The sequence below is a fragment of the Emys orbicularis genome, chromosome 1 (assembly GCF_028017835.1).
Source record: "Emys orbicularis isolate rEmyOrb1 chromosome 1, rEmyOrb1.hap1, whole genome shotgun sequence".
NCBI lineage: Eukaryota > Metazoa > Chordata > Testudines > Emydidae > Emys > Emys orbicularis.
Window position 1 is genome coordinate 364,715,437 of NC_088683.1, and position 70,682 is coordinate 364,786,118.

At 50.6% G+C, this 70,682-nt stretch overlaps 4 protein-coding genes across 4 annotated transcripts; all 4 read right to left on the reverse strand.

The window, feature by feature from the left end:
* Nucleotides 1–3,546: 3,546 nt before the first annotated feature.
* On the reverse strand, nucleotides 3,547–4,488 carry LOC135895135 (olfactory receptor 51E1-like). Its single transcript, XM_065423206.1, has one exon. It carries the CDS (start codon nucleotides 4,486–4,488, stop codon nucleotides 3,547–3,549), a length of 942 nt encoding a protein of 313 aa, XP_065279278.1.
* Nucleotides 4,489–16,619: 12,131 nt separating this feature from the next.
* On the reverse strand, nucleotides 16,620–17,558 carry LOC135895244 (olfactory receptor 51E2-like). Its single transcript, XM_065423320.1, has one exon. The coding sequence runs from the start codon at nucleotides 17,556–17,558 to the stop codon at nucleotides 16,620–16,622; it is 939 nt and encodes a 312-aa protein (XP_065279392.1).
* A 14,337-nt stretch (nucleotides 17,559–31,895) lies between these two features.
* LOC135893951 (olfactory receptor 51G2-like) lies at nucleotides 31,896–32,867 on the reverse strand. Its single transcript, XM_065421915.1, has one exon. It carries the CDS (start codon nucleotides 32,865–32,867, stop codon nucleotides 31,896–31,898), a length of 972 nt encoding a protein of 323 aa, XP_065277987.1.
* Nucleotides 32,868–54,202: 21,335 nt separating this feature from the next.
* Nucleotides 54,203–54,946, reverse strand: LOC135875771 (olfactory receptor 51L1-like). The gene has a single exon (XM_065400777.1). The coding sequence runs from the start codon at nucleotides 54,944–54,946 to the stop codon at nucleotides 54,203–54,205; it is 744 nt and encodes a 247-aa protein (XP_065256849.1).
* Nucleotides 54,947–70,682: the final 15,736 nt, after the last annotated feature.

Consider the following 70,682-nt stretch of genomic DNA (forward strand, 5'->3'; position numbering starts at 1 on the left):
GAATGGCTTGAAAAAAGTACAGCGTCAAGTTTCTCCACCAAAATGTGAACCTTGGGGCAGATAGAACAACTAGGATATACAAACATGCCCCCTGGAAAGTAGTTCCAGGAGCAAACAGGAGTGCTTAAGTATGCTAATGAGTAACGTACAGGTGTCCTTAATTTGCATGTATTTGGAAAAAACTGAACATGGCCATAAAGTGCTTGAGAGTATTGTCCTATTCCCACACATAGTATTTAATGGTAACAGACATGAGTCTTTCAATCAGATTACTCCTGGGTGAATTCTGCACATCTGTGGATGTGCAGAATTCATCTGTCGCGCATAATTTTGTATTTTCCCACATAAATACATTTTGCCTAAGAAGAAGTAGTTCTCCACTTGTAAGGTGTTCTCTTCGTGTGGAAGTATATTTATGTCTGTATCTGTAATTTTCACTCCATGCATCTGAAGAAGTGAGGTTTTTACCCACGAAAGCTTATGCCCAAATAAATCTGTCAGTCTTTATGGTGCCACCGGACTCCTTGTTGTTTTTGTGGATACAGACTAACACGGCTACCCCCTGATATTTGCCTAGGAAGTGCTGCAGTTCTGACTTTTTCCCACCAGAGGCCGCTGTGGCGCCAGAAGAGCCAGTTCTGCTGGTCTAACGCCACAGCGGCCCCTGGTGGGCAAAATGCGGAACTGCATCACTTCTTAGGCAAAATGTTGTTTATGTGGGAAAATACAAAATTCTATGCCCGGTGCTGCAGAATTCCCCCAGAGCAGAGTTCATCACAGCACCCTGCCTATAGAGCCAGGTTAGGACAGAGTGGGGCACACAGGGCTGCTGGGGGTGTTCAGAATGGCTAGTGGGGTGGAGGACAGACTGGAGCATGGACTCAGGAGCTAGTGGGGTGACTGACTTGAGCCTGGGGATGGGGGCAGGGGGCTGCAGGGACAGGGGCAGACATGCCTGACTGAATGGGAGAGGCTTGGGGGTCAGCCAGGGTCTGCATGGGGGAGGCTCCCCAACTCCCTAACATTCCAGTCCCTTCCCACTTCCCCCCCGCAAAAAAACCCTGTTCCATACTTCCCCCACCCACACCCAACACCCCTCCAGGTTCACGGCAGGCTCCTTCCCTCTCCCTCAGCTCCTCCATTATCCCCGACTCCCCCAAGCCTTTGCACTACTTCTGACAGGTGCAGGAAATACAGTTCTGTATTAGAGGGGTAGCGGTGTTAGTCTGTATCCACGAAAACAACGAGGGTCTGGTGGCACCTTAAAGACTAACAGATTTATTTGGGTATAAACGTTTGTGGGTAAAAAACCCACTTCTTCAGAGTGAAAATTGGAGTGAAAGATGGAGTGAAAATTACAGATACAAGCATAAATATACTGGCACACGAAGAGAAGAGAGTTACCTCACAAGTGGAGAACCAGTATTGACAGGGCCAATTCAGTCAGGGTGGATGTAGCCAACTCCCAATAATTGATGAGGAGGTGTCAATACCAAGAGAGGGAAAATTGCTTTTGTAGTGAGCCAGTCACTCCCAGTCCCTCTTCAAGCCCAAATTAATGGTGTTAAGTTTCCAAATGAATTGTAGCTCAGCAGTTTCTCTTTGAAGTCTGTTTTTGAAGTTTTTTTGTTGAAGTATGGCTACTTTTAAATTTGTTATAGAATGTCTAGGGAGATTGAAGTGTTCTCCTACTGGCTTTTGTATGCTACCATTCCTGATGTCTGATTTGTGTCCATTTATTCTTTTATGTAGAGCCTGTCCGGTTTGGCCAATGTACATGGCAGAGGGGCAATACTGGCACATGATGGCATATATCACATTAGTAGATATGCAGGTGAATGAGCCCCTGATGGTGTGGCTCATGTGGTTGGGTCCTATGATGGTGTCGCTAGAGTAGATATGGGGACAGAGTAGGCAACGGGGTTTGTTACAGGGATTGGTTCCTGGGTTAGTGTTTCTGTGGTGTGGTGTGTATTTGCTGATGAGTATTTGCTTCAGGTTGGGGGGCTGTCTGTAAGTGAGGACTGGCCTGTCTCCCAAGGTCTGTGAGAGTGAGGGATCGTTTTCCAGGATAGGTTGTAGATTGTTGATGATGTGCTGGAGAGGTTTTACCGTGGGGCTGTATGTGCTGGCCAGTGGTGTTCTGTTATTGTCCTTGTTGGGCCTGTCTTGTAGTAGGTGACTTCTGGGTAACTGTCTTGCTCTGTCAATCTGTTTTCTCACTTCCCCAGGTGGGTATTGTAGTTTTAAGAATGCTTGATAAAGATCTTGTAGGTGTTTTTCTCTGTCTGAGGGATTAGAGCAAATGCGGTTCTATTTTAGGGCTTGGCTGTAGACAATGGATTGTGTGATGTGTCCTGGATGGAAGCTGGAGACATGTAGGTAAGTATAGCAGTCAGTAGGTTTCTGTATAGGGTGGTGTTTATGTGACCATCATTTATTTGCACTCTAGTGTCCAGGAAGTGGATCTCTTGTGTAGACTGGTCCAAGCTGAGGTTGATGGTGGGGTGAAAATTGTTGAAATCCAAGTGGAATTCTTCAAGGGCCTCCTTCCCGAGGGTCCATATGATGGAGATGTCATCAATGTAGTGCAAGTAGAGGAGGGGCGCTAGGGGATGAGAGCTGAGGAAGTGTTGGTCTAAGTCAGCCATAAAAATGTTGGCATACTGTGGGGCCATGCGGATACCCATATCAGTTCTGTATTGTAATTTAAATGAATTACATGCCTCGTAAGGAATCTATTTGTGTAAAAAAAAAAAAATTACCAGAATCTTTTTTTTTGTGGTCTGTATTGTTACAGACATACTCGCTGACAGATATTTTGAAATAAATTACCAAAATAATCATAACTGGCATGATTCTATGGTGTTATTTTGACAAATAAAATATGCAGACATTTGCAGAATTTTCAAATGTTGTGTGCAGAATTTTTAATGTTTTGGTGTAGAATTTTAATGTTTTGGCACAGAATTCCCCCAGAAGTACCAGATGTAAGATCATGTGTCATTTATTCCTTTTTTGGCAGCTATTATTTATTCTCCGCTATTAAGAGACTTGGTGTCATGTATTCCACTCTGACGTGGTGTATCAGTGTCATCCATGGAACTGAAGTTAGGAGGTCATATGCTGTGTTCAGTGCTAGATGGAAATCTGTTGATTTCAATGCCAGTTCCAGGGACTGGTGGCTCTGTTAGGCCACCCTGAAGTTCCTCAGGCTTCTGGCGGGAAGCGAGGCTGCTGGGATCTGCTGCGTTTGGGTGGCTCCCGCAGAATCTGATGAGGAGGGCAGGGGAGAGCAGAGGGCTGGCTCACCCAGACTCCTCTCTTGTTCCCCTGTTGGTGCCACTCTAGCTGTGGCTGTTGGACGAAAGGGAAACTCCAGGAGCTGGCTATGTGCCACTGTGATCTACACTGGGTTTGCTTTGAGTACAAGGATGCGTGGGGAATTGTCCTGCTTGTCGAGTGATGTTCTGGATTGGCCATGTGGGCTATTAATTATTGCTTCTGTTTTGAATGACTATGCTGCTGGCTAGATGAAAGGTCCCATCAGTGTGTAGTTCTTTGGAACAGCCTTGTGATCCTTTGACGGATTTGCTTGGTTTTCACCCCATACACTATTGGGTTGAGTACTGGGGGCACCAGCAAGTGGACGTTGGCCATTACGACATGGATGTTGGAACCATGTATCTTCCCAAACCTGTGCACCATGGACAGGCCAATGAATGGCACGTAGAACAGGAAGACGGCACAGACGTGGGAGGTGCAGGTGCCCAGCGCTTTGAGCCGGGCCTCTTGGCTCAGACTCAAGGCGGCTCTGAGAATGAAGACGTATGACAGGGAGATCAGCAGGGAGTCCAACCCAATGACAGAGATGATAACAATCAAACCATAGATGATATTGACCTTTATATCGGCACAGGCCAGCTTCATCACGTCCTGGTGCAAGCAGTAGGAATGGGAGAGGACTCTGGACCTGCAGAAGGGCAGCCTTTTAATAAAAATGGGCAAGGGGGCCATCACGGTAGCTCCTCTGATTACGGATGCCAGCCCTATCTTGGCTATTCTGGGGCTGGTGAGGATGGCTGCATGCCGCAGGGGACAGCATATGGCCACATAGCGATCAAAAGCCATGGCCAGCAAGATGGTGGACTCCATAGCCGACAGAGAGTGGATGCAGAACATCTGGAGCAGGCAGGCATCGAACCCAATGGTGGTGGAGTTGAACCAGAGGAGGTCCATCATTCTGGGCATGGTGGATGTGGAGATCAGCACGTCGATGGCTGCAAGCATGCAGAGGAAAAGGTACATGGGCTCATGGAGGCTTTGCTCGGCTTTGATGATATAAATAATGGTGCCGTTCCCGAGCACGGCGAAGAGGTACAACGAGCACAGAAGGAAAGCCAGCCAGAAATTCGCTGCCTCCAGCCCTGGGATTCCAATCAAGGTGAAGGTGGAAGCGCTGGAGCTGCTGTTGTTGGAAGCTGACATGGGTGGGACGTGTTGCTATTTTCCAGCTGCCTTTACAGAAGCCTGGAATCAAAACAATTATCGTTATCAGTATCAGTGTGGCAAGGTTGGGACTTACCACCCAGCGCCTCCTGCTGGTTGTCCTCGGGAATTAGCTCAGTCCAGTGGAGCGCCCTCTCCCGGTGGTGTCCCGCCTGTTGTCTTGCCCTTGGTTGGCATCTGAGCCCGCATTGCTCTCCAGCTCGTGTTGTCCTCTTCAGGACCACTGCCCTCCGGCAGTGCCCCTCAGTCCATCCACACCCCCTTCCGGGGGTGGGGGGATAATCAGTAGTCTCTCTGCACCCCAGCCACCATGTCCAACCACACCCCCAAAGTCTAATCCCTCCTGTCAGGGATATGGCGTAGTCTATAATGGCCGCTCCCTTTGGCCGATGGCTGGGTGTACTGCAAGGGGGGAAGGGAAGGACCAAGGCCCGCCCTCTGCCCGACCCAGGGACCCTCTGGCGGCAGCCTCGCTGTCCTCCTTCTCTCCCCTTATCTGTCCACTTTCCTGGGCCACTTCCCCTACGGCCCCTTGCACCCGCTAGGCCCTTCTCTTCAGGGCCTGCAGCCTGGCAGGCTACGAGCTAGAGCTTACTTCTGCTCCCCCTAGCCTGGCCAGCATTGCGCTGTCCAGGTGCTTGTCTCCCAGCTCCGGAGACATACCTTCTCCTCTCGAAGGCCTGGGACAGACTGACTCTCCTCTCCCTGAGCAGCCTTTTTATAGGGGTGAGCCTGGCCCTGAGTGGCTGTCTCCAATCTGGGCCCCGATTGGCTCCCAATAAGCCCTTCTCTAAGTGGCTGCCTGTCTGCGCAGGCACACTGGCCTGCTGCAGCCCATACTCTCAGGGAGTGGGGCAGCCACCCCACTACACACAGCAAGTGCCATTCTGATCTCACTGCTGCTGGCCTGACTCTAGTAATGTTAGTGAGTTTACACTGGCTTGAGTGTGATCAGAATCAGTCCCTCAGTGTCTCCAGGGGCTGCACAGTCTGCAAATATTTCCCAGTACAGTGCCCCAGTCCTGGCAGCTGTTGGCACTCAAATGGGAACATCGTGTAATAGGTTTATAGCTTGCAAGAGCTCGTCTGGGGATAGAGGACACATTTCTTTTTGGTTTGTGCACTGCCAAGAAAATCATCGGCATTATTACAGAGGAGAAATCTGAAACCCGGAAGGGTCAAGGCAAACGTTTTCCATTGTCCAGTAATCTGGGGCACATCAGACTTTGCATACCCACGTTCACAGGTATTAGGGTCAGTAAGATCCATTGCAATCATCTGTACTGAGCTTCTGCAAAACACAGGCCAGGGAATTTCACTCATCGAATTCTGGGGTTGAGTCCAGCACCTTGTGGCTGAATGAGAGCGTGTCTTTTGAACTAGGTATGCAGTATCGCCCAGCCCCATTCAACAAGTATGAGTCGCAGCCCCAAAAATCATGAGACTGGTTTAAAAATAATGAGATTTAAAAATACACTAATGTTGGTTTTTTTTTTCATGTGCCTTTGGTGTCTGAGCTTTGGGGTGCACCTGATTCAGGGTTTCGAGCTTTTCTGCAACTCACTTTAAAAAAAAACTTTCTTAAGCAAACTGAAAGCTGAGATTCCCACGCAGTGTCTTGATCCCAGAAGTTGGTGCTTTAAGAAAATAGTGCGAGACTCCCAATAAAATCCCAGGAGCTGGCGCTGCTGGCTGTATCTCAAGCGGCACACCCACAAACGCAGGCATTGAGGGTTAGTTAGTGGACATTTCTGGTCACACAGTCCATCAGTGACAGAGATGCTTGTTAGAGGTCTTTCCCTTCACCCCCTCCCCTGGTTCTTGTCACGCAGACAGAAAGCAGAAGACCAGAAGTGCAAAGTCCAGACAATGTGATGTTTATTGGGGTTAGTTCCAAGCAAACTTGTCCACAGCTCCAAATGCCGGCAGAGTCTGTTCCCCAGTGTTCCCCTTCCCAGTTCTGATGCCGCAGAGCATTTACCCCATGTCCCCCTTCCCAGCTCTGACACCGGAGAGCCTTGCTTGTGTCCCCATTCCCTATTCTCATTTCCCCTTTCCCCATTCCCTGTTCCCATTCTCACTTCCCCTTCCCCATTCCCCTGTTCCCATCTCCTCCTTCTTAGCAGGCCCAATGCACGCCCACAGTCCCACCCCTTACAACTTAGGGTCATGTTCCATTTTGGGTCTGGGGTCTTCGTCCCACCTCTTTTGTACCCCACAGGAGGGGTAAGGAGTGAGGTTGTGCTCTGGCCAGGGACGGGCATTTCTTTGGTCTTTTAGTGTTTTATACCTCCTCTCCAAAGCCCCTTTGCCCCTCCTGACTGGTTGCTTGACTTTGCCTTGAGATAGGGGTTGAGGCAATCTTAAAATGTGCTCTGGAGTAACACTTTAACCGGTCTTATCTGTTCCCATTGTACTAACGAATCCTGCTGACTAGGCAGAAGCAACGTCACAGTGTCTTTGTCCCGTGTTTACACATTTTAGTATAAGAGTATCAAAAGGTCAAACCCAAAATTCTATCCCAGGCTAACAAACAGACCTAGATACTAACAACGCTGTGTCCCTCTGCACTGCGCTACAGAGCCCCCGGTTTTAAGGAACAGGGTTACGCCACAGACAGCCGGACATAACAGTGACTGTGTCGCAGAGCCACTGGGTTCCTGTGGCACAGCTCAGAGGGTCTCTCACCTTGTTCAGGCATGAGACATGCACACAACGGCTAAGCAAGGCCATGCACATTCTTAATAGACATGGGAGTGACCCAAGCCCAGCTCCAAATGTCTGCTGCTAGTTCACTATGGGACCCAAACAACCTCCTTCCCTAGATCCAGCTACCCCCAAGCTTGGTGATGATGGAAATGTGGATGCAGAGTGTGAGGTCTATCTCCAGTGCTAGAGCGGTTCTCAGTGCTCAAGCAGAAGGTGGGGTCAGGATCAGAGCGAGGGGCAGCCCAGCAGGGCAACGTCCTTCTTGAACTGTAGACACCAGAACTGAACACAGGAGTCCATGCTTTTTCGTCCACTTTAACCCCTGAACCATCCTTCCTCTCTGGGGCTAGTGGCTGGGAAGGGGGCAGCTGGCGGCTCAGCATGCTGAGATTACCTGAAACTCAGGGTATTAAACTCCTGTGACATCACTAAACAGGAACCCAAGAACAATTCCTTTTCCAGACGCTAACACTGAGTTGTGCTTTCTCCTGAATATACTGAGGGACAAATCCATCGGCCAGGGCCCAGCACAGAGTTATAGTGGACAAACAACTCCACATGAGCTCCCAGTGAGATGCAAAATGGGCGAATGTGACCCATAGAGACATAAGACTGAAAGGGACCTTCTGGGTCAATGAGCCCAGTCCTTGCTATGGCAGGCGACCCCGGCATATCATCTGGTGCATAAACCTGTCAAGCTCCATGTGACGTTATTGACATGAACTGGGACCATATAGATCATTGTTGCAACCAAGGTCCTGTAGTGACACCAGATCTGGTATAAAGGAGGTCAAATAAGGTGTCTAAGACAAGGTTATGGTTTGCTGGTTATGGTTATAAAATCTGTATGTGTGTATCATTTTTGTAGTTGAAGTTATGAATATTGGCTCGATACTGTCTGTATTTCAAAATTATGCTATGCTTCTGGGTGACACCCCAGACAAGTTGGTGTCAGCTCTGCCTAGCCTACTTGATGGCCCATTAAGGACCATCAGCTATACTACTGACCCATTGAGAGAAGGCAGATACGCCTTGTAACTCAGCAAAGTATGCAGGGACTTGCCCATGTGACTCCAGGCTCCATTTTGCTGTAATTTTCCACAGTAAGAACAAAGAGGTGTTTGTACACCTGGAAAAGACTATGGCCTTGGCTACACTGGCAATTCACAGCGCTGCACTTGCTGCGCTCAGGGGTGTGAAAAAACACCCCCCCTGAGCGCAGCGAGTGCAGCGCTGTAAAGCGCCAGTGTAATCAGCGCCTGCAGCGCTGCACGCTCCCTCGCAGCGCTTCAAGCTATTCCCCTCGGAGAGGTGGAGTACTTGCAGCGCTGCGAGAGCTCACAGCGCTGTGAATCCGCGAGTGTAGCCAAGGCCTATAAAAGGCTGATGCCTCATCTCCATCTTGTCTTCAATCCTGCTTCTTAGCTCTGGAGGGACTTTGCTACAAACGGAAGCTCTACACAAAGGACTGAATGATCCATCCCAGCGGGGGATGTATTCCAGAGACTTAATTTGAACCTGCAGTTTATTCCATCATTGCTACAAGTCTAAACCAAGAACTTTGCCATTACTGTGTGTAATTGATTATTTTAACCAATTCTAGCTCTCATCTCTATCTTTTTCCTTTTATGAATAAACCTTTAGATTTTAGATTCTAAAGGATTGGCAACAGCGTGATTTGTGGGTAAGATCTGATTTGTATATTGACCTGGGTCTGGGGCTTGGTCCTCTGGGATCAGGAGAACCTTTTTTCTTTTACTGGAGTATTGGTTTTCATAACTATTTGTCCCCATAACGAATGGCACTGGTGGTGATACTGGGAAACTGGAGTGTCTAAGGGAATTGCTTGTGTGACTTGTGGTTAGCCAGTGGGGTAAAACCTAGGTCCTCTCTGTCTGGTTGGTTTGGTTTGCCTTAGAGGTGGAAAATCCCCAGCCTTGGGCTGTAACTGCCCTGCTTTAAGCAATTTGTCCTGAATTGGCACTCTCAGTTGAGTCCCGCCAGAACCAGCATCGTTACACTCCATCTTAAAACCAGCTGGGTTGTTTGCTCCCCACTGCTCCTGTTGGGCGGCTGTTCCAGAACCTCCCTCCTCGGATGGTCAGAAACCTCCTTCTCCTTTCCAGCCTCAGTTTACCCAGTTTCTCCCCGTTTGTTCTTTTCCCAACACTGGCCTTTCGCTTCAGGAGCGCGTCTCCCTCCCTGGCATTTACCCCCCACCACCGGTGTATTTATAGAGCAATCAAATCCCTGCTCAGCCTGTGTTGTTTTAGGCTAAACGAGCCACGTTCTTTAGTCTCCTTGTAAGGCAGGCTCTCCATTGCCCTGACCATCCTAGGAGCCTTTCTTCACACCTGTTCCAGTCTGAATTCTTCTTTCTGGAACAGGAGTGATCAGAATTTTACACAGGATGCCAGAGGAGGTCTCACCAGTGTCTGGTACAAGGATATTAACACTTCCCTATCTCGCCTGACACATTCTAGGATCTCATTTGCCTTGTTCACAGCCGCATCCCAACGTGGCTCACAGTCATCCTGGGACTGACTAATACACCCAGAACTTTCTCCTCCTCTGTTATTTCCAACTTACCCGTGGCTGTATAAAGAGGGGTGCAGTGAGTAGAAGTAGGGTGGTGACCTTACTTCTGTATTTGGCATTGGTAAGACCAATGCCAAATACAGGTCCGGTGCCCAGATTGAAAAATTGGAGAGGGTGCAGACAAGAGCCACAAAAATGATTGAAGGGCTGGAGAAAATGCCAGACAGTTAGAAACTTCAAGAGCTGAACCTGCTTAGCTTATCCAAAGGGAGACTGAGAGCTGACTTGATGACAGTGGAGAAGCACATTCACATGGCAAAATACCAGCTACTAATGGGCTCTTTAATATAGCGGGGAAAAGTATAACAAGAACCAATGCCTGGAAACTGAAGGCAGACAAATTAAATTTGGAAATGAGGCACACATTATTAACAGCGAAGGTGCTTAACCAGTGGAACAAACTCCCAAGGGAGGTGGTGGATTTTCCTGCTATCTCCAAACCAAGACTGGATGCCTTCCTGGAAGATACGCTTTAGAGGAACACATGTTTTGCGTTAGTCAAACACAAGTCATTGGGCTCAATACAGGGGTAACTGGGAGAAATTCTGCAGCCTGTGATATACAAGAGGTCAGACTAGATCAGTGGTTTTCAAACTTTTTTTCTGGCAACCGAGTTGAAGAAAATTGTTGATGCCCACGACCCAATGGGGGATGAGGGGTTTGGGGTGTGGGTGGGGCTCAGGGCTGGGGCAGAGTGTTGGGGTGCGGGGGTGAGAGCAGTGGGGGTGAGGGCTGTGGGATGGGATCGGGAATGAGGGGTTAAGAGTGTGGGAGGGGGTCAGGGCTCTGGGCTGGGGATGCTGGCTCTGGGTTGGGGCCGGGGATGAGGGGTTTGGGGTGCAGGAGGGGGCTCTGGTTTGGGGGTGGCTCAGGGCTGAGGCAGGGGACTGGGGCTCGGAGTTGGGGCAATGGAAGTGTGGAGCTGGCGCTCATGGCGGGGAAAGAGTGCAGAGCTCTGTTGCTCCCCCGCCTAGGAGCCGGACCCGCTGCTGGCCACTTCTGGGGCGCAGCACGGTGTTGGAACAGGAAGGGACTAGCCTGCCTTAGCCGGGCAGCACCGCCGACGGGACTTTTATCAGCCCCATCGTTGGTGCTGACCAGAGACACCACGATGCAGTGCCTTACATTCCGCGACCCAGTACTGGCTTGCAACCCACAGCTTGAAAACCACTGTACTAGATGACCTAATGGCCCTTCTGGCCTTAAACTCTATGAATCTGTGAATCATTGTCTTGAGTGGATCGTTATCTTGGATGCAACTTGAAGAAGTTTCTCCTCTGATTGCTTATGTGCACTCAACAAGAATATACGCTGGCCAAGCACAAATTACTAAATGGCAAAATAAATAAATGAATTACTAGTCCTTAAATACACCTACCAATACTAACAGGCACTCACCACATCTCAGTTCCATCAAGAAGACAGCCTCTGAGTATCTTCTTCCGGCACTTTGAGAAGTCTCCTGTGCTCATCCCTGTAAACCCTGTCTACGCTAAGAGATCAATTCTGCCAGCAGCTGACAAACCCCAACTCCTACTGAAGTCAAGGGGAGCTAAGGGTGTTCAGCATGTCCGAGGACACCCATCATCTTGTGGGAGACGGGTAGTTTTCTATACTCAACATGAGTAGAGCTGGTAGAATATGTGTCTCAAAACAATCAAGCTCAGTTTAAGGATATTTCAGCCAGCATTGTCCAAACTCACCAGGGTCCGCCAGTAACAGACGCCGAGAATTCTCGTTGCTTCATCAGATAGGAAACCTCAGTGGGTGCTGCATACTGCCTGGGTTTGCCATCTGTCAGGCTTACTGCGTTGGGTTATTTATCAGCTTTCCGAACCGCCCACCAGGGCATGGCTCAATCTGCTGGGAATTTCATTCTGATCCAGTGCATGTTGCAGATAAACATGCTTTGCCTCTCTGCCTCTCCCTCACTTACTGAGACCCAGGACATGGGAATTATTGTGGTTACCACTTATATGGCACCTGCCATCCGGAAGGATCCTGAAGTCCATTACAAACTGATTAAAGACGTGTGTAGGACTTATGTCTCTGGTCACCAAAATATGGCCTCCTCTCAGACAGGACCCCAGTTTTTTAATAGCAAATTTCAACGCAATAGTTCTGGACAAGAAGTAAAGAGGATATTGTGTCTTTCTCCTTTTGCTTAAATGTTTTTATTGAACAAAGAGGTAAAAGAGAAAGGAAATACGTAAAACATATCAAGCTGAGTACATTATACAGCTGTATTCATTGGCTCATAACATTCGATTCCATTCTAAGCTCTTGTGCCATGTCTATCCTGCAGCATCTGAGCACCTCCCAGCAGTGCATAAGGCGACGTGACTGGCATCTGTCCCTTATTGTGCCTTTTCCATTCCTCGCCCCAGCGGGACATACTGAGATATATTTTTTTAATGAAACACGTAGGCTGGGATTTCCAAAAGTGCTCAAGTGACTTAGGAACAAAAATCCCATTGAAAGGCACTTAGACCTCAGTCAGACAAATTGGAGAAATGGTCTGAGTTAAACAGGATGAAGTTTAACAAAGACAAATGCAAAGTGCTCCACTTAGGAAGGAAAAATCAATTTCACACATACAGAATGGGAAGAGACTGTCTAGGAAGGAGTACGGCAGAAAGGGATCTAGGGGTTATAGTGGACCACAAGGTAAATATGAGTCAACAGTGTGATGCTGTTGCAAAAAAAGCAAACATGATTCTGGGATGCATTAACAGGTGTGTTGTGAGCAAGACACGAGAAGTCATTCTTCCACTCTACTCTGCGCTGGTTAGGCCTCAACTGGAGTATTGTGTCCAGTTCTGGGCATCGCATTTCAAGAAAGATGTAGAGAAATTGGAGAGGGTCCAGAGAAGAGCAACAAGAATGATTAAAGGTCTTGAGAACATGACCTATGAAGGAAGGCTGAAAGAATTGGGTTTGTTTAGTTTGGAAAAGAAAAGATTGAGAGGGGACATGATAGCAGTTTTCATGTATCTAAAAGGGTGTCATAAAAAGAGGGAGAAAACTTGTTCACCTTAGCCTCTAAGGATAGAACAAGAAGCAATGGGCTTAAACTGCAGCAAGGGAAGTTTAGGTTTGACATTAGGAAAAAGTTCCTAACTGTCAGGGTGGTTAAACACTGGAATAAATTGCCTAGGGAGGTTGTGGAATCTCCATCTCTGGAGATATTTAAGAGTAGGTTAGATAAATGTCTATCAGGGATGGTCTAGACAGTATTTGGTCCTGCCATGAGGGCAGGGGACTGGACTCGATGACCTCTCGAGGTCCCTTCCAGTCCTAGAATCTATGAATCTATGAACCTAGGTGCTTTTGAAAATCTTGGTGGATGTGTTAGCCTATCTTCGCCTATGCATTAGTGATGGATGGCCCCTGAAAGAACTGTCTCTCCTGCCTAAATAAGCTGTACTCTTGCAGTATCTGTAAATACATGTATGTGTAGATAGACAGTACTGTACTAGTGTTAGTATATAGGCCTGTTTGTTAGCCTGGGATAGAATTTTGGGTTTGACTTTTTGATACTCTTATATCTTATAGTAATATGTGTGAACAAAGAACAAAGATACTGTGTGTGTTGCTTCTGCCTGGCCAGATGGGTTTGTTAGTATAATGGGAACAGGGGAGGGTCTACAGCTACTTAACAAGCCTCCGAGCCATCCAGATCTCCCCATAGGGCAATCTCTTGTAACCGTGCCTCTGTGGGCCACAACCAAGAATGCCAAATTCAGGACAAACTGCTGAGAAGTAGGGCAGATACACCCCAAGACTGATGACTAATCCCCCATAGGATATACCAAACCAGCAACAAAAATAAACTTCCGTTTCACCAGGGCCGGCTCTAGGTTTTTTGCTGCCCCAAGCAAAAATTTTTTTGGCTGCCCTCCACCCCAGCCCTGGGCTCTCCCTCCCCCCCCCCCCCCAACTGCACCCTCCTGCTGCCCCAGCCCTGGGTCACTGGTAACTCGCTCCCAGGGCGGGTCATTCAGCAGGAATTTTGGATGTGCACGGAACACAGACAGGATTGGTTCCCATATGGTTACAGAACTGCAGTAAAGTGGAACAATTTTCAGCTTGTGTGATTGGAAGATATCTGGATGCATATTATAAGACTGTCCTACATAAATGAGGAAAAGTTGAGGTGCCTTTATTATTATTTTGTTCCCTTCTTTGTTTCTATGGGGAATGCACTATCACGGTCTTCCTTTTAAACAAATAAAACTAAAAAAAAAAAAAAAAAAAAAGGCAATGGCTGTTGAAAATAGCAATTCCAGTCCTAATAACCACTGGGAAGCATTTCTTGCTCAATTTATTCTACTTTTTCCTACAGCAAGTTACAGTGGATCAGTATATTTGATTTGGGAGAAATGAAGTAACAGCTGCCCAAATTGAGCTTGAGCACTCCTGAATTTTGAGGGTGTTCAAATCTGGAAGGCAGGTGCTAGATTCCCTTTCTGAATATTAGCTATATCTGGAGAGGAAAAGTCAATTTCTGCTTCCATGGCTCAGAAGTGGAAATCCTCCTAAGTGCCTGGTACTGTATCTAAAACTGCCCAGGTCCAGAGCCTCCCCTCCCTTACTTTTCATTTTAAATTCTAGTGGGATCCACATACCTCCCTTGCTAGGCTTCAGATAGAGAGGTGCACTATCCATTTAGTCCCCCCAATTCCTTCTTTGGGGGAGAGCCCAGGGCTGGGGCAGCAGGAGGTGCGGGTGGGGGGGGAAGAGCCCAGGGCTGGGGCGGCAAGGGGTGCAGGGGGGGGAGGGGAAGAGCCCAGGGCTGGGGCGGCAGGAGTTGCGGGTGGGGGGAGAGCCCAGGGCTGGGGCAGCAGGGGAGTGCAGGTGGGGGCCAGAGCTGGGGTGGCAGGGGGTGCGGGGGGGGGGGAGAGCCCAGGGCTGGGGCGGCAGGAGATGTGGGTGGAGGGAGAGCCCAGGGCTGGGGCAGCAGGAGGGTGCAGGTGGGGGCCAGAGCTGGGGGTGCAGGGGGGGGGAAGAACCCAGGGCTGGGGCAGCAGGGGAGTGCAGGTGGGGGCCAGAGCTGGGGCAGCTGGGGGTGTGGGCGCGGGGGAGCCCAGGGCGGGGAGGGGGGGGGCGGCAAAAAACCTAGAGCGGCTCTGTTCCTACCATTCACAGCAAGCTGCAGATTTCAGTTCCATACTCCTTTCCCACACCCTTTCCTGTTGCTAGTGGCCAAGGGAATGCTGGGAAATGTAGTTCTTTCCCTGCTCCAGGGCTGGCTCTATAGGCAGGGAGCTAACCAAGGAACTACAGCTCCCAGGGCCCCCTGTTGGTTCTCAGCTCCCATGCTGGATTCTTGCGCCTCTTGCAAATCGGCCGCCCCAAGCAACTGCTTGCTTTGCTGGTGCCTAGAGCCGGCCCTGTGTTTCACCACACTGGCTAACAAGAAGTCATAAAAGCAGTTTCCTTAGGCATTCCAGTCCTTGAATTACCACCAAAAACACTAGACTTAGAGATGAGTGGTTCTTTAAAACCAATCTCTTCAAATAAAAGATTCTTCTGATCTCAAATGACCAGCCACATACCCAGGTCAATATATAACTTAGATCTTTCCCAAAAATCACGCTGATGCCAATTCTTTAGTATCTAAAATCTAAAGGTTTATTCATAAAAAGAAAGAAAGGTGAGAATTAAAATTGGTTAAAGGAATCAAATACACACAGTAATTGCAAAGTTCTTGGTTCAGGCTTGTAGCAGTGATGGAATAAACTGCTGGCTGGATAAATCTCTGGTTGCTTCCAAATCATTGGAAGGACCTCAGTCCCTTGGTTAGAATGCTTCCATTAGTGTAAGTCCATAGTCCAGAGGCTTGAACAGGAAAGAGGCAAAATGGAGGTGTTTCCAGGTCCTTTTATAGCTTCTGCCATGTGCCGGAAAACCCACTGTTTCAAACAAAGCCCCCAGCACAGCTAGTGGAAAATCACAGGTGACAAGATGGGGTTTGGAATCACACCGGCAAGTCACATGTCCATGCATAATTTTGCTTAGTCACAGCAGGAAAGTCCATTATCTGTAGATAGGCATCTCCCATGGTCCATTGTGAGTTAAGTGTCCTTTTGATGGGCTACTCCATTTGAATAGTCCCTCCAAGATGTGCTGGCTAACTACCTTGTGGGTGTTACCCCAGGATCAAACATTTGAAATCCAGGTACAGAGCCAATACTCATACCTTCAAATAGAAAACATATACATGCATACAGATAGCATAATCATAACCCGCAATTCATAACCATTTCATAGACATCTTACATGCCACATTTTGTACAAGAGTTGTTGCAAATATATAACAGTGGTTGCAACAATGATCTACATGGTCATATTTTAATCAGATAACGTCACACCTCTCTATCCAGGTTCCTGTGTTGGTTCCCATCACCACAGTGTTTCAGAATGAATGTGTGCTCTCAGGTTAGGTTCATTATTTGTGTTATTTGTGTTGTAGCAGTGCCTGGGAGCCCCAGTCACGGACCAGCTGTTGTGCTAGGCGCAGTACAAACACAGAACAAAACGACAGTCCCCACTCCAGAGAGCTTCCAATCTCAGTGTAAGACAAGAGAAGACAGGTGGATACAGAAGACAAAGTGGAGGCAAGTCTCTGAGTGGCTCCTTCGTTATCAATCTTAAGTTATAGATTCATGGATTCTAAGGCCAGAAGGGACCGTTGTGATCATCTAGTCTGACCTCCTGTGTAGCACAGGCCAGGGAACTGCCCCAGAATTATTCCCAGAGCAGGTCTTTTAGAAAAACATCCCATCTTGATTTAAAAATGGTCAGTGATGGAGAATCCACCTCAGGATCTGTCTGCGTATCTGTTTGGTCCTCGCCCCGTAGACAATGGGATTCAGCAGGGGCGGCACCAGGAGGTAGACGTCCCCCATGACAACCTGAACCAGCGGAGCGAGGCCTTTCCCAAACCTGTGCACCACGGACAGTCCAATCAGTGGCACGTAGAAGGCCAGGACCACACAGAGGTGGGCCACGCAGGTGCTGAAAGCCTTGACACGCTCCTTCCTCGAGGACAGCTGCAAGACAGCCTTGATGATCATGAAGTAGGACAAGGCAATCAGTAGCGCGTCGAGCCCCATCACCAAGAGGATAGCAGTCAAGCCATAGACGACATTGACTGTGGTGCTGGTGCAGGCCAGGTTCATAACGTCCTGGTGCAAACAATAGGAGTGCGACAGGACGTTGGAGCCGCAGAACGATAGGCGAAGAATGAGCAAGGGCAAAGGGAGGAAGAACAGCACGCCCCTAGCCACAGCAGCCAGGCCTATCTTCGCCATCACCGGATTGGTGAGGATGGTCGCGTGCTGCAGAGGGTGGCATATGGCCATGAACCGATCCCAGGCCATGGCCAGCAGGACGGTGGACTCGACAGCGGACAGGGAGTGGATGAGGAACATCTGGAGCAGGCAGGCGCCGAAGCTGATTTCCCTCCAGTCAAACCACAGGAGGGAGAGCATTCTGGGCACGGTGCAGGTGGACAGCGCCAGGTCGATGGAGGCCAGCATACAGAGGAAGATGTACATGGGGGCATGGAGGCTCAGCTCCGTCTTTACAATGAACACCACCGCGCCGTTGCCTGCAATGGCCACGAGGTACATGGAGCACAGAGGGAACGCCAGCCAGAAACGGGCAGCTTCCAGCCCGGGCATGCCGGCCAAGACGAAGGAGGAAGGGCTGAGGTCGGTGTTGTTGGGAGAGGGCATGGTGCGCCAGCTGTGACGCTATTCCATGTTGTCTCCCCCACTCTGCCAGGGACAGAGAAACAGTATTGTAATGAAGCACGTCTAGTGATACTGCGTCTGAAGGGATTACGGCAAGTAGGTGCCACTAACCCTGGGTGGTGGGTGAACCCTTCCTTCGGGGAGGCTGGCCCGCCAGCCTCGCCCCGTCCGCCCCAGGACCCTCCCCCTGCACAACCAGAGGATCCCCGAAGAGCCCCCCACCCATGCGGCTGGAGGAGCCCCGAGGACTCTCCCATGCACCCTCCCCAGCTATGCCGGCCGCACCCTCCAATGCTGGCCCCAGTGCCGGGCTGAGCTGCAGGCCCCCCCAATGCCGCCCAGGCCACTGGCCCCCAGGCTGGCCCGAGCCCCGGGCTGCCTCTGGCCACGTGTGGCCCTGAGCTCCAGTCCACCGGCTGGAGCTGAGTGAGCCCCTGCCGGCTTCAGGGTAGAGGGGGAGTGAGGGCGGGGCCTCGGGGCGGAAATGGGTGGGGCTATGGCCTGGGTCAGGGGAGGCTTAGCCTGCCCTGGTCTTTGACACCCGCCGCCCAGGCCACTAACAATAAATTAGCTTCCCAGTTCTGGTCAGCCCGGCTTCCACCCTGAGCCCCGAGCCCCTCCCATCAGGGACCCACCACAGGCGTTAGCTCCACTCCACTGTGGCTTCCCTTCCCCAGACACTGCCTGTGCCAATCACCCTCTCTCCCCTCTTGCAGCCCTATAGGCCCAGGTGTAGCCCAGCCCCTTTCAATTGGCTGGATTGGGCTCTGACACAGGGGAACTGGGCCCAGGTCTGATAACAGGGATCAGCTCCCCTGTGACAGGGACAGGCCTGACTCTTGGGTCCTTTGCTCCCTGAGTGAAAGGGAGCAGGGAGGTTGTAGCCCCACCTAATGTAATGGACACCCTAAAGGGGTCGTAGGATGACCAGACGTCCCGATCTTATAGGGAAAGTCCCGATTTTTGGTCTTTTTCTTATATAGGCTCCTATTACCCCCCACCCCCTGTCCCGATTTTTCACATTTGCTGTCTGGTCACCCTAAGGGTAGGTAGCCCCATGGAGAGGGCTGCAGGGGGAAAAACCACATGCGGTGCCCATTGCAGAATGTTTCAGTTGCTTCTCTGGCTTGGATGCCCTGGGGGACATTCCATTTGCCTCTGTCCTGCACCTCCAGGCACTGCAGTCCATGCTGAGATTTTAAGGTGCCAATATGTAATCTGTAGCACCTGCTCCGAGCAACTGAAGACCATGAGGAATGCTGTTTGGCTGCAGGGTAATATTACTTTTACTCCCTGTACCAGTGTGATGAAATGGGAATTTTCTGCAATACTTTTATGACTCCTATGTGTGCCTCAGTTTGCCCTATATGTTGCATTGTTACCCAGTTGGGGAGGAAAGGGGTAAACAGTGAGGTGACAAAATTTGCAAACGAGACAAAATTATTCAAGATAGTTAAGTCCAAAGCAGACTGCAAAGAGCTACAAAGGGGAAACTCATAAAACTGGGTGACTGGGCAACAAACTGGCAGATGAAATTTAATGTTGTTAAGTGCAAAGTAATGCACATTGGAAAACATAATCCCAACTATGCATATAAAATGATGGGGCCTAAATTAACTGCTACCACCCAAGAAAGAGATCGTGGACTCGTGGAGAGTTCTCTGAAAACATCTGCTCAATGTGCAGCGGCAGTCAAAAAAACCCTAACAGAATGTGAGCAACCATTAGGAACGGGATAGACAATAAGACAGAAAATATCATATTGCCTCTGTATAAATCCATGTGTGACGGGGTGCGCTCACCACTCCAGCGCCTCCTTGTGGCCAATATGGGAATTAGCTCTGGTAGCCAGTGTGCCCTGCTCCGCCCATCACCTCTTCTGCTCCTGAACCCACATCCCTCCAAGGACCGCGATGTCCCCTTCAGTGACAGCCCTCTGGCCGTGCCACGCTAGGTGCTCCCCCCGTTCCGAGGGACGTCTCTGTAGTCCCTGTCCAGCCACTTCTCTCAGTGGTGACCACAGTCTACTGTTTAGCCCCTTCCCCAGTGGTGAGTGGGGGGGACCCAGGCCCGCCCACTACGCCGGGTCCCAGCCTGTAGAAGGCTGCTGCTTGCGGCGACCCCTACGACTCTTCAGCAGGATTTCCTGGGCCACTTCCCCATGGCCCCAGCACCCTCTTTGCCCTTGCCTCAGGGCCTCAGCCTGCAGATCCTTGCATCCCACCAGGAGCTGCCTTAGCTTCCCGGGTCTCTGCCTGCAGCACTGCTCTGTCCAGAGTGTTTGCGACCTTTAGCCTGCAAAGCAGACAGTCCTCCTCCCGCCTCAAGCTTCAGGGAGTGACTGAAGCTGCTCTGCTCTGCAGCCCTTCTTATATGGGCCAGCCCAGCCCTGATTGGCTGCTCCTCGCAGCCCCTCTCTGATTAGCTGCCTCCTATGCAGCCTCCCTAGGGCTCTATTAACCTCTTAGAGCCCAGTGTGGGGCAGGAGCCCCATCACACCATGGTACGCCCACACCTAGAATGGGGTCTAAATTAGCTATTAATACTCAAGGACGAGATCTTGGAGTCGTTGTGGATAGTTCTCTGAAAACAGAGGAAAGGGATAGCTAATAAGAGAATATATCATAATGCTACTACAGGGGTCGGCAACCTTTCAGAAGTGGTGTGCCGAGTCTTAATTTATTCACTCTAATTTAAGGTTTCACGTGCCAGTCATACATTTTAACATTTTTAGAAGGTCTCTTTCTATAAGTCTATAATATATAACTAAACTGTTGTTGTATGTAAAATAAATAAGGTTTTTTAAATGTTTAAGAAGCTTCATTTAAAATTAAATTAAAATGCAGAGCCCTCTGGACCAGTGGCCAGGACCCCTGCAGTGTAAGTGCCACTGAAAATCAGCTCGTGTGCTGCGTTCGGCACGTGTGCCGTAGGTTGCCTACCCCTGTGCTACTATATAAATCCATGGTACGCTCACACCTTAAATACTGAATGCAGTTCTGGTCACCCCATCTCAAAAAAGATATATTGGTATTGGAAAAGGTAGAAAAGTGCAACAAAAATGATTAGGGGTATTGAACAGCTTCCATATTAGGAGAGATTAAAAAGGTTTATAAAATCTTGACTGGTGTGGAGAAAGTTAATAAGGGAGTGTTATTTATTCCTTCACATAACACAAGAAACAGGGGTCACTCAATGAAGTTAATAGGCAGCAGGTTTAAAAGAAATGTAAGGAGGTGCTTCCTCACAAAATGCACAGTCAACCTGTGGAACTCATTGCCAGAGGCTGCTGTGAAGGCTAAAAGTATAACAGAGTTCAAAAAAGAATTAGATAAGTTCCTGGAGGATAGGTCCATCAGTGGCTATTAGGCAAGAGGATCAGTGATGGAACTCTATGCTTTGCGTGTCCCTCACCTCTGATTGCCAGAAGCTGGGACTGGATGGCAGGGGATGGATCACTTGCTGATTGCCCTGTTCTGTTCATTCCCACTGAAGCATCTGGCTCCAGCCACTGTTGGAAGACAGGATATTGGGCTAGATGGACCATTGATTTGACCCAGTCTGGTCATTTTTATGTTCTTACTAAGGAGGACTGGCTGAGGCCGACCGCACATCAGTGGAGAATCTGAGATGACCCTGGCAAAGCCAGTCACCAGGGCATCAACACCTAGCAACCAACGACCCAGAGGGAGTTGGATTTCCCCGCCTCTCAGCAGGGAAGCTCCAGAACAAAGGGTTGGAGAGGTCTGAAGTGGGGGGATAAGAGGTGGCTGCTGGATGGAACAACGAGATGGAGCTCTTCCCTGGGAATTGACGAATGAGCTCAGATTGAGAGAGAGACAGAACCTGAACATGGAGTTCACTACAGCTCGGTGGGGCTCTGGGGAACCAGAATGGAACTGAACTATACTTTACCCTCTGTGCTAGCATAAGGACTTCCTAGGCTGTGTTCAGTTGACTAACCCGACTGCTTTAACAACGCTGCTTGCGTGTCACTGCGAATGCGTGGCCATGTGCATTAGTTCCTGAAGAGTGGACAAGTCTCTACCGGGAGTCTAGCTCAGCTGGACTCGCTGAACAGAGCTCACGGTGTGAAGCAGGAGGGCTGGAGCCCCAGAGGTTCACTCGTGGGAGGTGGTGAGGCCACGTGGAACCTACCCTGGAGGAAGAGTGAGACCCCTACGGGGTCTGGTGCACCAAGGGGTTCCTCCAAGAGACCATCTCAAAGCTGGGGGCGCAGCACTGATCCTGTGGGGCTGTGACAACCAGTAAGAGGGGTTTGCAGAATATTAATACAATATTGTTTAGTAAATCAACAAATGTAATTAGAGAAAACTTGTGCTGAAATTTGTAGCAGAGAGAGAGCGAGAGAGAGAAAGATTATTTTTGGCTCACTCTCCCTTCTGTCATATTGCTGGGGTTTTATTTCCTGGATCTGTAGTTTCTTGCCTGGGCTTAACGGGCTGCAGCTGTGTGATTGGCTGGTTTCCTCACTACATGCGCTGGGTGAATTACTGTACAAGTCCGTCTCCGCAGGGCCAGGCACAAAAGAGGGGACGGACCACTGGCTGAGCTGCGACATGAGCCCTGATATCTCAGCACAGCTGAGATGGCCCTGAGCTGCATCTGGACCCTGGTCTCCCCCAGATTTGGTGGCGTTCCCGCCTGCAGTTTCTGTTCAGGCCCATCTCTAATGAAAGCGGATTGAGCACCGGTGGCTCTCCGGAGCTGATCCAAGGCTGGCTGCCGTCAATTGGAGGCATTCCATTGTCCTCAATGGGCTTTGGATCAGAGCTAAACCACGATCATTATTTCACTCAAGGGCGGGCTTTCTTGTGAATGCCAGAGAGGCCTCAGCTCACTTCTGAGCTCCATTGGACATAGGCCTTGAGACAGACACACACCAATCCCGTCTTCTCTCTTATATATTTGTTAAACCCTCTGAAGTTCTGAGCATGCCACTTCCCCGGATCAGCCTTTCACTTGCCACAACCTTCAGCAACAGGGTCCCACTTTGTATTAATGCTCCTTTTGCAAATACATTATACAGGGTTCAGGAATGATTCATGGATGTTTTGATAAATGATTAGCCAATTGTTATAGAGTCTGACAGGTCAATTTGTTGCTTATAACTATGGCTTAAAGCCTTTTATGATACCGTCTACCGATGTGCTTATAATAACCTATAACTCATACTACTTGTGTGTGTAACATGGCAATAGCTATTAATCATTTACTAACCCTTTATAAATGGGAGCTTAATATACAGCTGGCTAAAGATCTTCCTACTTCCTGCTGAACATTTCAATAACCCACTTGCATTAATGATTAGGTAAAAGGAACAAGCCGCCTGAATTATTAATAGCAACTAACAGAATCAGTTTCGCCTTCTAATCATTTTGAAATACAAGTAGAGCATGATCACATTGTGAGACTCCTATTGGACAAGTAGCCCCGTGCTTTTAAAACTTTGGAAGACAGGGTGACCGGTAGAGAAACAGACGAAATGAGCAGGGGATCTTTTGCTAGCTGTAGTTAATCTCTAGTTCTTTGGACCTAGGGTGACCGATAGAAAGTGTGAAAAATTGAGACAGGGTGTGTGTGGGGGCGGGGGGGTTGTTGTTGTTGGTGGTAATAGGCGCCTATATAAAACAAAGCCCTGAATATTGGGACTGTCCCTATAAAATTGGGACATCTGGTCACCCTATTTGGACCACGTATATGCAGGGCAAGATTTTCAACCGTGACAAGTAATTTTGGGGACCCAAATTGAGACAGGTTAAAAGGGCTTAATTTTCTGATAGTGGGTGCTGAGCACGTTTCAAAAATCAGGTCCCGCTAAGGAATAGCAGATTCAGCATGGGTCCCTGTCTTTCAAAGCAATCAGTTTTATGTTTCTAACTTGAGACTTCCAACCAAAAGCCTCAGTAATCAACGACCTCAAGGGGAAAGCACACGCAAGCAGCACAACACCCCGACTTTGGCAAAGTGAGGTTTGATCCATGCAGCCGGATGATCACTGCAAGCAGCACCCCGAATTCTCTTGCAAACAGTGACCCTGACTTTCTAATTATGGAACCAGGCTCACTCTAAGCCTCTGACTCACCAGAATGAACGAAGCAAGGAGGATTTCTGCACCGTCCAAGAGAAGTCATGCACAGCTCTCGCCGGCCTGCCTGCAGCACCTAGGACTTGTCAGGGAGGGCGGCGTATCTTATGCCTTCTGAAAGCCCACTGGGGTCACAGCGTTAGCACTGAGGCGTCTCAGATGACTTCTAAACAGAAACGGATGCTCGAGGCAACTGCCGGCCAGTCACTTTATATTAACCCCTCTTTGTCCTGACTCCTGGGTCAGCCCTTCGGCTAATATAAACGAGCACAGCTGACCATCTGGTCTGGTATCTATATCTCCTGGTCAATTTGTGAGTGGGCTGCAGAAACGTCTGCTCCGTCCAGCAGGGAAAGAGTTAATTCCTTGCTCACCCTCCCTCCCTCCCATCCAGAAGCAGGTGGTGGAAGGCTGGTAGATCCCTTAGGGGCTCTTGATTGAGCACTAGGAGGCCAAGGAATTAGGTGCTATTAGCGTTTATAAAGCTGCCTGTTGGTGAGAGAGAGACTGAGAGCCTTGCTAGCAGGACTGATAACTGAGGAACCTGAGAGCTGGCACCCATATGTAGTAGGGGCCTGCCCGGGCCTGGTTCCGGCCTGCAAGTATCCTTGCTTACCCCTAGTGCCCCCTGCACTTGCCAGGAGGTGGGCATCCCACGATGTGTCCTTGACTTTCTTGTAGTATCTAGTTAGTTCCCAGATAAATAAGATTGGCATTGTGAGACCTAAAACGGACTTCATTCCAGGGCCAGGTTCAGAGACCCTTTTACACACTGACTCCCACCAGGGCCGTCCTTAGGATTTATGGTGCCCGAGGCGGGATTATTAAACTGGTGCCCCTGTACCTGACTTGCTCTTAACAACACAAACATAAGCTTACAGTATTGGAAAACTTGCCACATGCATGTTATTAAACCCAGTTTAACTTAATTAAGCACACTGTAATGCTGATGGACTAGCACTAAAGAAGTAGTGCTATAGAAAAAATTCTGATTTGACAGAATGATGCAAATAATATAATTTTTTTAATTTGTCAACATTTTATTGGAAATTTATATGAAGAGGTATTGAAACAAGGATTTGTTTTTAATTAAAAGCAATCTTTCTGGCTTTTTTGGCTGCAAAATCAGTAATAGTGTCATTGTATGACAAAGACAAAGTGATGTCTTGTTCGACTGCAAGAACAGCAAGACCAGTCAAGCGTTCCTGACTCATTGTAGAGCGGAGATAGTTTTTAATGAGCTTTAGTTTTGAGAAACTCCGTTCTCCTGATGCTACTGTTACAGGAATTGTCAGTAGAATACGAGTGGCAATGTACACATTAGGATACATGTCAACAAGTTTGGTGGTATGAATAAACTGTACAATGTCCATCACCGATTTTGCATGTGGCAACATTGGTGACAGTGTACTCAATTCTTCGTACAGTTCAAGTCCATTTAAATCAAAACTATCACCATGCTTCAGGAGGCTCTCTAGGTTCTTGCGCTGTGACCTTGAGCTAGTGTGAAGACACCTCACAAGGCGCTCTGCCCTGACTGAGACACAGTAGAGTTGGAAATCCATGTCATTTTTACAAAGCCACTTTTTAGTTTTAAATATATAGTGGGCATCAGTCTTAATGTTAGTTACAACTCTATATCAACCTTATACTGTAAATAGATCAATGGCATTATGAAGTTTAATAAGCTGGGTTTCCAAGCAGTGGGAAAATATAACCCTAGTTTTACTCCTAGGTAAAGCGACCAAAATGAAGTCAGCACAGAATCATCTCCTCTTGATTAAGGTAGCACAGAAATGTTACAGAAGTCCTATTGTGCCTTATTTTTGTTTGGAAAGACATTAGCAATAGCAGCACATTTTGGGCACTGCCAGAAATACATGATAAATCACTGCCTCTAAAGTTCCATCAGAAACTGACATTTTCACAGCTTTAGCATGATCTGCTGCACAGATTCTTCACAAGGAAGTGTCCCTGGCCTTTTAAACTCATATTAACCATGTATTTACTTTATGAAAGTTGGACAAAACATTGTGAAAACGTAAGACATCGGCTGCTCAACCTCTGGGCTGGCAAAAGCTATACTGACTCACTGGGGAAAAAAGCAAGAGAATCTTAGTACAACATATGGTCACTCTCTACCAGGGGTCGGCAACCTTTCAGAAGTGGTGTGCCAAGTTCACTGTAATTTAAGGTTTCCCATGCCAGTAATACATTTTAACGTTTGTAGAAGGTCTCTCTCTATGTCTATATTATATAAAATAAACTATTGTTGTATTTAAAGTAAATAAGGTTTTTAAAATATTTAAGAAGCTTCATTTAAAATAAAATTAAAATGCAGATCTTATCAATTTAGTGTGACCCTTGCCTGGGATCCTTGTCTGGGGTTCCAGCCCCCAGCCCCGCTCAGCCCACTGCCAGTCTGGGGTCCAGCCGCTGGCCCTGCTCAGCCCACTGCCGGTCTGGGATTCCATTCACTCAGTCGGCAGCGGGCTGAGCAGGCCGGTGGCAGGCTGAGCAGGGCCGGCGGGGGGCTGAGTGGCTCAGTCCGTTGCCAGTCTGGGGTGCCGGCAGCACTCAGCCTGCTGCCGCTCTGGGGTTCCGGCTGCTGGCCCCGCTCAGCCCCCTACCGTCCCTGCTCAGCCCGCCACCGGCCCCGCTCAGCCCGCTGCCGGCTGAGTGAATGGAACCCCAGGCCGGCAGTGGGTTGAGTGGCTCAGCCGGGGTCTCAGCCGCCGGCCTGCTCAGCCCGCTGACAGCCTGGGGTTCCTTGGGGGTCCCCAGGCCAGCAGCGGGCGCTGGGTGGGGCCAGCGGCTGGGACCCCGGCTGGCAATGGGGCAGCAGCCGGAACCCCAGAGCAGAGGTGGGCTGAGCCACTCAGCCCGCCGCTGCGTGCCATCAAAAATCAGCTCACATGCCACCTTTGGCACGTGTGCCATAGGTTGCCGACCCCTGCTCTATACACTAGTAAGGAGATGAGCATATTACAGTTGTTGGAGGGCTCTATTTAGCAGTAACAAGGCTATAGGAAAGTCAGTCAACATTTTTTGTTTCTCTGATGAAAACTGGCCCACTCCCTGCCCCATACCAAACTGTCACAAATAATTGTCAACAACTTAATTTTCTATTTTTGGCTAAGATATTGATTTTTTTTAAAAAAAATATTGAAATTGAATTCAGGGATTGTTAGCAAGCATTTTTGGCAAACAAAGTTGTTCAATGACAATCTAAATGGCAACACAGTCCTGCTTTCATGCTTGGCTCACCCCCCGGCCTGCTGGTCCTATAGCTGCAGTAGAGGAGGAGATAGGTGGAAAACTGCAGGACCCCAAAATCCACCGCTTGGGGTGCATAGTAGCAACAGCAGCAGAAAACCCTTAGGTCTGATCATACGCCAATGGGCACCATCACCAGCCCAATGGACCATGGTGAAGTTAGCACAGCATCTGATCTCAGGGACGGGGCACCCACGGAGCCACCGCAGCTCATCCTGCCCTGTGCAGCTCCCCCTGGATGAGATGGATTGCTGCCAGCCCGGGGGAGAGACGCGCTCCCCAGCTAGGGTGACCAGATGTCCTGATTTTATAGGGCCAGTCCCGATAGTTGGGGCTTTGTCTTATATAGGCACCAATTACTCCCACCTAGGGTGACCAAACAGCAAGTGTGAAAAATCAGGACGGGGGTGGGGGGGGGGGGTAATAGGAGCCTATATAAGAAAAAGATCCAAAAATTGGGACTGTCCCTATAAAAGTGGGACATCTGCTCACCCTACCCCAACCCCCTGTCCTGATTTTTCGCACATGCTATCTGGTCACCCTATCCCCAGCCCAGCCATGTGTGACCATTCCAATCCTGGCTGGCTGCTGAGGAAGTGAGTTACTTTCACTTTCATTCCTTCCCCCGCCCCTTAGCACCTCACCCAACCCAGCCCTGCCGGAGGGGAGGGGGGAGAGAGAGAGGGAGGTGCTTCTTTGGGGGGGGAGAAGAATGGACGTTATGGGGGACAACAAAGGATACTGGTGCCAGAGCCGCCGAGCCTGCCTCACCTCATGCTGGGGGAAAGTCACACTCACAGGTGAGTTCCTTCCCCCACCCGTACCTGTACCCTTCCCAGAGACCCCAGCAGCCAATCCCCGACCCTCAGACTGTGCTGCATTCGGCTCTCTCTAGGACCCAGCAGCCCTGCTCTTACATGCTCCACTGCTTCCCGTCTGTCCGGGCTCCGGGCAGAGCGGTGCCCCCAGGTAGCGTGGTGCCCTAGGCGGCTGCCTGTTCTGCCTATGGCTAAGGACGGCCCTGACTCCCACCTTACTCTATGAGTAGCCCCGATGATGTCAGTGGGACCATTCATGGAGGAAGGTGCTACCAAGTTTTCTCTTTCACCTTTTCAGGTTCATGGAGGATTTCTCCACACCATTCTTTTCCTGCTTTATTCCAGCCAGGGTGGGGAATGGAGCATGATCTAAGAGCGGCCAGACTCTGAATTGGTCTGCTCTCCCCAATGGGAGCGGCAAGTGCTTGGTATCAGGCAGGAGAAGGCCCATTACAAGCAAAACTGCTTCTGACTCACTTTTGGCTTCATCCTGTTTCCATAGAAGTCCGTGGCAACTTTCCCCCTGACTGGCACAGAACAGGATCAAGTGCTTAATTCCATGACATCCCGTTCACTGGAGTGGCGATGGAGAAGATTGTTCTTCACATCGCAAGGAACGCAAACCCCGTTCTAGTCTCTCAGTGGGGATCACTAAAGCCTGGCTTTGCTGCGTCAGGGAATATTGATACTGCACATTGAGACTGGATGAGCTTGCTCTTAAAACGAAGCATTCTCTAGGAAAGCCGCCCACGGCGGACGGGGAAAGCTGGCTTTCAGAGACGCTGAGCTGTTAGCGTTAATTTAGAACCCAGACGTTTGCAGTCGTTCAAATGATCCCTTCCAGTGTTACTTGACTTTGCAAGGGCCAAGCCTGAGTTTCCACTGCCCTTGGGTTGCCTTTTCTTTGCCCTTTCTTGGGTTCTTCTGGAGCCCCTCACTCTCCACCAATTTAATTTTGTGCCATCTGCAAATGTTACCACCTCAGTTCCCGCCCACCCTTTGCCAGATCATCAATAACTATATTGAACATCAGCCCAGGTACTGAGTCTCGGCCCACCCCCTGCTGTCAGCCTGGCACCATGTTGAAAATCGACCGTTTCTTCCCATTCCTACGTTAGATTCACTGCAACAGAGTCCTTCCTCTTCTCAGCCACTAGGGGCACTACCGGCACCCAGAATCCAAATCAATAGCCAAGTGGTGAATGCATGATGTACACTGGATTCATAGATCCCAAGGCCAGAAGGGAGCCTGGTGATCATCTAGTCTGACTGCCTGTATAGCACAGGCCAGAGACCTGCCCCACAATAACTCCTAATTCCTCATTTCTAGAAAATCATCCTGCCTTGATTTACCAATTGCCTGTGATGGAGAATCCTCTCCAAGCCTTGGTAAATTGTCCCAATGGTTAATTACGCTGACTGTTAAAAATGTACCCCTTTTCTCCAGTCTGAATATTAATACTAATACACCTCTACCCCGATAGAACGCGACCAGATATACCGCGGTAAAGCAGCGGGGAGCCCCGGGACCTTTAAAGCGCCGCCCAAGCCCTGCTGCTTTACTGCGGTATAGCCGAATTCGTGTGGCGCCCCGGGCCCTTTAAATCCCCGCCCGAGCCCGACTGCCAGAGCCCCAGGCATGGGTGGGGATTTAAAGGGCCAGAGGCTCCGGCCGCTATGGGGAGCCCCGGGCTCCTTAAAGCGCCGCCCGAGCCTGGCTGCCGGAGCTCCGGTGGTGATTTAAAGGGCCCAGGGGTCCCCGCAGCGGCCGGAGCACCAGGCCCTTTAAATCACCACCGGGGAAGCCGGTCCAGTCCGGCACGGCGTACCGGCTCTTGCCGGTTTGCCGTACCAGACCGTACCCGATATCACGCGGTCTCACCTATAAGGCGGTGAGATTTTTTGGCTCCCGAGGACCGTGTTCTATACGGGTAGAGGTGTACTTGCTCTGACCTGGAGGCCAGTACTACCCTAGCATAACCCCAGCTCTTACAAGCATACAGAAAAATGACGTCACTATCTCTCATAACACTTTAAATAGGTAAATCTCCTTTATTGTAGGTACGATGTTGTCAAACACATATCGATTATGTGCAGTGCAGAACAGAACAACATGCGAAACAAGCCAGTGAGGCTCATTGAAAGCGACAACAGAGGCAGCAGCACCACTATGTATAGCACCATAGAGGTGCATGGGGCTTTACAGATACAATTAAAGATCGGGGCCGAACTTTTTGAAAACGCCTAGTGACTTTTGGGTGCCTGACTTGAGACACTTTAAAGGGGCTGATTTTCAGAAAGTGCTTAGCAACCCCTCTCTGAAAATCAGCCCCCTTTGAGTGCCATCAGTTGAGCCCCCAGTAATTGGAGCACCCAGAATCACCAGGCGCTTTTGGAAAGCTTGGTCACAGCCCCTGCCCCGAAGCACTTACAGCCTATGCAGGGCCATCCCTAGAGATTGTGGTGCCTTACGCAGCCCCTCAGGTGTCCCAGGCCTCTGCAGGGGGTGGGGCGCGTCCCAGGCCTCCGCGGGGGTGGGGGGATGCACCCAAGGGCTTTGGGAGGCAGGAGCAGCCAGTGCAGGAAGGCAGCAGGGGTCATTCCCCCCCCTGCATTCACGGGGTGGCGGAAAGTGGAGCAACCCGGCCCCAGCCTGCTCCGCTCTGCTCCCCCGGCTCCCAGGCTTGGGGGAAGGGGGGGAACCGCCCCCCCCCCCCCCGCACTCACCGGCGGCACGGCTAGGAGCCGGCAGGGCGGGCTGGGGCTGGGTCGCTCCACTTCCCGCTGCCTGGTGAGTGCAGGGCAGGCCCGACCCCGACCCCTGCTGCAGTCCCCCGGGACGCCTAGCTCAGGGGATGGGGTTTGGGGGGGGAAGAGGGGGAGTGGGGGCATGACTGGGGTGGAGCAGGTGTGGGAAGAGGTGGGGTGGAGCAGGGGTGGGGGCCGTGGGGAAGGGGTGGGGCAGGGGTGGAGGCAGCTTTCCTGGGCCCTGCTGTGCACAGCCCTCAGCCGTCCGGGGGATCTGGCTGGCCACTAGAGCTGGATGCAGTACGCAGCTGTGTAGGGCACCAGGACATTTGGGGCATTTTGATGCCCCAAATGTCCTGGTGCCCTACACAACTGCCCCTGAGTCTATGATAGACAGGACACAGCATGAGGCAGGAAGAGAGAACTTTAGGCAGGCAGGGCTGAAGGAGGTTTACACAGATTGATTAGTATCAGAGGGGTAGCCGTGTTAGTCTGGCTCTGTAAAAAGTGACAGAGTCCTGTTGCACCTTATAGACTAACAGATGTATTGGAGCATAAGCTTTCGTGGGTGAATACCCACTTTGTCAGACGCATGTAATGGAAATTTCCAGAGGCAGGTATAAATATGTAGTTCAATCGGGGAGGGTGAGGTCTTCTGCTAGCAGTTGAGGTGTGAACACCAAGGGAGGAGAAACTGCTTTTGTAGTTGGTTAGCCATTCACAGTCTTTGTTTAATCCTGAGCTGATGGTGTCAAATTTGCAAATGAACTGAAGCTCAACAGTTTCTCTTTGGAGTCTGGTCCTGAAGATTTTTGCTGGAGGATGGCTACCTTTACATCTGCTATTGTGTGGCCAGGGAGGTTGAAGTGTTCTCCTACAGGTATTTGTATATTGCCATTCCTGATATCTGACTTGTGTCCATTTATCCTTTTACGTAGGGACTGTCCAGTTTGGCCAATGTACATAGCAGAGGGGCTGGCCAAACTGGACAGTCACTATGTAAAAGGTAAATGGACAGATTGATTAGGTTACTAGCTTTTTCAGGGTCTGCATTTCAGTGGATCCCCGTTCCACCTCCCCACGTCACTTTAAAAAATAATGAATTTGGGCCCAAATCTTGCAATTGCATCCTCATGAGTGGATCCCACCCTTCTTGCAGACCCCGGCAATCAGGGCCTTAGGTTTGATGAAGTTGGCAGGGGAGTGGGGACGATTCTAGGAGGAAATGGAAGAACACAACATTGAGCTGGGATACAACGTCCAAGGGGAATTGCAGTTTTCTTCTTCTGGCCAAGCACAGGGCCCGCTTTGATTTAACATGACGAAGCAATTCACCTGAATTAGGTGAAACCTGATGGTGAAAGTCTGTCACATTGACTCATTTTTCCACCACAGTGTTCTGAGCATGGCTCTGCGGATCAGTTTGGATTTGACGCTGTATATGATAGGATTTAAGACAGGGGGCACAATAAGGTAGATATAGCCCACCACAATGTAAACCATAGGGGGAACATTGTCACCACAGCGATGGAGAACGGACAGTCCAATCATTGGGATGAAGAAGATTAGGACGGCACAGATATGGGAGACACATGTGTTCAAAGCCTTGAGACATTTTTCCTTGGTCGTGAGGCTGACCACAGTCTTAATGATCAGAACATATGATAGCACAATGAACACAAAATCCACACCCACCGTTGAAAGAATGACAATTAAACCATACAGGATGTTGACTTTTATATCCGCGCAGGCCAGCTTCATGATATCAGGGTGAAAGCAAAATGAGTGGGAAAGCACATTGTTCCCACAGTAGGTTAGCCTCTTGAGCAGAAAGGGTATTGGGAAGAGGGAGATCACAGCTCTTGAAACAATTGCCAGCCCTATTTTTATGATGGTTGGCTTGGTCAAGATGGACGAATATCTCAGAGGGTTGGAGATAGCGATGAAACGATCGAAGGCCATTGCTAGGAGCACCGAGGATTCCATCACTGACAGTATATGGATAAAATACATCTGGGTGAGACAGGCATTGAACTCAATTTTTCTGATCTTAAACCAAAAGATGCCCAGCGTGGTAGGAAGGGTACACAAAGCCAAGCCCAGGTCCATCACGGCCAGCATGGAAAGGAAGTAGTACGTAGGCTTATGAAGACTTTGGGTCTTCTTGATGATGATCAGGATCAGGCAGTTCCCTGAAAGGCCGACAAGATAGAACATGCAGAAAGGGATGGAGATCCAGTGGTGATTGGCTTCCAGCCCTGGAAAGCCCGTCAGGAGGAAGGTGGAAGGCTGATAGAAGGAGGAATTGACAAGTGGCATGGTGTGCTGAAGCTGCTCCATCCCACCTCAGATGTTGCACAGCCTAGAGTTAAAAACAAAACAGCAACAAACTGCCCATGTCATTTGTCTGTACAGTGTATAAAACCCTATAACCACAACCGCCCATCTTATTACCTGCTCTGTGGTACATATGACCACATAACTACCAAAGCCCCCCATATGAGTAGAGGCTCTACTGAACCTACAGTCATGTAATGATACAAAATTGCATGTAATTACACTGCGCTACAGGGTATACAACCATTTAATAACCACCAAAGCCCCAAGTTTAGACACTGTCATGGATCACTGATGCCTCTTTATAGAATTCCTTAGGCACTAGGGAATCTCCACAGTGATTATCACCTAGACTGAGGTTATGTTGGTAAGCAGGTACAAATTGGTGTAGGGGACACCGAAGGCTCGGAAGAAGGTGAAAGTCAAGGTCTGATTCGCTGCTGTTACACCAATTTTGCAGTCACTCCAGTGTCAAAATGACATTGCAGAATGGAGATTTGAGCCCTCAGCCTCTGTGATAAATGGAGTGGGGGGGGGGGGGGGAAGAGCTCCCTTTTACAGACACCCAGCCGGCCAGTTAGCTATAAAGTCCCTCTTGGTGGCTGCTTGCTTTATCTGTAAAGGGTTAAAAAGTCCCCCAGGTAAAGAAAAGGGAGTGGGCACCTGACCAAAAGAGCCAATGGGAAGGCTAGAACTTTTTAAAATGGGAAAAAAGCTTTCCCTTTGTCTCTGGGTTGTTCTCGCTTGGCTGAAGAGACAGGGGCAACAGCAATGTTGTGTAAAGTTTGAACCAGGTATGAAAAATTATCTTCCATACCTAGAAGGATTCACTGGGACAGGGAATGTTTAGACAGACGCGATCAGGTTTATTTCTTTATTGTGGCTTGTGGATTTCCTCTGTGCTAAGCTCAGGTATTTTTGTTTTCTTTTGTAACGGTAAGCTGGACCCCAGAGAGCCGTTCCTGGTGTTTAATCCCTTTTCAGTTGCTCTATAACATCTAGCAATAGCCTGATTTTCCAGATGTTTCCTTTCTTCTTCTTTTAATAAAATTTACCTTTTAAAAAAAAACTGATTGGTTTTGTGTCTTAAAAGGTCTGTGCATATGTTTTTCAATTAGCTGGTGGCAACCACTGGGTTTCCCTTTTGTTTGTTTCCTTTCTCAGCTTCCCCGAGGGAGGGGTGGAAAAGCCGAGGGGCCTCAGGGAAAACTTTCATTTTTTTTTGAGTTTTTTGAGGATTTGCAAGAGGTAGTGGAGGGAGGGATAGCTCAGTGGTTTGAGCATTGGCCTGCTTAAACCCAGGGTTGTGAGTTCAATCCTTGAGGGGGCCCCTTAGGGATCTGGGGCAAAATCAGTACTTGGTCCTGCTAGTGAAGGCAGGGGGCTGGACTTGATGACCTTTCAAGGTCCCTTCCAGTTCTAGGAGATAGGATATCTCCATTCATTCAGTTTTTCACTTGGGTGGTGGCAGCGTTTACCAAGCCAAGGTCAGAGAAAAGCTGTAACCTTGGGGGTTTAATACAAGCCTGGAGTGGCAGGTATTAATTTTAGAATCCTTGCGGGCCTCCACCTTCTGCCCTCGGAGTGACAGAGTGGGGAATGAGCCTCGACAGCCTCCTTCACCCTCAGTTCTGAATTTGGCCTCTCGCCAATCCACCAGACCAAGACAGCTGAGTTTCAGTTTCTGCAGCTATTGATCTACAGCCAATCCTCCTTCACTTCAGTATCCGATGGCCAGCGGAGAGGGGTAGAACCCCCAGAGTAAGGAAAACACCTGAGAGAAAGTTCTACTCAAAGAGCACCTGTGATTTTTGCGAACCATACTGTGAACCTCTCTTGCGGCACCTGTCTGAGGCTTGTATGGGGCTTTACAAACATTAGGGTGAAACTCAAAAACTTCACCAGGCACTGAAGTCTTGTTTGGAGGTGTCCAGTGAGGCATAGTTAGTGCTGGCCTGCTGGGGTGAATGTCAGCCATTAGTGCATTCAGGCTCAGGGGCAGAGATAGAGGCCAGCATTTTCAAAGGTGCTGAGCACTGTCAATTCCTTCTGACGTTAATGGGAGCCACAGGTGCTCAGCACCTCTGACAGTCAGGCTGCTTAGTTTGACACAAGGCTTTTGTTAGTTAGCAATGAGCAGGCATCAGTCTCCGCCAGGGACCTGTTTCATTCGAAAGTGCTATCAGAATCTACCCAGCGGCACTGTATGACCTGCTTCAGCACATACGCTGACCTCTAACTAATGGGTTAGGAAGGAAACTGTCCTTGGGAACAGATTACTCAGAGCCGCCTTTCACCTTCCTCGGAGGCACCTGGCACTGGATGCTACGTCATTTCATCTCTCTGGGCCTCTGTTTCCTCCCCTGTCCTTTGTCTGTCTGGTCTATTTAGATTGTAAGCTCTTCAGGGCAGAGACTGTATAGTAATTAGTGCAGTGGTGCCTTGATCTCACTCGGAGCCTTTAGGACCTATGACAATACACACACAAATTAAAATGTTTTCTTATTCTTGGTCTAAACTGAAATGAAAGGTTCTGTTAAGGAGCCTGGTTGTCCTGGACCTAAATAATACTTAACTCTCGGTATAAAATGTAACAAGTGTGACGAGATCGTAGTTGAATGATGATACTGCTGCAGGCGCAGAATGCTTCATTTAATAGAGCTCATTTCAGATTAACACATGTCAACCTGTGGAACTCCCTGCCAGAGGATGTTATGAAGGCCAAGACTATAATAGGGTTCAAAAAGGAACTAGATAAATTCACGGAGGATGGGGCCAGCAATGGCTATTAGCCAGCATGGACAGGGATGGTGTCTCTAGCCTCTGTTTGCCAGAAACTGGGAATGGGTGACAGGGGTGGATCACTTGATGATTACCTGTTCTGTTCATTCCCTCTGGGGCACCTGGCACTGGCCACTGTCAGTAGACAGGATACTGGGCTGGATAGACCTTTGGTCTGACCCAGTATGCCCATTCTTATGTGACTGAAACCTATTCAGTGACACGTGATTTCATTCCTAGCAAGCTTTCATCCATTAGTCTCTAAACATGCTTGTAAATATGATAATGAAATCAAAAGTTTGGCAGGGACATGAATTCTCCTGCTTGGGCCATACACCAATGTCTAACCAATGGGCACTGGGAAGAAACTGTCCTCTGGGCAGGTTAGTATTGTTAGCAGTGCTAGGTTACGCTGGCACCTACTCATCACCAATCAAGGACCAAGGCCCCATTGTGCTAGGCGCTGTACAGACAAGTAACAAAGATGGCAGTCCTTGTTGATTGGCTGTAGCAGACTTGGTAGAGGGTTCTGCCCTTTACCTTTGCCATGCTCTTGGAAGCTCTGGTGTGATTTGTGTCTGTGGCTTTGGTGAGAAAGCTTTCCCCATGAGCTGTCTCTGCAAGGAATTCTAGGGCACTCCACAATTCTATGGGGCCTGCAGAAAACCATCTCCATCCGGGATAGAGCTGGTCACTCGTTGCCTTCGCCGCCTGCCAAGCTGAACATCACGTGAAAACAGCCAGGATATGGCCATCGAATTAAGGAGCAGGGATGGTGAGAAACGTGACTGGAAACAGCCCCTTGAAACCCTGTGTGCCGTGACTGTAGAGGCCAAAATTAATGGTCTGTTACTTCCATTGGCCCTGCAGAGCCGTAAAGTGGGGAGAGAGAGAACTGGAACCTATGAGGCTCAGACAGCAGCCGCAGCATTGTTAACTGAATTTCAATGGCCAAGCCTTTCCCTCGAGCTGCACCAGAGGTTCATTACATCTGTCTGGTACCATGCCCCTCGGCCGGGCCAGAGTTACTAGCGATGAGGCACTAGCCGCAAGGCTGGGTTTCGGATCTGATCAGTGCCTAGTAAAGACGCATTTTATTTCTCAACCGAATCCCTGAGCTACATGGAACCCCCTGGTGCCATTTCAGAGACACTTTTCCCGACTTTAAAGGTCCACGCCCCCTCCATAAACTATACCCCCCCTTGTTAGCCACACACTGAATTTAACACATCAAGGAACCATCAAGACGCTGCTAAACCAGTTTACTCACCGGGCTGACACAGCAGTGGGAGGTTACGGCCTGTCCTCACGTTACAAAGCGGCACAATCCAGTTCCAGACCGAACGAAGAACTCACATCCGTCTCTCAGGGTGGGGCGGGAGGTATATATAACACATCCCGAAAATGAGCCAGCTGGGGTCACGTAACCAATCGAGGGTCTCAGGGGAGCCTGAGCTTTCTGAGTGTAAACGCTGTGAAATGTGCAAGGGAAAATACCGTGGAAAGTAAATGATCTTTCCATTTATGAGGCTTTCTCGGTAGAGCTGTTTTTCCCCTGCTGGCTTATTGGGCAGCGTGTTTACAGTTAGCCCTGATTTATGACTGACAAAGCAGTGGGCTGGGATACAAATAACTTTTATTGTGAGATTGAAACTGTAATTAAAAGAGTAATAAATTGTAAGGAAACCACACACATCACAGGCTGCCAAGGCAATAAGGGAGTTGAAATGGTGCCAGCCCTCCCCACTGTGCTCCGGATTTATTTAAAAACCATAAAATACTATGTAATGCACAATAAAAACCAGATAAAATATTACAGAGCCAGAAACAGAAGCTTTATTAGCTACTGACTCGTACAGTCCTGTGCAGTATCTGAGTTTCTCACGTTAATAAAGAGAGAAATGTTGGTCCCATGGTGCAAATGAACGTACCCTGCATTCCTGGCTCATTTCAATACATGTTTCCCTAGACTCATTATAGTTCTGGAACATTCAGAGGGAATCTCTCAAATGGCCTAGACATAACCCGGACACATCATGTCAGATTTGCCACAGGGAGCCAACGTCTGCTCCGATCTGCATGGGTGTGATTCCCAATGAAGTCAATAGGCATTGCACCCATGTAAATGAGAGCAGGATATGGCCCTCCGTGTTTCTATGTCACTCACTTCTGGTGCTCCCCCGCTAGTAACAGCCCCAGCCCAGGTGTAGCTTCTGTCTGTTCCATGTCCTGCAACCCAAGTTCCACATGAGACATGCGTATCCTGGGTCAAGCATCCATCCCATCTGTGGGATTCTCTCGCGGGTGTCCCCCGGGCCCCAGCTGTCCCCATGGTTCAGTTCATAGCCTTGCTATTGGAGCCCAGATTAACATGTGTCAACCTGTGGAACTCCTTGCCAGAGGATGTTGTGAAGGCCAAGACTATAACAGGGTTCAAAAAGGAACTAGATAAATTCACAGAGGATGGGGCTAGCAATGGCTATTAGCCAGCATGGGCAGGCTTCTGACAGCTCTTCCTTTTTGGGTTCTATCCCCTCCTTTTATCCTGTGTGTCAAGCAAGTACTCCCCATTTCTCCATGAGCTTTTAGCTTCTGCACAGGGGATGCAAATAATCTGTGATGAGCACGACAGGACTCAATTGTGTGTATACATGTACATGCCTCTACCTAGCGATTAAAGCTGCAGGGTCAAGAATACAAGGCAGGAAATGCCAGAATGAACCTTGACCTCAGACCTTAATCCTGTCCTCTGTCCATTCAGGCTCTCATATTCTTATTAACATGATTTTATTGCAGCAGGAAGAGGCTATTCTATCTCATAGAGCTGGAAGGGACCCTGAAAGGTCATCGAGTCCAGCCCCCTGCCTTCACTAGCAGGACCAGGTACTGATTTTTGCCCTAGATTCCTAAGTGGCCCCCTCAAGGATTGAACTCATAACCCTGGGTTTAGCAGGCCAATGCTCAAACCACTGAGCTATCCCTCCCCTGAAGAGGACAAGAGGCACAGGAGGAAGGAGAGACTGGCTTCCAGTCATGGTCAATAGCCTCCTGCTGAGCCTGAAAACATCTGCCCTCATCGTAATAGAACTTGTGGTTCAAGGATTGGCCTTATTAGCCACCTGAGGACCCATAACTCCCATGGAAGATGATCATACTCGGGAACGAGTGATCGCCCATCATTGCGGCAGGACCTAGAGGGACCCACTGAGTTTGGGGCCCCACTGTACAGAGTGCTGCATGCACATGTGGAGCTCAGTGTCTAGGCAGACAAAGGAGATGTTTGGGAGAGAAAATAGAAGCACAGGGCGGGGGCATGACTTGCCCACAGTCACCGAGCAGCAGAGCCAGGACAGAACCCAGGTGTCCTGAGCCCCAGTCCTGTGCCCACTGGGTGTCTACTACCACACTGGCTCACACCAGGACAAATCAGGAATAACTCTACGGACATGAGTGGTGTTACACAGTGTAAAATCAATGATCAGTGAGAGGAGAATCAGACCCTGTTTTTATACGGGTATGTCTACCCTGCCCACAGCACCATGGCGCCCAGCCCTGGTCTGCAGACTTAGGCCTGTGCTAGCACTATACAAATAGCCATGTAGACATCTGAATCTGCTGACTTTCCTCTGAGCTGGGTCACACACACACACACACACACACACACACACACACACACACACACACACACACACACACACACACACACACACACACACACACACACAATGAGCTCATTGCTGTGACATTTGAACAATTTACTCCCACACGATTATTCTTCCTGTGATTTTGCTTAATCCCATTTCCCAGGACTGGGTGTGCTGCAAAGAGGGACACCAGAAACTGGGGAATCCATTGCTCCGCTTTCCCAGTGAGACAAAAGCCACTTTCCCATACCCTGGAGGGAGGCAGCCCCGCTTGGCAAACACGCTGAAGTTAAGTGCATTTCCGGCAATGTTTATTCCATGTTCCTTGTCCCTAATCCAATTCATATTTATAATGCAGTGCAGGGGTTAGCTAGTGAACTTTGATATGGGGGTGAAGAGGGACCATGTGGAACAGGGGGCACTGGGGGATCCTCCCATGGGAAAATGTTTTGACGATACCTGTGCGATCAGGCGCATCCATAACATTCAAGAAGGCACCCTTGGGAAGTCGGTAGATGAGCTCCAGGGATAAAACAAGGACCTAGCAACATCTGAGGAATGGTGACACCACCTAAAGCTGGTGTGGAAATTCCCCCTCAAATGGTGCATAGGCCGTGCATGGCTGGTCCACTGTGAATTTCACCCCATTTCTTTACCGTGATGCTCTGAGCAGTGCTCAGGGTGCAGGGCTGCTCTGGGATTGAGCACCTAGAGCCAGAGAAGGATCTGCCACATGCACCTGAATCAAAAGGCAAGAAACGCAGGACCAGACCAAAGCTTATTGGTAGGTCTTGGCAGAGACCAGCAGAAGCTCCTGGGTCCATCCCAAGCCCCGCTTTCTGAACCTTTTCCAAGTCCAATGGACCTTTTTTGAGATGATGCGACCACATCTGCACGCAGCATTCAAGGTGTGGGCGTACCATGGATTTATACAGAGGCAATATGATATTTTCTGTTTTACTATCTATCCCCTTCTTAATGATTCCCAGCACTCTGTTTGCTTTTTTGACCGCCGCTGCACATTGAGTGGATGTTTGGTCTGACCCAGTATGGCCATTCTTATGTTCTTATGTTTTCAGAGAACTAACCATAATGGCTCCAAAATCTCTTTCTAATTTATACCCCATCATTTTATATGTATAGTTGAGATTATGTTTTCCAATGTGCATTACTTTGCATTTATCAACACTGAATTTCATCTGCCATTTTGTTGCTCAGTCACCCAGTTTTGTAAGATCTCTTTGTAGCTCTTCGCAGTCTACTTTGGACTTAACTATCTTGAGTAGTTTTGTATCATCTCCAAATTTTGCCACCTCACTGTTTGCCCCCTTTTCCAGCTCATTTATGACTATGTTGAACAGCACTGGTCCCAGTACAGACCTTTGGGGAATCCTGCTATTTACCTCTCTCCATTCTGAAAACGGACCATTTATTCCTACCCTTGCTGTGTGTGTGACAAGAACCGGGGACGTGGGAGGGACAGCCCTCTAAGAGGGGGATGGAACCTGAGCCCCCCCACCCCCAGCCTGGGGGAGGGCTCTGCCGGCTGGGCTAGCAGTCATAGGGGTGTCACTGCCTCCTCCACAACTGACTCAGCCCCCCGAAACTGCCCTGCTCCAGACCAGGGGGCCTGTTCGTGGCTCGCTAGCCGAGCGAGGGGCCACCATGGGATGAGGGGGGGTTAGCACCCACCCCTCTGGTCAGCATCTCCCCCTGGCTGGCGTACGTGGCTCCCCGCCAGGTGTCCTGGCTTTGTGGGTCCCCTTTCCCGGCGCCCGTCTCTCCCAGTCACTGTGCAGGGAGCCCAGGCGCCGAGCTCCGCTTCGTGGAGCCCAGGGATCGAGCCCAGGGATCGAGGGGACTGACAGCGCCACGTTGCATCGCTCTACCCCAGAGGCTTTGTGGGTCCAGCCGCAGGGACTTGCTCAAGATCGCCCAGGATGGACCTGTCTGAAGCAGGAATTGAACCCAGGATTCTTGAGTGTCAGGCCTGTGCCGCATCACTAGGCCCCCCACGCTTGCTTCCTTCCTAAGGGGGCTCCTACCTTATAAGCCTTGTTCCCATCTGTTAACAATACCCCTGAGGCCATCTCCCAATCACACCCAGCTCCTCTGCACACCCACGGCCGGCCGGGCAGCCGCCCCGCACCCACCCGTCCCGTCTTGTCCCAGGTTAGCCCCACTCCTGCGAGGCGCTGCATGTAGGGACACAGCTGTGCCCATAGGGAGCTCACCACAGGATTGGGGCCTAAGCCTGAGAGCTCTGTGGGGCAGGGGATGTAGTAGTGCCAGCCACTAGACCCTGCTTTCCCCCCTGCTGCTGTGGCGGGCCCCAGATCACTACTGCGGATTGCACACAAAATAGAGGTTTAATAGCCAACCAACCCTAACTCTCGTCCAAGGCCCGGAGGCGGCTCTCCTCTTCGGAGGCGGCGCTGTTGAGTGACGGGGACAGCTTCCTCCGCCGGGCCTGCATCCTGTCCCACAGGGCACACAGATTCTCGCCGCGCAGCGCTGGCGTTCTGCCGTGTACCTGGCGAAGGTGGGCATGAGCATGATGCTGATGGAACCAGCACACGTGGCCTGCGCTCTTGCCAGGACGTGACCCTGGCTGCGGACGCTCAGTTTCCACCCCGGCCTGGTGCCCACGGCGCTCCAGGTTAGACGCTCCGACTGTCCCGGATGTGTCCTCGGTGGCATTTCCTCTGTTGACTGACGGGGACAGCTTCACGCTCTTGGGGGACGGGGCGAGTTTCCGAAGAGGTGGCGGGGCTCCGCGTGGTGCAGCCACCGACCTCTCGACCTGTCCTCTCTTCCCCACTGATGCCCTGGAAGTGACACGTTCGAAGAAGCCCAGCATGATTCCCCTGAAGGTGGGGCCCTTCCCCTTGCAGGGGACGGACGGTGACTCGGCCCCTCTCCCTGGAGGTGCACGGCGTGGCTGTTTAGCCCTGGGCGGTGCCTCAGTCAGCACCAGGGCCTCTGTCTGCCTCACGTTTGTTCCAGCTGTCAGGAATCCCGGCTCTGCTGTGCCCGCGGGGCGGGCTCTTTCTCCCAGGGCTTCCTGACGGGGCCCTCCCAACTGGCTTTTCCGGCTCCTCCTCCGCTGCAGCCGGATGTTCATTTCCCGCCGGTGTTCCTGGGCAGCGGCTCTCAGCCGCTCGGCTGCCATGTCGGCATAGACGGCCTGGGAGCGTATGACGCAGGGCGGCAGGATGAAGGAGCCCAGGGCCTTCTGCGCCAGGTGGATGTCCAGCCGGTGTGCCGCGGCCCGTGGAGGAGCAAGATGCTCCCGTGCCAGCGAGGGCCCCTCGGGTGCTGGGCGAGAGGCTGTGCGAGCGCTTTCTCCCGCAGACCAGTCGGAGGCCCTGGACTCGCTGCCCTCCAGACACAACGGAGAGGAGGCCGGTGGTTCATCTTTCGCCACGCTGGGAGCGCCCTGCCCCTGCCATCCGGGCTCAGCATGCAGAGGGCTTGGAGCTGCCGCGTGTCCTAGGAGAGTTGCTGACCCCCTTACACGGATACGCTGTGTCTGCCACACCGGAGAGCTGGTCCCCGGAGAGCGGGCGCCGTCCCGCCCCTCTAGCTTGCAGCACGGGCAGTCCAAGCATGTGCAATGGTCCATTTCCAGGTGGCCCACGATTTCCAGAGACAGAGGCTGCTTCCCCCCTGGGCCATAGCGGCAGCGGCTCCGGGCCATTCTCCTGAAGCTGGATTCCAGCTCCCGTGAGATCCTTTTCTCACTCCAAACGGCTGTCTCCACGGACGAGCTCCGGGAACGCCTGCCGGTCCCCGCCAGCCGCGGAGCTCCTTCGCCTTCGTGGGTCCTCCACTGCCCGGAACTTTCCTCAGAGCTCTGCTCTCTCTGCTGTGGGTGAGGCTCATGGGCCGCCGGGCGCAAGGCCAGTCTCTGGGACTCCTGGGACTGGTGGGAAATTCCCAGCACCTTCTTCCCGGGAAAGTCCAGGGTGGATTTCAGCTCTGCCTTGTCCTCTGGGAAGCGGCGTAGGGAGCCGGGGGGCCCTTCCCCATCACTTGTCTGGGAGGTCTCCTGGCTTCTCCTGCTGCTGCTCCCCAGGGCGTGTTGGGGCACTGCCTCGGGGCAGCTGGCTTTGCCCTCCTTTACCCCCATTTCATGCCAGTGCTGGGAGCGGTGGGTGAGGGGCTCCCCGGGGCCTGGCTGGAGCTCTCCCGATTGCCCCGTGGAGAGGGCTGTAGGACCTTGGCGGTGTGTATGGCAGACGTGGAGCAGGGGCTGGGTTTGGCCTCTGGGCTCTGCTCCTGGTGGGGCAGGTGGCAGGAACAGCCGCAAGGACTCCTGAATCCTCCGGGGAAGCCCCCACCTCCGCTGCAGCGTCATCTTCCGGAGGTGGCGCTCCAGGCGGCCTCTCGTGTCCCCGTCCATGAGCGAAGGCTGCTGCCCCAGGACAAGGACGTGCAGCTCGGCGCGCTGGCGGGCTGCGGTTGGCCCCGGCAGCGGGGGCTCCGGCACAAAGGCTCTGAGCGACCGTTGGATGAGTGCGGGGAAGCCCCATTCGTGCTGCAGCCTTTTCTTCCTGACGTGCAGCTCCAGGGCATCTCTGGCCTCCGGGCCCAGGAACAGAGCCTCCCGCGCCCGGAACTCGACTTCAGCCTCACGGGGTGGAACCGGCGCACGGGGCGCCCTGGGAACCATCCTGCTGAGGGACTGGGTGTAGAGAGTGCCCAGGCCCCACAGGGCCGTGAGATGTTTGTGCTGCACATTCAGCTCTAGGTGGCAGACGTCCTCCGGGTGCACGAAGGGCAGCAGGGGGCTCCTGGCTTTTGGGGCCCAGTCCCCAGCAGGGATCAGCTTGGGGAGGGGCAGCCAGGACACGAGATGCAGCCTTTGCCAAGAGCGTCTCACTGCAGCGGGGATGGCCCCCAGCCGGGTCTCCACACATTTCTTTGCCACGTGGAGCTGCAGCCGCTCCTGAGCGTCACGTCCCAGGCTGAGCCGTGGGCGGGGAGCAGCGACCACTCTCCTGGCTTTCCCCACGCCCCGCTCCAGGTGCACGCTGCTCTTGTGCCAGGGCAGCAGGAAAGGCCCCCGTGCATCCTTTTCTGTACGGCTGCGAGGCCCGAACTCCGCGGGGGCTGAGGCAGGTCGGAGCAACCGCACCGACTCCTGGATCCTCCTGGGCAGCCCCCAGCGCCGGTGCATGAGTCTCTTGCGGAGGCTGAGCTCCAGCTCTCGTCTGCTGCCCTCGCTGAGGAAGGACAGCTCGGCCTGGAGAACAGCCACGTCCCCGTCGGCCGGCGGAGGGGCCTTGGGCTGGCCGGGGCGGGGGGGAGCCGCCATCAGGCCCCGCATGGATTTCTGGACGATGAGAGGCAGGCCCCACTCGTGCTGCAGCCTCTTCTTCCTGACGTGCAGCTCCAGCTCCTCCCGGGCTCCCGGTGGGAGGAAGGGCAGCTCCTGCTCCGTGAACTCGGTCCCAGCTGCGCGGGAGCTGGAGGGCGGCAGGGCGGGCGAGGGGCCTGCGTGGAACAGCTTGGCCAGGGACTGTCGGTAGAGCGTGGGCAGCCCCCACCTGAAGCTCAGGTGCTTGTGGAGAAGGTTGAGCTCCAGGTGATCCGACGTCGACTGCTCCAGGAAGAACAGCTCCCGGGGCCGCTGCTCCAGGGATCTCTGGCCCGGCGGAATCAGCCGGGGCAAGGGGAGCTTTCCCGCCTGGCGGGCGGCTTCCTGCGAGTGTTGGGCCCTGCGGGGGATCAGGCCCAGGCGGATCTCTATGTTTTTCCTGGCCACATGTCTCTCCAGCAGCTGGTGGCACGTGTCCCGGCTGAGCTGCTGGCTCCATGCAGTTCCCAGGGGCCCGGCTAAGGAGACAGCCACCGCTGCGGGGCCCACGGGTGCCCCCCTGGAGGGTGATTCCCTTGGAGCCCTTCTCGCTGACAGCCCCCTGAGAGGCCGGCTGGCCCTTCTGCCTCGCGTGTCTGGCTGTGTCCCCAGAGCTGCGGTCGTGGGGGGCATGAAGCCCCGCAGGGACTCTCGCACCCTCCTGGGGAGCCCCCACCTCCTCTCAGCCACCCTCCGCCGGATGTGGGCTTCCAGCTCCCTCTTGGTGGTTAGAGGGATGGGAGGGGCCCCGCTGCTGACACGGAGCTCCATGACTGCCGGCCGGACTCTCCCCTTGGGCCTGGGGCGCGTGGGCGGGGGTGGCATGAAACACCTCAGCGATCGCCGCACCAGGCCTGGCAGGCCCCATTCGTGCTGCAGCCGCTTCCTCAGGACATGCCTCTCCAGCAGCTCCCGGCCCTCGGGGGCCACGAAGGGAGTCTCCAGGGGGCAGAACTCGATGGCCGCGCCCAGGGGCAGCAGGGGGGCGTGTGGCACGGGCGGGCAGGGCACCATCTTGGCCAGGGACTCCGCGTACAGGGTGGGGAGAGCCCAGATGTAGTGGATGTGCTTGTGCCTCACGTTGAGCTCCACGCTGCCCGCCTTGCGGCTGAGCAGGGGGCAGAGCCGGTGACGGGCCAGGGGGGCCTTGTGGCCTGGGGGGATCACTTTAGGCAGGAGCAGGTCTCTGCGCCCCAGGGTAGCCATTTTCTGAGAGCTCCTCAGCACGGCGGGCAGCGCACCCAGTCTGATTTCCAAGCCCTTCCTGGCAATGTGCCCCTGCAGCTCCCGGGTGTCTCTGCAGCGGCGCGAGCCGGGCGCGGATTCGGACGCTCTGGTGGGGCCCTGGGAGGCCCGGGCTGAGGCTCTAGCTCTGAGGCCGGGCGTCTGGGCTGCCCTCGTCACTGGGCCTGGCCCCTTTGGAGCCCATCTCCTGGACAGCCGGGGGCTGAGCCGGGGGTGTGGAGGTGTGGCTGGCATCAGCAGCCTCAAGGACTCCTGGATCCTTCTGGGCATCCCCCATCTCTTCAGATGCACCATCCTTTGCAGATGCCGCTCCAGCTCCGTCCTGGAGCCGACGCTCAGGAAGGGCAGGGCCTGCGGTATCGTCCCCACGCTGCCTGCCCCCGAGGGTCTGCGTGCGGTGGGTTTCGGTGCTGGGGGCATGAAGATCTTCAAAGCTCTCTGCAGGGTGCAGGGCAGCCCCAGGGCGTGCTGCAGCCTCTTCACCTGGACGTGCCACTCGAGACTCGCCCTGACGTCGCTCTGGAGGAAGGGGGTCTCCGCTTCGGCCAATTCGATCCTGCCGGGCACACGCAGGGCTCCAGGACTGACCCACACCGGGGGTCTCCCAGCCAGAGACGTCAGAGCTTTCCCCGCGGCCCTGGGTGCCGCGCTCTCTCGGTCTCGCTGCCCTTTGGCCTCCTGCCCTGACATCCTGGCCCCACCTGGGGACTTGGCCAGAAACGGCACCCAGTCGGGGCGATGCGCCTGCCTCTGGGGAGCGGCCTGGGGGCTCCTTGCTCTGCCTCTGCGCAGGAAACTCCCTCCCCAGCCACGTTCCCCTTGGCTTGGAGGGAAGGGCTCGTGCTGGGCAGGAGAGGGGCCGGGGTACTCCTCATGCCTGGGAAGAAATGTCTCGTGCTGGCTCGATCCAGTTCTCAGCTCCCAAGCGAGTAGGGGCGGCTCGTGCTGGAGAGACGAGGAGCTCTGAGCTAGCCCCCAGCTGTGCAGGAACGGCTCCTGCTGACTCCGTGCGACGTTCTGCTCCGGCTCCCAGCTGACGCGGGACGGTGTGTAGTGGCCGGACAAGGAGGTGGGAGGGGGAGGTGACCCTGGCTCGGCAAGGACCCACGCGCGGGTCCTGTTGGCGTACGCCAGCTGCTCGGCTTCCCGGGCCGCCTCGTTGCACAGGGCGCAGTCTGCGTCGTCACACAGCAGCTGGCGGATGGAGCGGCGCCTGGCGGCTCGGCAAGCACGGCTGGGGGGTTCCCGACACAGCTGGTCACGCGGCTGCGTCACCCGCTGCTTCTTTGCACCTAAAACAGAACAGCAGAGAGGGCTTCTGAGGAGAGACGGGAACGTGGAGCTGCTGCGTGCCCCGGGCCAGGAGCCACGGAAACTCCCTGAACGTAGCGGGGACCAAGGGCTCCCGAACCGTGACCCTGCCCACTTGTACCGCCCCAACCCCGAATCCCCGCTCCCACCCTGCTCCTAACCCTGAGGCCCTGCCCCTGTGCCACTGCTTCTCCAGGTGCCCCTGCCTCATGTGACCCATTCCCCACAAGGCCCTGCCCCCACGCCGCCACTTCACCCCAAGCCCCACTCCTCCGCAACTGCTTCCCTCCAAGACCCTGCCCCGCGCTTGCCCTTTCTTCTCTGCACCCTCTGCCTTCTGTTCCTCGCCCTTACAGCCAGTCAAAAGTCAGAGGGCATGGCCCCCCCGGCCCCCTCATTCCAGTGCCCTGGCCCCAGGCCGCTCTGCGCTGCTGCTCCAGAACCTGGTATGCTGAGCTTGTGAGAGCACGGGGCCGATGAAACACTCCGCTGGTACCATGCCAGGCCCCTCTCAAACACTGCCAGTGCTGTGAACCCAGCCAGGGCATTGTGCCAGGGCTGTGAACCCGGCCAGGACACTGTCCCAGTACCAGAAACCCAGACAGCGCATCGTCCTAGTGCAAATAACCCAGCCGGTGCCCCATCCTGCAGAAATGGATCTTGCCGGTGTGCGGGATCCCAGGAAAACTCTCTAGCAAATGCCGGGGCTGGCAGCACCTAGCAGCCTTGGTCTTGCAAGCCCTGGTACGATGCACACCCCTATCCAAGACAGAGCAGACGGGGTGAAATAAAGAGACAAGATCTGCTGGGCAGGGGGCAGTGCCTCCTGCTGGCAAAGCTGCCCTGTTCTGGAGGCTCCTGGGAAGGGCAGGGAGCCCCGAAGGACATGGGGACAACCAGCCGGGGGGACAGACAATCGGGGTTTGCCTCCAGACGACGGTTCATTAGCACCATGTCAGCTTATCCCAGCTCCAGTCAGCACCTTGGCTCCCGCTCTCATCCCCAGGGGCAGGCCAAGCCTGGGGGGCCTCGTGCGGGACCCCTGGGCCAGCGTGGAGGGCTTGGGAGAGACCCTGGGATTCTGAGCCCGGGAGCCGGCAGGGAGCGCGAGGCAGAGCCTTACCTTCTCCCTCGTCCTCCGTCCCCCTCCGCCGGAGCCTGCTGACCAGAAGAGCCTGCGGGACCCAAGGAAGTGGCAGAGTTACATGGTACCCAGACTGAGGCCGTGAAGTGCCAGCCTCCCGCCCAGCCCAGCCCGGTGCCAAGGGTGCCCACGCTTCCCTCCACCTCCTGCAGCTGGAGAACTCCAGGCTCCTTCGGCCACGCCCCAGGCTCCCCACCCGAGTGTAATTGGAACAATCCTAGATCCCCTCCTCCCCCCGCGACATCGGGGCATCGCCACACCTTGGGCCCTGGGTCTGACCCTTGCCGGGGGTGATTTCTGTCCCTGGTGTTCTGAGTCGAATGGGGACCAGGCCCTTGGGCTTCCCAATGTGCTCTGGCTTCCTCTTCTCTCCCCGTCTCCCCTAGTTCCCACCTGCGAGCCCAGCTCCCCAACTGATCTGGGATGGAGGCAGGACTCTGCCTGCCTGAGGCAGGATCCCCAACTGACCACACCCAACGGCTGTCCAAAGATCTGTCCCGGCTTCCCCCTTTCCCCCAGGGACCCAGGAAAGCTTGTGGCTTTGGGAGGGAGCTGGGAGGGTTTGTTGGTCAGCTTCCCCGAGCGTAGGGAAATAACTGGCCAGAGGCGGCTCAGTGCCGGGGTGCCAGGGAACCATGCGGGGGAGCCCTGGCATTTCTAGCACTAGCTGGTGGTCGAGGCAGTAAGGAACAACCCATGAATGGAGCCACAAGCTCGGTCTGTGGCCCTGTCTCTCTCTGCGGATGTGCCATGCCAGCCCAACGGGGCCTGGTCAGAACAGGGGGCCTCGGGCGCTCCCACCCACCCTCCCTTCCATGGGGCTGTGTCCAGGCAAGCTCTGCTGAGAGCGCAGGACGGCTGCAGGGGGACTGTGGGGGAGGGGGTCCTCCTACCATCCTGCTTCTCCAGGAGAAGCTGTGCTGGGTCGCCATGGCCACCCAGATGACCAGGACCAGAAGGACGCAGGTGTACAACACCCAGGAGCTGTCCCAGCAGGCACAGAACCAGCTCTGCGTGATCCCCATCCCCGTGCCAAACATGGTGGGGAGGACGGTCTGGACGCGCACTGGGGTGGAGATGCTGCACTCCCTGCTGTTGCTGCCACTGGATCTCTCCTGAGGGGCTTTGTTCCAATGAGCATCATAAAGGGCCAGGACCAGCTGGGTCCTGACATCACAAAGGGACTGCAGGCATCAGAGGTGGGCAAGATGCTCAACTCCCTGCAGCCCCTCCCCAGCACCCCATGTAGATACTTAGAGACTGTGACTGAGTCACCCCGTAACCTTCTCTTCGTTAAGTGAAAGAGATTGAGCTCCGTGAGTCTCTCACTAGTCTCTGTGGTGGGAAGAACATCTCAACAGCCCAACATTGTGGCATTTAATTTCAAAAAGGGGAACTATGCAAAAATGAGGGGGTTAGTTAAACAGAAATTAAAAGGTACAGTGACTAAAATGAAATCCCTGCAAGCTGCAGGGCGCTTTTTAAAGACACCATAATAGAGGCCCAACTTCAATGTACACCCCAAATTAAGAAACACAGTAAAAGAACTAAAAAAGAGCCACCGTGGCTTAACAACCATGTAAAAGAAGCAGTGAGAGATAAAAAGACTTCCTTTAAAAAGTGGAAGTCAAATCCTAGTGAGGTAAATAGAAAGGAGCATAAACACTGCCAAAATAAGTGTAAAAATGTAATAAGAAAAGCCAAAAAGGAGTTTGAAGAACGGCTAGCCAAAAACTCAAAGAGTAATTGTCACGGAGTATGGGGGACTCAGGGCCCTGCACCCCCGGCTTCCTGCGATCCACCATGACTCTCAGCCAGCCAGTAAAGCAGAAGGTTTATTTAGACGACAGGAATACAGTCCAAAACAGGTCTTGCAGGCGCAGACAACAGTATACCCCTCAGTTAGGTCCCTCTTGGGGTCCCCGGGCACCCTAGCTCCCCTGGGAGGTCAGAGCCCTCTCTGCCTCCCAGCCATGGTCACTAGCTACCTCCCGAAACTCTGCCTTCAGCGACCCCTCCCACAGCCTTTGTTCAGTTTCCCGGGCAAAGGTGTCACCTGGCCCCAGCCCCCTCCTGGGTTCTCATGTTACATGCTCAGGTATTCTCAGTCGGTCAGTCTCCCATCCCCCAATGCAGACTATCCTAGCCACACTCCCCTGTCAGCATTCAAAGACCACATTAAGAACAGTCCCAGTTCGTCACAGTAATAACAAAATGTTTTTTAAGTACATCAGAAGCAGGAAGCCTGTTAAACAACCAGTGGTGCCCCTCGATGATCGAGATAGAAAAGGAGCGCTTAAAGACGATAAAGTTATAGCGGAGAAACTAAACAAATTCTTTGCTTCAGTCTTCACGGCTGAGGATGTTAGGGAGATTCCCAAACCTGAGCCAGCTTTTGTAGGTGACAAATCTGAGGAACTGTCACAGATTGAAGTGTCACTAGAGGAGGTTTTGGAATTAATTGATAAACTTAACATTAACAAGTTACCGGGACCTAATGGCATTCACCCAAGAGTTCTGAAAGAACTCAAATGTGAAATTGTGGAACTATTAACTAGGGTTTGTAACCTGTCCTTTAAATCGGCTTCGGTACCCAACGACTGGAAGATAGCTAATGTAACGCCAATATTAAAAAAGGGCTCTACAGGTGATCTCGTCAATTACAGACCGGTAAGTCTAATGTAGGTGTGATGAAGTGGGGGATTTTCTTGTTTGTTTTCTTGTTTTCGGTAGGGTTTCAATGGTTTGCATGCGGAGGGGGTGGGACTCAGTTTCCCTGGGTGTTACTGGTTTAACGAGGTGAGGGGAGAGGGAGTTTGTTGTTACAGAGGACCAGAGAGGGAATGTGGGACTCCAGCCAATGGCCTGGAGGATGGATACCCCAGCGACCGGACTCGGAGACCCAGCTCAGGAATCGCAGCCGGTTCTGGCCAGTGGGAGGACAATGGCCTGCAGAGTGAGGAGCCAGTGACCTAACCAGCCGGTTCCAGCCAGAGGACAGAAGCGGTGTTACTCCAATTTAATGCCATTCTCCAAGGGGTTATGCTGGTGAACGCCATTCCAGAAGGATGTTATCAATGAAAGAGAAGTCAGAAAAAAGCCTCAAGAATGATTCAAAGGTTAGAAACCCTGCTGCCTAGAACATAAGAACATAAGAACGGCCGTACTCGGTCAGACCAAAGGTCCATCCAGCCCAGTATCCTGTCTACCGACAGTGGCCAGTGCCAGGTGCCCCAGAGGGAGTGAACCTAACAGGTAATGATCAAGTGATCTCTCTCCTGCCATCCATCTGCACCCTCTGACAAACAGAGTCTAGGGACACCATTCCTTACCCATCCTGGCTAATAGCCATTAATGGACTTAACCACCATGAATTTATCCAGTTCTCTTTTAAATGCTGTTATAGTCCTAGCCTTCACAACCTCCTCAGGTAAGGAGTTCCACAAGTTGACTGTGCGCTGTGTGAAGAAGAACTTCCTTTTATTTGTTTTAAACCTGCTGCCTATTAATTTCATTTAGTGACCCCTAGTTATTGTATTATGGGAAGAAATAAATAACTTTTCCTTATCTACTTTCTCCACATCACTCATAATTTTATAAGCCTCTATCATATCCCTCCTTAGTCTCCTCTTTTCCAAGCTGAAAAGTCCTAGCCTCTTTAATCTCCCCTCAGATGGGACCCTTTCCAAACCCCTAATCATTTTAGTTGCCCTTCTCTGAACCTTTTCTAGTGCCAGTATATCTTTTTTGAGATGAGGAGACCACATCTGTACGCAGCATTCCAGATGTGGGCGTACCATTGATTTATATAAGGGCAATAATATATTCTCCGTCTTATTCTCTATCCCCTTTTTAATGATTCCTAACATCCTGTTTGCTTTTTTGACCGCCTCTGCACACTGCGCGGACAACTTCAGAGAACTATCCACGATGACTCCAAGATCTTTTTCCTGATTTCTTTACACCAGTCATGATTTTATAGACCTCAATCATATCTCCGCTGGCCACGGTTGGAAGACATAATACTGGGCTAGGTGGACCTTTGGTCTGACGCAGTATGGCCGTTCTTATGTTCTTATGTGTCACCATCTTCCACCCTGGCACTGTTCAATTCAGAGACAGGGAGAGGAGAATGTTCAGAAGAAAATCTGATTAAGCAATTCTCTGCTCAGTATGACTAAGGATACCTCCATTTACTGTACACATTCACACAGCATTGCTCATGCTTGCATTTTATCAGGAGATTCGCTACATTTGATGCAAAGCCTCAACTGCTGGAGTCACGTGATTATATGAGACTCTCAGCTTCCATGACAACAAGAAGTAAGTTTCTGGCATTCATGGTTATTCAGGAAAGAAAAAATGTGACCCAAATGCATCCTAAAGATTGAAAACCCAGAAGGTGAATAAACAGAATCCAAATTTATTATTATTATTATTAAAAATCATGGTTTTGGAACCAATCTCTCGATTTTTGGGGGTCCTGACTCAAGATTTTTGCACTTTGGAGGTTCATAATACTGAAATTAAAACTGTTCTGTTTGCAACACATTTGTGACCTCTTGATAACCCTCTTATTTTCCATGTAAAGTTTAAATAAATAAAATTAAACTGAGTTGTGGAGTTTTATTTTTGATAAATCTGGGAATTAAAGCAGCAGCCATTTCTGTATTATTATTAGAGCTGGTCCAGATTTTCCAAAGGAATATTTTTGCTGATTTTCTTTTTTCAAAACAAATACATTTGTACAACAAATTATTGATATTGTCAAAATTCTTATCCCCCCCCCTAAAATATGGTTGTATTTGATTTTATTTTCAAAAATTGTATCCAAAAATGTGTTGACATCTTTTCTTTCATGAACAATCATTTTGATTGTGTTTTTATAACAATCTTTTGGGAGAAAACACAAATGGACCCGTTAAAAAAATGTTTGTTGGGGTGTGATTTTTTTCAATCTCCCTCCCAAACAACACTTCCTTATGTACTTTCTTTACACCAGTCATGATTTTATAGACCTCAATCATATCTCCCCTTAGCCATCGCTTTTCCAAGCTGAAAAGTCCCAGTCTTATTAATCTCTCCTCATATGGAAGCTGTTCCATACCCCTAATCATTTTTGTTGCCCTTTTCTGAACCTTTTCCAAGTCCAAGATATCTTTTTTGAGATGGGGCGATCACATCTGCACGCAGTATTCAAGGTGTGGGTGTCCCCTGGATTTCTAGAGAGGCAACATGATATTTTCTGTCCTATTATCTATCCCTTTCTTAATGATTCCCAGCACTCTGTTTGCTTTTCTGACTGCCGCTGCACATTGAGTGGATGTTTTCAGAGAACTATCCACAATGACTCCAGGATCTCTTTGCACTCTTTGATCACATGCACTGCAGTAGCCCCTCCCTTCCGAGGACAACGTTGTGGTGGACTCTGCTTCCCTGTGACCCTGTGTGTGCTGTGCTGTATAAAGATGGTCTGATGGTTAGGGGGCTAGGCTGGGAATTGGGGGATCTAGGTTCTGTCCTCAACTTGGAAGCTCATTTATGATACAAGCTTGGCAGGTGGGCTGGGGTGATAGCCAAGAAAACCACATTTGGGCCTTAGGTTTATGCTCTGGAGTGGGGAAGGGAAGATGCCAGGAAACTGGCTGTGTCCTAACAAACTCCCCCCAGTAACAGCCAATCCGCTGGAACAGCCCTGCAGAATTCCCTGGATCTCTATGGGGCACGAGGCAGCTGATCCAGGGAGCCACGCCCCACTAGAAGGGGTTTGCTGATTGGACTCTTCTCCGATGAATAATTCCCAGAATCCTCCGGCGGATCTGCTTGGTTTTCAAGCTGTCGATGATGGGGTTCAGGACGCGGTGGGGAAGAGGGGCACCAGCAGGTAGGCATCGGCCAGGAGCGTTTGCGTGAGGTGGGACAGGTGCCTCCCAAACCTGTGTAGGACGGACAACCCAATGAGTGGGATGTAGATGGTGCAGCAGGTGTGAGAGATGCAGGTGCTGAATGCCTTGAGGTGCTCTTCCCAGGAGGCAGTGCTCAGGACGGCCTTCAGGATCATGACATATGATGGGTGGATGGACAAGGAATCCAATCCCTTGGTCAGTACCGTGGCAGTCAGACCGTACAAGTTGACCTGTTGACCTGTTTTGTCCCCATGGGCCAACCTCCGCACATCCGAGTGCAGGCAGAAGGGAAGCCTTTTAATGAGGAAGACAACTGGCAGCATCACACAGACTGCCCGCAATAGAATCGCCGCCCCTGCCTTTGTGCTCCTGGCATTTGTCAAGACGGAGGCATATCTCGGAGGGTTGCATATGGCCACAAAGCAGTCAAACCCCTTGGCGACCCAGGACCCCAGACTCCGCGGTGGAGAAGGCTGGATGAAGTACATCTGGGTAACGCAGGCATTGAAATGGATGGAGCTGGAATCCAAGCAGAAGTTGCTCAGCATGGTGGGCAAGGTGGAGACAGATAAGCCCAAATCTGCCAATGCCAGCGTCGAAAGGAAATAGAACATTGGGATGAGGAGACTGTGGTCCAGCCATATGACAGAGAGCATTATGTAGTTCACTGAGCACAGAGGGAAAGCCATCCAATAATAGACATGCTGCAACGCTGGAATTCCTGTGAGGATTAAGGCCAAGTGGCTGAAGCCAGTCTGACTCATCGCTGATGTCTCATGCATTCAGTGTCCTCTGTAGGTCCAAATAACACCTGTAATAACAGCAGCATTATCCATTTGTAGGTCATCTACCAAAATACTACATTAAAATAACATTATTAAGGTTACAAAGTCAAGCACTTAAAAGTTAGGGCATGACAGAATTAAGATTGCCTGCCAGCCCTCTTTGTGTGTATCCCTCATGAGACAGTTTGTTATTACAGGCCACGTATAATTTAGCCACAGGACCTCTGCCTCATTCAGTGCATAGCATGGACCGTGCTCATTTCGTGAGCAGCTATTCAAACTCTGATTGCTCTTCCTTGATCCGGGTGTGGCCTCTGGCCTTATTCAAACCCTGTACTGAAGACAGAGGAATTAATTTGTTTTCCAATTATTATGTCCATTGTAGAGATTGGGGAAATGAGGCACAGGGAGCTCAAGGTAAAAAGTGTCCCCTACTTCAGCATGGTCAAGCTGAGACGCCAGGACTGGAATCTTCAGACTACTTAGCATTAGGCAGCGCTTCGTATGTTCAAAACACAGTCCCCAGTGGCACCATTCAGTGCCTCTGCAAATCAGACCCCAGGGTCTCAAACCAGGCACCCAGGATATGAGGATCACACAATTAGTGACACATTTGGTTTAAGTGACTTGCCCAGCATCACACAGTCAGTCTGTGGCAGAGGCAGGGATATGATCCAATTCTCCCGGGCAGCACTCAATAGCCTTAACCCTGAGACCATCCTCTCTCTTCCAATGTACATTGCTCTCACAAACTGTGCCTCAGCCTGATTGACGTTTACCCAGATCACCCAAAATAAACATGGATTCTCCCAGTTCTGCCCTCAGATGCGGTTGTGAGACTCCCTTTGAGGATCGCGAAGTTGCCCCAGTCCAAGTCAAAGCAGAATTTGGTCAAACGGGAGTGGCACTAGGTAACTGGCAATGCTCAGATGCTATGGGGATGGGTGCCAGACAGAAAGAAAGGAAGGAAGGAAGAAAGAAAGAAAAAAAAAAAAAAAGGAATGGTCAGCAGACAAAATGCAGTTAAGCCAGAGAGAACGTACTACTGCAGGATCAGAAATAATGGGATTATTTTTGTATCTTGCTTGATTTTTTATTTGGAACAAAGTTATATAAAATGTTTTAGTAGCACTGTCATCTCCCTTCAAAGCCCGCAAGCCCATTCCCCAAACCTACACGGGGAGGAAAAACGGAGTTGTGTTTCTAAATTGCCAATAAAAGATCAAAGGGAAGGAAAAAATTCGGAATCGCAGCCATCAGCAAACACTGCGGCGTTGTCATGACGGTCTGAAATGTCAGAAATAAAAATGACAGCGGCAGAGTCAGTTTAACATGTAAATGGTCTGAGAAGAGCCTGCCATTGTTTTATGCAGAGCAAGGAGTGGGGATCAGTTCTTATGTACATTTACAGGACAACAGATGCTAAATAGGGTTGATGTCCAGAGGAAAAATCCAAACCGACCTGGGAATGCTATAAATGTGGTTAATGCAGATAGGCTCCAAAGCATCTTCATCAATCTCCCAGTGTCTGCTCAGTCGGTTCGGCCAGCTGGCAAAGTGGAACACTTCCCCACTCTTTCCAGGGCAGGAGAGCTCAGATTAACATGAGCTAGCACAAATTGTACTTCACTGGGGGTTTCCATACGTCCACAGAGCCACATTCTCAGCTCCCTTTGTTCAGTTTGTGAGTCAAGTGTGGTTTGCCTGGGTGGTTAGAAAGTCAAAACCGAGTAAGAACCTCAAGATGTGGCTGCAGCAGACAGCCGCAAATGCCTTTTGGCTATGAACTTTGAGGAGCCTCACTGCACGGCATGAAAGGTTATGAGGTGTAGGGAAGAGCTTCTGTTTCAATAGTAACAGAGAGTCCTGTGGCACCTTTAAGACTAACAGATGTATTGGAGCATAAGCTTTCGTGGTGCACTTGGTCGGATGGGCATTCACCCACGAAAGCTTATGCTCCAATACATCTGTTAGTCTTAAAGGTGCCATAGGACTCTCTGTTGCTTTTTACAGATCCAGACTAACACAGCTACCCCTCTGATACTTGTTTCAATAGTATGTCTGTCCAAAGCTTGCAAATCGCTCAGTAACAAAGCAGAACAGTTTAAAGCGCCGTCGCCACGATGGGATTAATCAAAGTGACAAACGCTGCCCAGAGCCCTTCTAGCACCATGAGCGACAATTCCCATGGGATCATTTGAACACAGGCTTCCCCGAACAAGCCAACATGGATTTTCAGTGACACTAAGAAAAAGCTCTGTCTGCAATTGAAGTGACTGGAGTCAGAGAGAGGAGAACTTTGGTAACCGACAAGAGAGACTGTTCGTAACTTTCAAACAGGAGGAAACAGAACCATTGTGAAGTCAGTATCATTAGTGATTGTGTATATGTGCCATACATATCATTGGATATAGGAACAATGAGCTTATTGATCAGACCCCAGGGAGCTTTTTCAGCCCAAACCTATATATATATAGGAACAAAATGAGTATTTGGTGAAACTGACTTTCTGTCTCAGCACTTTTCTGACTGGTCATCTCACTTCTGCAGCCGACACGTCTCACTTTGAACCAGTTCCTTTAATACATTACCCGTACAGTAGGTGGGACGTGGGACTTCCTATCTATTTAGTTGCACTGTACATGGCAAAGCCAGCACTTACCCCAAATCACAGCAGAGGAGACAAGCCAGATGCCTCATGAAAGAGGAGGCACAAAAGAAGACCCCAGACACAAGCAATCTGCCTGAATCTCATCCTGGCCAGAATGAATGCATGGAGAGCCTTTATTATAGCACAGCCATATCAAACCCAATGGGTTCATTTCACCAGCAGGGGATCTCAGCTTGAGGTCACAGTTTCTCAGTGGAAATCTGTCCAAGGCTGGGAACACAAGGGCTGGGTAGTGGATTGCACCCTGGTGGGGAACAAATATTTGATAAGGGGCTCTTCAGTCGAGCAGACAAAGGCATAACAAGATCCAATGGCTGGAAGGTGAAACTGGACAAATTTGGACTGGCAATAAGGTGTACATTTTTCATAGTGAGGTAATTAACCATGGGAACAATTTATCAAGTGGATTCACTGGCAATTTTAAAATCAAGGCTGGATTTTTTTCTAAAATATCTGCTCTAGTTCAAACTGGAATTAATTCAGGAAAGGTTTATGGATACAGGAGGTCAGACACCAAATGATCACAATGATACCTTCTGGCCTTAGAGTCTATGAATCTATGAAAATCTCTCTGTAGACTGGAGAGATGTAGAAGGGTCCCAAATATGGTGATTCGGGGGCAATTCAGACTTGGGTCTCTTAGAAATGGGAAAAATGGGAAAAATTCTGGATTTGGTTCTGGAAAGAGGTAGCGTTAGAGGAGGAATCCAAGGCCGATGCAAAGGTGTGTCTCAGGATGGAGTCCCCACCAGGGCAGGAGCAGTCAGCACTCCCAATGCAAGAGGAAGATGCTTCGTTTGGGGGAAGGGGGAGCTGTATTGCGTTGGGGATTCATGGATTAAAGATCCATCCTTAGGGAACACTGAACCACTGCTCTCTAACTCTTGATGTCTGGAGGCTCCTCACTGACATAGGAAGAAGTATGATGCTGAAATCAACCTCAGTGGCTTCTCGAGAGCTTAAATTGTGATGTCCGGTCAGCCATTGCCAAGGCACGATATTGCACAGGCACTAGGGGGCTGTTTCCTGGTAGGGGACAGGGTCCCCCACGTCCAAGGTGTTGCCTGGGAGATAGTGCATTTCCTTTGCCTCCCCCTGGAAATTTAATCCTTTCTTCTAGGGGAGTCCTAGACTATTTTTTTGGTGGGATAAGGGACATTGCACCATCTGCAGGTGAAATTCTGTCCTTGGTCAAATGTATTTGTATTCGTAGTTTTTAAGGCCAGAGGGACCAGTGGACTAGCCTGACCTCCTGCATAATGTGACGAAGTGGGATTTTCCCCCTTGTTATGTTGCATGTGAGTCTTACTGTCTTGTATGAATACTGCATGTACCTCAGTTTCCCTGTGTACTGCACCAATGCCTAGGTGGTGGGAATATGAGTGCCCCCACCCCACCCCTTCTCCCCATGTTAATGGGTAGATAGTAGACAGAGATATTTGGAGAAAGGTGACTGAGGGGAGACACAAACACTTTCTGCAGGCACACTGGGCTATTGCTAAGGGATCAGAGATCAGTAATTCTCATCAGTAACTATCATCATACTGTGCAGCACCTTTCATTGAAGGATCTTTACAACACCTAGCAAAGGAAAGTGACTATGAACATATACCCATTATACTGAGAGGTAAACTGAGGGAAAGGGAGATGTGACTTGGTGAAGGTCACACAGAGAATGACAGACAGAACCCAGGAGTCCTGACTTCCCTGCTGTAACCACGGTCTCTCCGTTAGTAACAAGAAGAAAATGGACTCACGGTCAGGGCAGGGATTGTTAATTAGGTGGGTTTGATGGACTTGCCCAGGATGCAACCTGGAACGGGGGTACCGCTGAGCCCTCTGGCATACCAACCTGGGCTCCCCCTCACACTGTGAGGCTGTGACAAGCTGCAATCCTCTCCAGGTTCTGCACTTCCACAGCCAGACACAACCAGGGATGCATCCAGCTGCAGTTACATGAAAGCTTTCACTAGGCACTCATGAACCAACAATAGAGAGGCTCCAGCCAATTCCCCCCCACCCCAGCTCCCCAGCCTAGGACCCCTGAGCTGTACCGTCTTACCCTAGTCCGAAGCCCGGTGAGTTTAAGTTTATTCCCCAGTCTGCCCCCACCCCCTCAGTGTGGAGAGGACAATGCACCAGCCCCTGATCCTGAGCAGGTTTCCCTTTTGCATTTCAAACAGAACGAGGTTTCCAGTCCAATGCCTGGTGGACAAGTGTCCGCGTCACAAAACCGACATGGATGGCACTCACAGCTTTCTCCTCTGTGAGGTTGTGCCATCAGGTCAGAGAGCCGGGTCGCACGTGAGAGCCACTGAGAACTCGAGTTGCCTGTCAGCCCGGAAACTTTCTCCACCACTGAATTCACTAAGACCTCTAGTCCTGTAATGATTTTTGTGTTGGTTGGTTGGTTTTTAATTTCTGGGGCTCGGCACAGCCCGAGCACGCAGTACTGCAGGCCAGACCCTCAGCTGACCCCGGCTTTCGTGCTGACGCAGTATCAAAACCTCTGCAGAATAGAAGAGAATTCATAGAGTTCAAGGTCAGAAAGGACCCTTGTGATCATCTGCTCTGACCTCCGGCATGACACACGCCAGAGAACTTCCCCCATTCCATGCCCGCTGCGGGTCTTGTAGCCCTGGATCTCACACGGCAGTGCTCTTGCTAGCTAAGTCATTTCTCATGGGAAGACTAGGCAAGAAAGAACAGGGCTATTGGTCTGGACACAGCAGTGTCAAATGCCTTATGTCTAGTCTTGGCAGGATTAGATTATCAGTCAACATTGATTTCACCACACACACAAACCGACAAGAAATATTCCCATTGATGATTCTAGACATTTACAGCTAGGCAAAGTAAGACAAATGCTACTTGAGAACATATGAGAGTTTCAGTTAAGGATATTGACTTGGTATATTTTGACCTGTGATGGTGACAATTTGATTTTTAACAGCTATAAAGCTTTCACTTTTGGAACCTCAATGTCTGCCATTAAATAATTGTCTGATCCCCCCCTCCCCATTGCCTGGCATCCCCCCTCCCCACCCCCCCATAATTTCCTGCAAGTGTGAACATTTAAATAGATAAAAATGGGAAAAAATGCTCTAAAATAAACATCAATATTATCCATCAAAATTATATTAAAAAAATCGAATTCTCTCCTGCTTTCTGGGAAAAAAATCAGGGTCTTTAGCTGAAAAGTATAAGCAGAAGCAGTTGTGTGGGTGTTTGAATGACTGCTGCTCCAGCCGGAGAAGATCTGATGTAGGGTGGGATTTCTTGGGCTCACAGAGAAAATCCACATCGCCCTGGGCTGTGGAATATTTTTCCTGCTAACGTGTCACTTCCATCGCCTTTCCTTCCCGGCAGAGCTGGGGGAGTGGTAGATAATCGTTAGCCAAATATGATGTTGGAAAACAATAGCGGATAAGTTATTCAACGGCTACATTTGCAAATTATTCAGCGAGCTCGGTAAGCCGGGTGGATAATGGAGATTAAAAATTATGGAGGTAATGATCCAAAAAGATCAGAAGACATGCTGAAGGCATGAACTGAGGAGTATCGTCTGGCCAGCGCGTCTGTGGGTTTGTCCGCATTAGAAATGGAGCTGCATTTAACAGCCATTGTCCAGGTAGCTGCTGGTCTGAACAGAGCCAGCTCCTGCATAGCGAGAATCTCCCTCTGGAAGAGGCCAATCACGTTGTCCGCACAGGGTGTAGAATTTGGTTTACTTTGTAGTGTACTGGTTCTTAACAAGATACACCCAGGGCCAGGTTTTTTAAGGTATTTAGGTTCCTAACTCTGATTTCAATGGGAGTTAGGCACCTAAATATCTTTAAAAACCTGACCATGGTCTATGTATAGCACTTGTCATCCATAGGTCTCAAAGTGCTTTACAAAGGGGGACCAGGGCCATCAGCCCCCTTTTAACAACAGAGAGACTAAGAGGTAAGGGGTAAAAATATCAAGAATAAGCTCCCCCGGGGGCCTAAATCCCATTGGCACAGAGCTTAGGCACCTAAATCAGTTAGGTGCGTTTGAAAATGTTACCCTGGGAGTTTAGGTGACTGGGCCAAGACAACACAGCAAGTCAGTAGCAGAGCCTAGACCCAGGTCACTTGACGTCACATGTCTGCTGATGCACAGCTTACCTTGTGTAGCGTGTGTGTATGTGTCTGTGAGAGAGAGAGACAGGCAGACAGTGCATGCAGGTACCCCTTCATGGGCTACAAGTCTGCCTGACACAACCTGCCAGGCGTTGCCGTTGTCTTTGGCAGTACGCTGTACTGTGGTCAAAGCAGGCAATTTAAAACTCAGCACAGCATTTCTTGTCAGGTTTAGGTCACAACCGTCCACTTTTTCTGGGTACTAGACCTGCATGTGGGGGCATCATTAAATGGAGGCTATTTTTTAAGGTACATTTAGGCCCCCAGGGGGGTGGGGTGGGGGCAGAGCTTTGGGGAGAAGGGGCAGTGTGGGGTGGGGGGCTCGGGGAGAAGGGGCAGGATGGAGGCACAGCCTTGGGGAGAAGGGGTGAGGTGAGGGCAGGGGCTCAGGGAGAAGGGGCGGCGTGGGGGCAGGGGATTGGGGAGAAGGAGCGGGATGGGGGCAGGGCCTTGGGGATAAGGGGTTATGTGGGGGCAGGGAATTGGGGAGATGGGGTGGCATGGGGGCAGGGGCTCAGGGAGAAGGGGCAGGGTGGGGGCAGGGCCTCGGGGAAAAGGGGCGGGATGGGGGCAAGGCCTCGGGGAGAAGGGGTGGGGTGGGGGCAGGGGTACAGGGAAAAGGGGCGGGGTGGGGGCAGGGACTTGGGGCTCAAGGTGGCCTGGGGACAGGGCCACGTGAAGAAGGGGTTATGTGGGGGCAGGGGCTTGGGGAGAAGTGGTGGGGTGGGGGCAGGGGATTGGGTAGAAGGGGCAGCGTGGGGGTAGGGGATTGGGGAAATGGGGTAGGGTGGGGGCAGGGCCTTAGGGAGAAGGGGTGGCGTGGGGGCAAGGCCTCAGGGAGAAGTGTGCCAGGCTCAGATAGAATGACATGGGCCTATATCTTCAAAGGGTGTTAAGCAACTAACCCCCAGTGATAAGATTTAGACCCTGGTCCTTGTGCCAATGGGCTGGCAATGTACTTTCCAGCATGGCACATGGCAGGGGGCGGGGCAAACAGTGGTGCATAGGAGATGGATAAAGAAGGACCAAGGTTACAGCCAGCTGGTTATTTACTGAGGTCCCCACTTCAGCAAAGTGCCTTGACTTCAGTGGAACTCGAAGAGCTTCATTTGCTTAGCTGTAGTGAGCCCAGTGTGTGTGTGTGGGGTGGAGGGGTGGGGAGGGGGGGTTGGACTGGAAAAATGCACCAGCTTACTTGTAATATCAAGGCAGGGCAGGGAAGATACAGCCACACGGGGGTCCATTCTCTAGTACTGTCCAACGGGAACTGGGGTTCCCATGGGCTCCACTTAAGGGGACCTAAGGAGAATGATTCATGGATTCCAAGTCCAGAAGGGACCATCATGATCATCTAGTTTGACTCTCTGTGTAGCACAGGCCAGAGACCTGCCCACAATAATCCCTAGAGCAGAGCTTTTAGAAAAAACAGCCAATTGTCAAGTGATGGAGAATCCACCAAGAGCCTGGGTAAATCTCTTAGGGGAGGATTTATTAAAGAGGATACTCTATATCCTAGGCAAGAAAAGAGGATAGACGTTGATGAAGTGCAGGTAGGGACTGAAGAGAAACAGACAAAAGAAAGAGTTTCATTCAATTACATCCCATGAAGGTGGACATCTAAATATTGACAAAGTTTCTAAGTGCTTGTGTAGTCTAAGTGCTAGAAGTCTAAATACTAAGATGGGTGAACTTGAGTGGCTGATATTAAATGAGGACATTGCTATAACAGGCCTCACAGAAACGTGATGGAATGATGATAATGAACGGGACAGGGTAATACCAGGGCACAAAAGGTAGAGGAATGACCGTGTAGGTCGTGCTGGTAGGGGAGTGGCACTATGTGTGAAAGAAAGAAAGTCAAATATAGTAAAAATCTTAAATGAATCAAACTGATCCATAGAATATGGATAGAAATTCCATGCTTGGATAAGAGTATAACAGTAGGAATATATTATTGACCAGCTGACCAGGATGGTGACAGTGACTGTGAAATGCTCAGGGACATTAGAGAGGTTACGATAACAAAAAATCCCAATAATAATAGGGGATTTCAACTATCCCTGTATTGACTGGGTACATGTCACCTCAGGACGGGATGCAGAGAGAAAATTTCTAGGCAGCACTAATGACTGCTTCCTGGAGCAGCTGGTCTTGGAACCCACAAGGGGAGAGGAAATTCTTGATTTAGTCCTAAGTAGAGGACAGGGTCTGGTCCAAGAGGTGAATATATCTGCAGCACTTGGTAATAGTGACTATAATGTAATTTCAGAGTAGCAGCCGTGTTAGTCTGTATCCGCAAAAATAACAGGAGTACTTGTGGCACCTTAGAGACTAACAAATTTATTAGAGCATAAGCTTTCGTGGGCTACAACCCACTTCTTCGCATCCGAAGAAGTGGGTTGTAGCCCACGAAAGCTTATGCTCTAATAAATTTGTTAGTCTCTAAGGTGCCACAAGTACTCCTGTTATAATGTAATTAAATTTAACATCCTTGTAGGGAGGGAAATACCAACAAAGCTCACCATGGTAACATTTAACTTCCGAAAGGGGAACTACATAAGAATGAGGTAGTTAGTTAACGGACATTAAAAGGAAGAGTAACAAGAGTGAAGTGCCTGCAAGCTGCATGGAAATAATTTAACAACATCATAATCAAAGCTCAAACTAAATGTATCCCCTAAATTACCACCACAACAAAAAAAATCCCAGTAAGATGTCCAAAAAACCACCATTGTGGCTAAACACGAGAATAAAGAGGTGGTTAGAGGCAAAAAGAAATCTTTTTAAAATTGGAAGTCAAATTGTACTGAGGAAAATAGAAAGGAGCATTAACTCTGGCAAGTCAAGTTTAAGGGTATAATTAGGCAGGCCAAAAAAGAATTTGAAGAGCAACTAGAAAAAGACACAAGAACTAACAGCAATTTTTTTTCAAAGTACATCAGAAGCAGGAAGCCTGCTAAACAATGAGTGGGGCCCCTGGACGATTCAGGTACTAAAGGAGCAGACAAGGAAGATGAAGCTATTGTAGGGAAGATAAATGCATCGGTTTTCACTGCAGATGATATGAGGGAGATTCTCACACCTGATTCTTTTTAGGTGACAGATCTGAGGAACTGTCCCACATTGCGGTATCATTAGAGGAGGTTTTTGGAACAAATTGATCAATTAAACAGTAATAATTCACCAGGACCAGATGGGACTCACCTAAGAGTTCTGAAGGAACTCAAATATCAAATTGGAAAAATACTAACCATGGTATGTAACGTATCACTTAAATCAACCTCTGTACCAGATGACTGGCAGAGAGCTAATGTGATGCTGATTTTTAAAAAAGGCTCCAGGGGTGATCTTGGTACATGTAGGAAAGGGGGATCCAGTGGATATAGTGTACTTGGACTTTCAGAAAGCCTCTGTGACGGAGCAGGGAGCGGGACGCATTTGACCTGGGAATGTTGCAGGAGAGTTACATTGGGGATGGGGGACTTCCCTTGAAGGAAGATCCCTGAGCTGTAACCTGAGCCAGGAGGGGGGTTGGGAGAAGTGACACCTTCTGGCGGGGAGACTGGACAAAGGAGAGGAGGAGCTGGGGGGAGGGGGGAGAGAGCTGCTGGAGGAGTTTTTAATTTCAGTTTGGTGCTGGGTGGTGGAACGCAGGGAACCCCAGGGTTGGGGTCTAAGCTCCCTGCCCCCCAGAAGGACTTGACTGAGGGGTCCTGGCTGTACCTACAAGCCCTGTTTTAGACTGCGTTCCTACTGTCCAATAATCCTTTTGTTTTACTGGCTGGCTGAGAGTCACGGTGAATCCCAGGAAGAGGGGTGCAGGGCCCTGACATCCTCCCCACTCCATGACAGCCTCTGACAATGTTCCTCACCAAAGGCTCTTAGGCAAAGTCAATTGTCATGAATTAAGAAGAAAGGTCCTCTCATGGATCAGAAACTGGTTAAAATAGGAAACAAAGGGTAGAAATAAATGGTCATTTTTCAGAATGGAGAGGAGTAACTAGTGGTGTCCCACAGGGGTCTGTACTGGGACCAATCCTATTCAACATATTCATAAGTGATCTGGAAAAAGGGATAAACCGTGAGGTGGGAAAATTCCCATTCGAGGCAAAATTACTCAAGATAGTTAAGTCCCAAGCAGATTACAAAGAGTTACAAAGGGATCTCACAAAACTGGGTGAGTGGGCAACAAAGTGGCAGATGAAAGTCAATGTTGACAAAGGAAAAGTAATGCACATTGAAAACATAATTCCAGCTATTCAAACAAAATGATGGGGTGTAAATTAGCTGTTACCACTCAAGAAAGAGATCCTGGGCTCATTACCCATAGTTCTTTGAAAACACCCACTCAATGTGCAGCAGCAGTCAAAAACCAAAACCAAATCAAAACTAACACAATGTGAGGAACCATTAGGAAAGGGATAGAAAATAAGACATAAAATATCATATTGCCTCTATATATACCCATGGTCCGCTCAAACCTTGAATACTGCGTGCAGTTCTGGTTGCCCCATCTCGAAAACGATATACTGGAATTGGAAAAGGTACAGAAAAGGGTGACAAAAATGATTAGGGGTATGGAACAGATTCCATATGAGGGGAGATTTAAAAGACTGGGACTGTTCAGCTTGGAAAGGAGGGATATGATAGAGGCTTGTAAAATCATGAGTGGTGTGGAAAAAGTGAATCAGGAAGTGTTGTTAACCCCTTCACAAGAACCAGGGGTCACCCAATGAAGTTAATAGGCAGCAGCTTTTAAAACAAATAAAAGAAAGTATTTCTTCACACAGTGCGCAGCCAGCCTGTGGAACTCACTGCCAAAGGATGTTGTGAAGGCCAAAAGTATAACTGATCCAAAGAATAATCAGATAAGTTCATGGACGATAGGTCCATCAATGGCTAGTAGCCAAGATGGTCAGGGACACAGCCCCATGCTCTGGGTGTCTTTAAACTTCTGACTGCCAGAAGCTGGGAGCAGATGATGGGATGGATCACTCGATAATTGTCCTGTTCTGTTTATTCCCCCTGAAGCATCTGCACCAACCACTGTCAGAAGACAGGACACCAAGCTACATGGACCATTGGGCTGACCCAGTCTGGCCTTTGTCATGTTTCTAAATTGTTCCACTGATGGATGGGCTGCTGCAGACAAGCCCTTTCCAGGGGATCCCTCTGCTACAGAGCTGGCAAAGCCCCGGCCTAGCAGACGTCCAGGGGGTGCTGAGTGTGGGAGGCTGATGGGGTCTAGTGCTGCCACCTAGGGGTGTGGTCCTGTAGCACGAAGGACAGAGGTGCATGATTTGACCTAGAGCTGGGCTGGAAAACAGAGTTTTTTCCCCCCATGAAAATTTTTGACACAAACTAAAATGTTTCCTTTTCATCCATTTTTTGGGCTGAGTTTTCATAGAAAACGGATCATTTTTCTCTGAAAGCCCAGCTGCCATGATGCTGCCCAGCTGCAGCTGCCTGGATCCCCAAGAGAAATGGAGGCTTTTCATCTGCCTCGTCCTCGTAACATAAATGAAGGTGGCACTGACGGAGTCTATGGCTGTGGTATGGAAAGGTCAAAAGCTCCTGCCCAGTCTATGGCTGGGTTATTATGCCCATCAGCTACTCTAACCAACTTCAGCAGGTCCTGCTGTGACAAACTCTATTAGCACATCTCTGAGGAGCCTGTGCTAGCAGGGACCTGGAGAGGGTCCTAGAGCAGTTGTGGTGGCCCAGATATTGGGGGTGGGCTTGGCTACCAGTGGATCACTGAGATCTGCACCTAACTTCGGGGATCTCTGGATCCTGGGTCCCTCTGTTTATTCCACAGGTAAATTTGTTGGACTGGAAGGGACCTCAAGAGGGCATCTAGTCCTGTCCCTGTACTCGTGTCAGGACTAAGTATTATATAGACCATTCCTGACAGGTGTTTGTCTGACCTGTCCTTAAAAATCTCCAATTATAGAGATTTCACAACATCCCTGGGCAATTTATTCCAGTGCTTAACCATCCTGACAGGTGAGAAGTTTTCCCCCTACTGGAACCAGGGCCGGCTCCAGGCACCAGGCAACCAAGCACATGCTTGGGGCGGCACCTGGTAAGGGGCGGCCAATCGGCGGGGGGGCGGCATGGGGCGCGGCGCTCAGGGGGGGTTCCCGGCGGCGCGGCGCTCAGCGGGGGGAGGGCTCGGGGGGCAGCGCTTTTTTTTGCTGCTTGGGGCAGCAAAAAAGTTAGAGCCGGCCCTGACTGGAACGATCCAAGGGTTAAAGCTGGTGCGCACTCAGCCAAGCAGCTGAGGTTCCCTGATGGCCAAGTGGCCCCAAGGGAATGTGCAGGCATGCTTCATAAAGACACTTGCCTCCCTATCTGAACAGATACTGCCTGCTGTCCATTCAGCCTCTCCGATGACTCCTTGCCCTCTAGGATGAAGACCTCTGGCAGCTCCCCTTCTAGCAGGAATTGGGTACGTTGGCAGGTTTCACTATCTTTAAAATGCAAAGTGAAGGGGAAAGGCTGCAAGCTGTTTCCATTTGCAGATGTTCTGTGCAGCAGCAGAGGACTCAGCTGGGCTGTCGGGGTGACTCAGTGATGGGGCTGGAGGGCAGGCAGTGCTAGGTAGCTTGGGAGCCCCTCCCTGACATGTACCCAGGTTCCTCAGTGGGTCATTCAAACTACACAGAAATTGGAGTGTTAAAACCCTCATGCCCCGAGTCAGAATTTCTCAGTGGGTCCCATTTCTGGAGGTGCTGTGTGCTCTGTACCCGATCCTGCCAGGGGCCGAGTGACAGGAGACCCCACAGAATATCAGTGACTAGTTCCCAAATCACCTCAGGTTTATTTACTCCTGGAAATTTAATCAGCAAATGTATTTTCAAAGCTTTTATTCTCTGGCTCGATTGTGAACGCAGGAATTCAGAGCTGCGTTGCTCTGTGGTAACAGGTCAGATGAGGCATATTTCTGTTTCCTGACTGGCTGAGGGCTCCAGCATTTCTGCCCTCTAGATACCCTTCACAGTTACAGGGCTACCTATATCTCTGCCTCCCTCCAGTCTCTGAGTGCCACATGTCAGGCCTCGTACCCTGCCCTCTCATGGGGTGGAGTCCCGCGATCCTACCACCTTCAGACTGGACTCTAGGATACAACACACTGTGGGTTGACTGTGCTTGCCGAGCAGGTCCGAGTGGGTTCGGCACTTGTGGTTCTTCCCGCTGGGACTCTGGGACTAGTGGTGAGACGAGTGACCAGCCAACCTTCCCGAACCAAAATACTGTTTAATCTGAACAGTAGGGAGAACAAGAGGGTTTTCAAACAGTCTGTACATGTCTCTGATCCCAAGTCCTCCCACTCTGACGGGGACTCAGACAGGCCGAGGGCCGTCAGACTTCCCCAGCACTGTCTGTGCCTGTCAGTCTGAAGAGCTTCTCAGTAACGGCTGCCCCACAAATGAAAAATGTTGAAAATTAGAGTGAGAGCCCAGGGCATGAATAATTTCCATACTGAGTCCAATGCCTGTTGCCACTCTGGATACAGGCTACAGACTGACAGAACAGAACCTGAGGAGAACCAGTCAGCTATTAACCCAGGGACAGAGGAGCTACTAGACTTTTGTTTGCTGGCAAGTGATTGACTGAGGGCTGAGATGCTGTGAACTTTTCAGGTTCTGAAGAATTCCAGATGACAGACGCTACATTTTAAGTCCCACTCTAACCTGAGAAATCATCTCTGAAGGAAGATCAGAGGGGAAAGAATGGGTTTACGTGTGTGCTACACCATAGATATGTAAATGATATAACTTTTGCTTTAGAAAGTATTTCAGAAGTACTCCAAATACTATTTGCAATGGGTTTGTGCTATTAACTCTTTGTTCAGTGAACAGCTGGACGATACTGTCTCATGGTAACTGACCAGTAGCTGTTTCTAACACTTAGATTCAGGGTCATGCGCACAATATCTCTGCAATCCACGTGCCTGACTTTCCAAAAAGTCATGAGAGATCAGAACCAGTCATCAGTGTTTCAGCAAAGAGTAGAGCTGAGGGGCAGGAAAGGGGAGTGTAATCGTGCTTGTATGTAACTTACACCCATCACCTGTTACAGGAGCATGGCTGAAATCATCAACAAACCCTTGCATGGGGCGAGGATGCAGGTCCTGTGAGGATAAAGAGAAGCCTGTAGGATGAGTGAACTCTATGGAGTCAGTCAGCACTGGCCAGACCAAGCACCTCATCTTCTCTTGGAGGGATTCTTGGGGGTCAAAGTGTATCACTGGGAGAATTTGGAAAGGGAAAGTTAATAGAGCCCGGTTCTGATCGAATTTACACATGTAAATCTGGAGTGAAACCATTGAAGTCAATGCTATTGAATTCTGAATCTGGTCCTAAGAATTTATCCCATGTGCTACAAAGAGGCAGTGACCTAATTTGGACTCTCAGGAGTGGAGAAAATAAAGAATATACGTAACGAGGCAATGAACCACTCCACGTTTATAAATTGCTTGAATGCAGGACAGATGTAGCCTGATCTAAAGATTATTTGTAACATTCTCGGTTATCACTTTGAGGGGTGACAGGTTCTGGTCCCAAGATCAGGCCCAGTCAGATTCTTATTAAAGTTATTATATGGTTGGGAACCCCGATGTGCACAGGTGCGACACTCGCACTGTCGGAACTTGTATATTTACAAATAAATAATCTATTAATACATTTAGCAAAGTCACATGCACAGTAAGGTAGATAGAGACAATACAGAGAGCACATCTGAATATCCATCCTCCCACCACCCCTTGCAGAACAACCTGAAATGTTTGCCATTATCT

Bases quoted from the DNA above. Each gene is read 5' to 3' on its own strand.
- LOC135895135 (XM_065423206.1), bottom strand. From the start codon at position 4,488: ATGTCAGCTTCCAACAACAGCAGCTCCAGCGCTTCCACCTTCACCTTG.
- LOC135895244 (XM_065423320.1), bottom strand. From the start codon at position 17,558: ATGCCCTCTCCCAACAACACCGACCTCAGCCCTTCCTCCTTCGTCTTG.
- LOC135893951 (XM_065421915.1), bottom strand. From the start codon at position 32,867: ATGGAGCAGCTTCAGCACACCATGCCACTTGTCAATTCCTCCTTCTAT.
- LOC135875771 (XM_065400777.1), bottom strand. From the start codon at position 54,946: ATGGCTTTCCCTCTGTGCTCAGTGAACTACATAATGCTCTCTGTCATA.